Raw genomic sequence first — 52,130 nt, 5'->3', positions numbered from 1 at the left:
CTATTTTTTTTTTTAAATTATGTTCCATTTTCCAAACCTGGCAAAAAGATTTCTCAGAGTCACAGACATCATGCGTTCTAAAAATTCCTTAACCAGTCAAAATTTTCTGTCATGCAATTAACCAAAATGATTGAATCATGCGACGTGGCCCCATTTTGTGCCCTCTCTCCTAACTAACACGAGGTAAACCCGTAAACCCACTCCAATAATTTTTTGTTTCAATTCTAAACGTGAATCGCAAGGCAATAGAATTTTTAAACATAGATACACTTGAATACACCAAGACTTTCGTACGCGAATACGGTAAAAAAAAAAAACAAAAATGTGCCCTTATTTATTTAGAAAAAAACAAATATGTTAAAAGAAATAGGACAAGCACGAATCCATAAAGAATGCTCCATGATAGCAACCTTTTAGTATATTCGAGACCACAAACGAACGAAACTATAATCCCTTAATTCATGATTAATAAACTTGATCCATACGTATATATATATATACTATATACTATACCATACAAGCACTTTACGATACATCCTACCCTTAAAAAATCTTCTAATCAGTGACCCATTTTTCTAATCAATTTTATTATCCTCTAAAGAGGAGAAAGTTTAGCCGACCCATCTACACCTTTTTTCCGTCCGTCCCTTCCATTATGTGACACACTACCTCCCTAATCCCTATTAAGAATTAACCTAAACAATAATAATAATAATAATAATGATAATAAAACGACCCGTTCCTATCGAAATCTCTTGTCGTTTTATCCACAAGTTGAAGTTTTGTCCCCACTAAGCAGAATTAGCGATAATAAACGCGAGGGTAGTTTCGTAAACATACCTGGCGAAGATGTCAAATTTGTTTCTCTCAACAACGGAATCGCCCTGAACTGCACCACCACCTTTGCTTCTGCTGCACACTACCACAGCGAAACCACCGCTTCGAACACTCTCTTCTCTTTGATATTCTGTTATATAGTTGGTTAGGCACGGGAAGCGTGAGAGTGAGTGAGAGTGCGGTGATGCCGAATCCCGAGGGTGACCGCGGGCAGCAAAACCGGGCACGGGCACGGGCCTCCACGTCAGCGGGGGTTCGGGCGCGTGTGTCGCTGCGGCAGTTGCTGCGCGTGGCGTCGGTGGCCAGCGGGATTCAGTTCGGTTGGGCTTTGCAGTTATCTCTTCTGACGCCGTATGTTCAGCAGCTGGGGATTCCGCACCAATGGGCCAGCATCATCTGGCTCTGCGGGCCGGTCTCGGGCCTCTTCGTGCAGCCCTTGGTGGGCCACATGAGCGACCGCTGCACCAGCCGCTTCGGCCGCCGCAAACCCTTCATCCTCGCCGGCGCGGTTGCGATCGTTGTCGCGGTTGTCGTCATCGGCTACGCCGCTGACATCGGCTGGCTCCTCGGCGACACCGAGGACTACCGCCCCGCCGCCATCGCCGTCTTTATCATCGGCTTTTGGATCCTCGACGTCGCCAACAACGTCACGCAAGGTCCCTGTCGAGCCCTGCTCGGTGATCTCACTAGTAAGCTCCGATTTCAGATTCTTCAATTCGCGATTCCGTGTTTTGATTTAATTCTTTTATGAATGCGATTCAATTAGTTCATCGAAAATCGAGTTACCTGGTTGACTTGGATGTCTCTCGATGGATCATTGATCTTGCATTTGAGTTGATTCATGTTTGACCGTGGTAATCACCGTGCGTATTTACCATTGACCGGAGTTGACCGAACCTTCTTCTGGGAGATACTAAATTTGGCTTTCAATTTGAAAAGTTGTGTAGTCTGTTTTTTGAATGAATCGGCGACTTTATGATTTTTTTTACGGAGAATGCAGAGACTGTAAACTGTGAAACGCGATGATTTAATTGTGTCTTGTGTCAGGAATAAGTCTGGCAGTTGTACCTTGTTCGTAGTTTGTGTCAAGATGGTAACTAAGAAGCTCTATTGGAACAAAATTAAAGTTGAGGGACATTGTATACTATCTCTGCGTTCTCGTTGTATTGACAGCGTGTTACCATTTTCATTCTGTGCTTCTTGTTTTGCTAGATTTGTTTAGTTCATGCTTTGAAACCCGTGGTTGTGGATGCTGGCTGATTTTTTTTTTGTTACTTTAGTAACGGCCTCACTTATGTGTTTTTCTTTGATAGATGAAGAAACTTATGTCTGTTGAAAGCTAAACTTAGTCGCTGAATAATCTTATGTGTACAATTAAAAGTTGAAAGAAGAAAATAATGTATGCTGAGAATAACAAAATAAATTATGTATATTTAAGATTATATAGAGATTAGTGCTGACTGCTAAGCATTTGAAAATTGAAACCATGGTTCTTTTATTAATGTGGCTGCACCTTGTATCTGTCTCCAATAGTCTTTCTGATATTTATTCATTGGTTCATGTTTCGATTGAGCCTTATGTTATATATAGTTAATGATCATTTATTTGTTGGCATTTGTTTTATTGTCTATCTTGTTAGGTTATGAGCTGTTGGTTTGACTTAATTTTTTTATAAGTTTCAAATTTGCAATTTTTTTATTGCATATTCACTGTGGTGCCAAATTTGGAACTGCTTCCAATTTTGCAAATGTCAAGTTTTTACTCTTTTGCTGGCTGAATGTCAAGTTCTCCGGAGGCTGTTTACTTGTTGGGGGCTCCTTTTGGGTGGCAATCCTTGTGTTGCTTCCTTTCGAGATAGACAAATGGATAAATTGGGAGGTTTCCCTTTTTTTAGGAGGTCATTACTCTTATTAGGATTTTCTCAAATGAAAGATTTTCATTCTTTCTTTTTTAAAAGATGATTCTATTGGGAGAAATAACAAATATGAGGAAGAAATAATTTATTTGTTTCTTCTTCATCCGTCATGCCTAGTTATCCTTGGTTTTTCTTGAATTTGGGATGAGCCTCACTCAACCACAAAAGCAAGTTCATGATGTGAAGATTGGCCATGCCTTTATAAGCTCTACCCTGGCCATATCTATAGGCGATGTAGAATCTTAACACCCTTCCATCACACATAGGATTGGACAGTGTAAGACTAGTTTTATTTATTTAATATCGCATTGGGAAAATTTTGGAGGCAGTTAGATTTCTTGATTAGTTGAGACTTGAGAGTAATCCAATTAGATTTATGATAGGTTATGATACCATCTTGAATCTGGGATTAGATAAGAGCCTGAGCTACTGAAACTTCTATTCCACTACACTGAATAAATATAAACACTGAATAAATATGATCCTATTTAAAAGATGTCTAAGAAAATTGAACGAGGAGAAAATGTTTTCCACACATCTTGTAACAAGTGTGTATACATAGAATGTAAACTATTGCAACAGGAAAGAATAAACTGCTACCAACTAGTCAAACTAGCAAATACATAATTTATACCTAACTATTCATAACTGATAACAAAGTAACTGAACAATAGTTGCATTCTCCCATGGCACATCACATGGGGTGACTGATAAGGTGGTATACAACAAGCTTATTTGAAAACAAAGTAGTCCAGCATTGATTGAAACCATAGGTCCACTGCCCATACGAACTTCTGCTTGATATTTACTATTGAATACAGTTCTCAACTAAATTATAAGGATATAGTAATTATCTTTTAATTTGATCACATATGACCTAAATTGCTTTGCAAAAGTGACCTAAATGTCTGAATAAATGCTGATATTATGCATCTTTCTATGCCTCAATAATTATATCTGTTACTTAGGACATATAAATGTTTTTACCATGTCTGTCATCATTTTTATGAAAATAAGTGATCAATTTGGAAAACAAACAAGACATTGAAGTTCCTCTTCTTTTGAATGTTAGGCAAGGATCCTCGGAGGACACGTGTTGCAAATGCATATTACTCACTATTTATGGCCATCGGTAACATTCTTGGCTATGCAACTGGATCATACAGTGGTTGGTACAAGATTTTTACTTTTGCGCTTTCCCCAGCTTGCACAATTAGTTGTGCGAATCTCAAGTCTGCTTTCTTTCTTGACATTGCTTTCATTGCGGTCACAACATATATCAGCATCATGGCAGCTCATGAAGTGCCTCTAAATTCAAGTGAGGCAGCCCATGCTGAAGCAGGGGCAGGGGAGTCAGGTAGTGCAGAAGAAGCTTTCATGTGGGAATTATTTGGGACATTCAAATATTTTTCAACCCCTGTATGGGTAATTCTGTCTGTTACTGCTCTGACATGGATTGGATGGTTCCCATTTACTCTCTTTGATACCGATTGGATGGGTCGAGAGATTTATGGTGGTGATCCAAATCAAGGCCTTGTTTATGATACTGGAGTTAGAATGGGAGCACTTGGTTTGTTACTTAATTCAGTTGTTCTTGCATTAACATCATTGTTCATGGAGAGGCTATGCAGGAAGAGAGGGGCTGGTTTTGTGTGGGGAATCTCCAATATTATGATGGCTGTTTGCTTTCTTGCAATGCTAGTAGTAACCTATGTGGCAAATAGCATGGGTTATGTAGGCAAAGATCTACCACCAGCTAGCATTGTGATTGCTGCGTTGGTTATCTTTACCATTCTTGGGTTTCCACTGGCTGTAAGTACCCCTATTTTACTGCTGAAAGCATACTGTTCCTTTCCTATCAACATTGAATATGTGGCTAATGCATATCAAATTATCAATTGTGTTAATTGATTTGCTTTGGCTATGCAATATCCTTTAGAACAAACTTTCCTATCTTGTATAATCTCATTTTTTGGGTGCAGTCCTAGTTAATGATTCATTTTATTTTATTTTATTTTTTTTAGGATAATGTGGTGTCAGAAATGCAAATTTGGAAATGATCCCAAATGTAGTGAACAAATTGAAATTATATATACTGTTTGATTAATTTAATCTGGTTATACTATTTACAGATAACTTACAGTGTTCCATATGCCTTAATTTCCACGCATATTGAGTCACTAGGACTTGGCCAAGGTGGGCTTCTATTCATTGCCTTGTTTATTCTTCTTGAAGATGTGTCTGTGGATTTATTTATATGGATTGTTGGTTCTTACAGGGTTATCAATGGGTGTCCTAAATCTGGCAATAGTGATCCCACAGGTATTTCTTCTTTTGAATATATATGATTCAAGTCAAAACTACCTTTAATTTGATGTATGTACCAACCTAGTGTAAAGCATAATCTTAGTAGTCAGTAGATTTTTGTTAAACTTAGTCTAATTCTATAATTTAATATTACCTTTGGTCCTTATTATAATACACAATTCGGAAGAAAATAACGGTCCTTCTTTTTATAAGGCATTTTACAATTTTTATAAATTATTAATTCTATTTTTCATCTTTTGCCTCTATTAAAGATTGTAAGTATATTTGTTTCATGCAGTTGAATAATGAAAAGAGAATTTGATAAATAAATATTTTCTCTCATGTCTTGAACTCTCCAATTATCAATTATGGTGCATAAACTTCTATATAGAGTAATATCTTCACCTTTCTCATGACAATTTAATGATAAGTAAGAAGGATAAAATTGGTATATCATGATTTTGTTTTATATAATCAATAAAATTAACTAACATAACTATTTATATTGGTTTATATAATTTTGTTATAAGTGTTTTATAATAAGGACTGAAGGGAGTATATGTTATCTTCGAGTCATGTGGCATGTTGCAGCTGTATGCCACTTGATAAAGCAATGGTCCCACATCCTGAGAATAGCTATTATTGGGATCAAAGTAAATTTAACCAGCATGACATTTTTGCACAGTCACATGGATATAATAAAAATGTAAAGTGCATTTCTGTTTTCTCCCCGATATCATATTTCAAGAAACTGGCAGATTTTTGGTATACATAGATTATGAAGTCACTTGCATACAAATACTTTTGGTCAGAAACTGTTAAATTTTTGGTCCATTGTTTTGCATTTGAAAGAAGCCCAATTTGAAAGAATTCCACTAGCATACAAGTGCACTTATTGCCATTGTGTTTGAGTAAAAAAAAAATATGAATTTGATTTGATTGGATTTTGACAGGATGTCCTTTTTGTTGAAGTGAATAGATTTAGCAATTAATTACAGTACCTCATTTGGAACTTGTTAGAAAAAAAATCAGTGTTGCTAATCACGGATGGTGGAAAATCTGGGAAAAGCTAAAATTCTGCTATATCATATTGCGGATAGCCAGATACTGTGTGGGAAAATAGAAGAAAATAACAAATTGTATATAAAAAAAAATTAAGCTGGATAAACATTAATATAATATTAACTCAAAAGTTAAATTGTTCAATACATAATAAAAAAAGTTCAAAACATCAAGAAAACATTGATGCATTTTCTTCCGCCCTTCCCCCAATGTAATCATCATTCTCGTTGTCTAATGGTGAGGCATATCTTTCTACTTCTCCTTATGAGTCCTCAAAATCAATCCCTTCCAACTCCTTTTCAGATTCTTTCAAGATTGCATTATCTTTAATTTCAGTTGTTTATTCTTTTCTTTTAAGGGATGAAAATGCTCTTATTTGACCTTTTTTTGTCTTAGGTGTCGCATCTGCAACGCTAGTGAACACTAATGGGTTCCTTTGTTTTCTTAGTCATCTACCTAGCATATGTTGTTGGCTGTCCAATTCCTAAAGTGTCAAAAACATCCCGATTAACATCATCTTTTTCATCCTCAAACACCCTCTCATTCCTATCGTCATAATCCATCTGCCCACAAGTTACTTGTTGCATTCATCAATGTCATTGAGTGAAATTGGATCAATTTCATCTCTATAATTATATCTTCGAAGCAGTGCTTGATTATATTTGTCACATACATGATTATATTTGTCATACACCAATTGCAAATTGCAATAATAAATATAACATTTTAAAAGTTAGAAGAATCGAGAAAACTTTTCTCACTTGGAGAGTCTTCCTTTGTTGAGTTGCAAAATCACCTCCAAACATGGCACCACTGGTTTTATAAATGGGTAGCTCTTCAAGAATCTTTTGTTTCACCTTTGCATTAGGCACCAACCTCTCAATGCATGTGTATAATCAATTTAACTACTCAAAATCAAATTCCATGAAAGAATTAGCGAACAATAACTGTTGGTAAGAAAGTGACCGGCTGCATATAATGGATGATGAAGTTAGATCCACCTTTTATCAATAATTTCAAACGCTTCTGCATACTTGCTTTCATTGTTTTCAAATGAATTCATTTTAGCTTCTTTAGCCTTTTCCACATAAATAGAACTCATGGCTGGTTTTCTTATCATTGTCAACAAGGCGAAGCACTTTTAAAAGTGCAGCCATTATACACTAGATTATTCCAAAAAGTTGGCATGAGTATCGTTTGTTGTTGCTTCTTTCCCTTTGGCACCCTTGGATTAAAATATAGATAGGGGATTTTCATTTTTACCCCTAAAACTACAAAAGACTGTTAACTTAGTCTCGAAAATTATTAAAATTCCAAAAGACCATCTGGTTACTTAGTCTGCCACCACTCTTAGTTAACTAACAGTATCAGACATGGCAATTGTTGGCTATGCCCTACAATTCCGTGGACTAAGTTGGCAATGCCTTACAATTTCAGGCACTTAACATGCTGCACTAGCGTGTTTGTCGCCAGTAGTTGATTGGGGTGATATAGGAACTAACTTGACTGACAGTCTTCAATTTTAGGGACTATTTTAGAATCATATTAATTTTAGGTACTAAATTGACGTTGTTTTTCAACTTCAAGGACTAAATGATGATTCAATCAAGAAATAGATTTTGCATTGATTTGCAAATCAATTCTCATGTTTGAAACACCTCATACTTAGAATAGGTAAAATAAAATCACCAATCTGATGAGCGCAAATTGGGGTGAACTTTTACAGACACAATTTAAGCAAAAGGTTTCAAAATGAAATCAATTCCTATTTTATAACTACGCAAACAAAATTTTATTTAGATATCAATTCTGTTCACATTATTTTATTGTTCCAAACATACTGTATATGTAGATCTAATCAAATGGTGTTGTGTTCTATAAGTGAAAAATTATTAGTCAAAATTATGTATTTGGTTTGCGTCTTTGGAGCTACTGAAATACATATTTATCATGTTTTAAACAGATAATAGTGTCCCTGGGAAGTGGACCGTGGGATCAACTATTTGGTGGAGGAAACTCCCCAGCCTTTGTTGTGGCAGCTGTTTCAGCCCTTATCAGTGGACTCATAGCTGTCTTGGCAATTCCTCGATCTCAAAAGGCTCGAAGCCGTGTATGAGGTATCATGTTCTATCTGCTTTTGGCACTTATTTCTTTCGAAGGAGGATGGTGAAAATGAACAGGTAGCCAGAATTTGTCTCTAGTTATTTTTTATTGAATCCTTTTTCCTGAGCAAAGATTCCACACTCCCAATCGTTTTCTGGTAAATAAATGAATGCCTGGCTGTACTTTAAAATTATTGGTCATCATTTAAAGCCAAGGACCTGATTTTTTAGTGTTATTATTTTCTGAAGCAAAGAAAGCCTTGGGAACAATTTTTGTGTGTGATCCTGATGAGCGAGTTGTCTGTTTAAAACAGTGAGGTTGGTTGGCTATGTATATCATGAGAGACATCCACAAGCTGTAGGAAAAGGGTGAATACACTTGTCAAAGGAACGATGTAAAACACAAAATTCATATATCATTTCTTTTCCAAACATCTTGGAATCTCGTGTAAATATGTAATCATAAAAGCTGTCACCAAATACTGGCTGACATTTTGTGCAATCAGTTGAGACCTTCCTCATTGTAAATCAGTTATTCCTATGTAAGATGTTTCTTTTGAGGCTAATTGCAAAGTAGTTGGGGCATCTTTCATGGGTTCTAAAGTTAATATTGGGCAACATTCTTTCCCACCAAGACGAGTTGCTGCTGATCGGGAATTATTCCACATGAAAAATTCTTTTATTATTAGGCAATTCATGTTGTGCATTAGTGCTGCTGTAATCAAGTGTGTGAATCTTATACATTTGTGTGACTTGTTTGTATTAGTGGGATGAATGTGTTTAGTGGCCAACAGTGAATATGTGATTTTCGCGATGGAAACCTGATGGAGACCTGGCTTTATTGCTCCTTATTTTGGTATAAGTATTTTTCTTTGAAAAAGAAGAGAATTCTTGAACGACTGGTTTGATTTATTGGGGTCATTTAATGTTTATATTTATCTTGCAGGTCTTGCTATGTAGTGGTGCCTTAAAGACATTGTTTTCGAAATACTTGCTCTTCATTAAATTATCTTATTTACTAAATAACATTTAATGTTATTAATATGTGCATAAGGTGATTTTTAATAAATAAAAAAAAACATTTGAGTTTTTAATTATTTCTTTAACAAAATTGTTTTTTAATATTTTATTTTGATTTTTAATTTCTTAATCAATGCTTAGGGACAAATTCCTCAATTCCTTTTTGCTGCTTTTGTACCATGGAATAAATTCGTGTTTGATAAACTTCGCCCGGATTTGCTTTCAATTATCTTCTCATAATATCTTTTACCAGTCACTTTTATTCACACACGCTACATACATTATTACAAGTGAATAGTCAATTATCTTCTCATAATATGCTTTCATTATGAGTAGTCAAGTAGTTGATTACTATAAATGAATAACTAGACAAATTGGTTTGATAGTTGACTAATAAGCGTGTTTGGGATAACTAAAAAAAGTAGATCGTTTCAAAAGTTAATTATATGTATTATTGAATATAATTAATTATAGGAAATAATTATCAGTTTCAAATTTTTGCATTTGTGAAAATAAATTTCTTTTAAAAAATAAAAAGCTTTTACATAATCCAGCTATTTAACAAACATTTTTTTTACTCTAAACAGTTAAAATTTCCAAAATTAACGTGTCCTAAACATTGCTCCAAAATGACGTGTATGAACTTGCGGGAGATGCGTATTACTCGATAGATTTCCATCAGTTTAGTCCATCAAGACTAGGGTTTCTTTTACCCTGATATTTGATTTGGTCTATGAAAGATGCTAGGTTCTGGTCCAGAAAATCGATAGCATACGTCGCCCTAAATGATTACTCAAGTCAAGGTGCCATGTGGTGGAATTTAATATTGTTATCACCGCAGTAACTCCATCAAACCAAAACAATGGATGCTATGTAATTTGATTCGTAGAAACTAGAAAGAAAGGAGGATGATTTTGGTAGAAATGGAATAGTTTTCATAACAATTCACCTCTCTATTACATGGGAAAAGCTTTGGTTAGATGGATACAATACAAATATGGAATCTGTTCCATCTTCTAGAGAAGCATAATCATGTCAAAATTAATCTCATTTGTCTTCTCACTTTTTTTTCTTTCTAAGCTTGCGTTGTAGTATTCATTGTCATATCTATAAAAATATATATTTATATTCCTCAATTCATCTTTTTTTAGCTTTAGTTATATTATTCTGATGTGTTCTTTTTATATTACTTTTTTTTAATAATTTATTGATTTCTATCTCTGTCAATTAGATTATTAATTAATTAATTTAATATTTTTCTTTTTTTTTCCCTCTCAATTATAAAAGTAATCGTAGAAATAGAATTTCTGAAAGAAAAGAAAAAGTCTGATCTTCACTCAGCCAACTTGTTTTAAGATGTCTTTTTAATTGATGACAGTACATTTGTATGCCATAATCACGTGATCCCGAAATTAGGTCTCTTTCAATTTATTAAACCCCTTAGGTGGGAGGGAATTAGGCACTGTCCTTGCCCAATAAGGATGCGAAATTCGAAATTGGATTCCAATTCATGTTCAGTTTTTATTTTCCCATCTTTAGTTCTGATTCTGTGGATGTGTGACATGGTCCAAACTAGTTCAACTTGGATATATTGGTTAGGTAATTGCTTATTGAAATATCTATGGACACTCTATATAATGAAAACCCCATCTAATGGAGTTTCCTTTAATCAATAAGACTCATAATTGTTAACACATAATGAAAAAGTAATACTATAATTATTTGCAAGTTAATAACCCCATAAAAAAGATGAAGTTGTTGAAGTTTTCGCGAACTGATTAAGCATGCTAGAATGAAAGTCCTCATAGCTTATGAATCTAAATCAGATTTCATTTAAGTTATGCTAGAAGTACAACACCCACTTGCGTGCATGTGCATAGCACTTGACCTGTGACTGTGATAGATGAAGGATTCTTGAAGTAAGGTTGTGCCTATAGAGGTCATAGAAGCTGAAAAATTAAGAATGTCATGTTGGTTGCTGCCACTAAGGAATTCGTTTAATTATTTAAAAGTGGGGGTGTGAGGGGCTATAACTTTTGTTTAATTTATTAATTTGGTTGAACGAAGCAATTAATATGAAACTCATCTAGTGGATTGGATTGGATCTGCTTCATCAATGAGAAACCTTTTTACTAAGTAAATATTGTTCCCCAGTATCGAAATGGGGACACTCGGATCTATAGGGAAAACGGAGGTCCACACTATTTTCTAAATAGTGGCTACCATGTACTAATTAACAATTTTACTATTTACAGGGACCAAGCACCAAAAGTGGAGACTATCCTAGCTACTATAACTAGTACTTTCACTAGTTGCCATCATGGAATAAAACTCACCTTCTGTGTGTTGTTGAAACTCACCATCACACAAAATTAAATTGATTGTGTTTCAACATAGGTGTTTGTATTCTTTCTAGGGCAAAACTTTTTTTTCCCTTTTTCTCTCTTGTATTTTCTTTTAAAAGCAATTATATTAACATATGATTGATATTAAATACTTTTTTCTCTTCATAGAAAATTCTATCATCAAAATACTCAACAAGTGATTCTACTTATATATGTGCAACTATGGAAATGGATTCTCTAATGTAAAATTTTTACTTAGATTATCTTTTTTTTTAAGTAAGGGATGAGATTTTACTAAACAAAACTGATATATAAGAAGATCAAAATTCGTACAATATATCCAACTTATATTAATGTTACCTTTCTTATTATTTCACACTTTATTTATTATTCAAGAAACAATTTTATCTCGATGTATATACTAACTTATTTTTATACAATTTCTACAATTTAAATAGCATAATTATTATAATCAATAATTGAAATTATAGTTAAATAGAAACAAGCTACCATCTTAATTATGACACTTTTTAAATTATAACAAAAGCTAAAATTATTAGTATTAACCAATATAAATTAAGATCTATTTTTCAATATCATGAAATTTTCTCTCAAAATTGAAATAAAAAGTTCTTATTTATTTTAAATCAAAACAAATTTTTTTTCTAATTATATAACATCATTCAACTCAATAATCGACTGATCACATCTATCAAAAATCAGTTAATCATGATCGATTAACAATATATGAAAATATAAATATGAACACTTGACTTGATAAAGATTTGAACCTTAATTCATCACTTCATAGACACTAACCCTTTTTTGTTTTGAACCACTTAATTGGTTGGTCATGAAGGACAACCCTAATGCTATCCTACACACACATAGACTCATGACATTTGTGATAGAGATGAATGGTGGTTGTGATTGGAGAGCACGTAATTCTCTCTCTAATGTCTCCAATCTTCCCATCTGTCTCTTCTCCATACGGCCGTCCACCATCGTTCCCCGGTAACGCCACTCGTGGTCCCATGCATCACAACAACAACTACCTCCATTCCACATTTTTATATATTTTTAGATATAATCATAAACACCAAGATAACCTTAACAAAACGGAAAGCAGCAAAAAAATAAAGGTGCATTATTATAATATCCTCTCTAGCTACAACTGAAACCTAAATACAAGAGAAACAAACTTGTCATTGGTGCTAGTGCATGGCAAAATACCCTCTATGGCACTACAAAAAATGTTACATATAGTGACATACAAAAAATGTCATTATAGTTATAATATATGTAGGTATATACCTATTTGACATTTAGCTACATACAATTTTAGTGTTGATTTTGAATAAGATTTAATAACATATTTTGTGTGTTACTATAGTCTATACATACACTTTTTTAACAATATACCAACATATATTATATTTATTGTGCGTGTAAAAGTAGTTTTTAGTGACACATATTATGTCACTATAGAGTATGTGTCACTACGTGGCAATTTTCTTATAGTGTGGCTAACTAGTAATACTATATTATTAGTAACTGATTAGACATCTTAAAGATTTCATTTCTCCTATATTGGTTAACACCACTAAATCATACTATCACATTATTACTACAATTCTTGCATAACTTGACATATAGTGCACCCATTCACTGTCCAAATCAGTTTGCCTGCTCTTGATTCAACATTCAACCAGCAATAATATATGAAGAGCAATAGAGCAAGAAACATAGAACTGTATTACCGACGAACACATAAATCACTTTAGTACGAAATTGTTTCAATTTAATCAATAATCTTGAATTAAACTCTAGGATATGTAATTTTATGAAATACTTAAAAAAAAAGAATTTTGTTATTTATAATAATCTTATCTAACTTGATCAGAAATACTTCTTATAAAAAATACTTGCTGTCTATTCCAAAAAGAATGAGAAGCAATTGACATAGAAGTGTGGGCCTAATAAACTCAGATATGTTAATGAAAAGTTGCCTTCTCTAGAATTTGGCAAAGTAAAAGGGAATGTTTTCTAGCCTTTGGGTGTTTCTGATGTGGTTCTATCCACACTAGACAGCAGGAGTTGTGTTCGGAATGGGGTTTTATGACATTGGTTGGTAAAGAGTGGAACATGCAAAGCCTTTGGCTGCCTTAAAGAACATGCAAAGCAAAACATTTTGCCTTCCAAATCAGAAGCTACTGTCGAAAACAAAACAAACCATGTTGCATTTGCAGTATACAAAGTTTTTAAATATAATACATGAGCAATGTGCTGATTATATGCTCTTTGACACATTATTTCTTTGAGGCACTATTCTTTTTTTATAAATTTCATGTGGGTCCTAAACTTAGGTCCACTTTCATGGATCCACATATCTCAGCCAAAATTAATTTGGTTTCATGCTAAAGAGATAAACCATGGAGGCAATGTGTAGTCGTTATGATGATTAATGGTAGTGCTATTATTCAAGGTTGCGGATGTTGTAAGACAACTAAAATTAACTGTCTCGTGCTCCACTTTCATCCATCTGTAGGCTATTAGTAAATTTCCAACTATTATGGAAGCCTAACGTAATAAGTAAATAAATGTATATAGAGGTCAACAATTGTGAGAGGAAGAAATTAAGATTTAATGAATATTTTGGTATTGAGATGATTTTTTTTTATTTATTTAGATAATATAGTTTTAAACCCTAAAATTCACAACTTTTGTATACAATTACAAAGAAGGAAATTTGTAAAATGTAAATTTAGAAAACACTTCAATGCTTATTTGAAATCATATCAATGCATAGTAGAAAGAAAAGGAATCCAACTTAGAGGACATATCTGATTCAAACAAAATTATTCTCAATAAAAGATACATGTAATTTATAAAGAAGTAAAATTTGGAATGTGAGACTTCCACAAGTAATGCAGTTTAATATGTTAGTCAATTATATACAAAGCAAGGAAGAAAAAAGGAGAATGATATTAATCACGATATTTGAGTACCGGGTGGAAGAAATAAAAGTGCATTGAGTTATATATGACAAAAAGTAAGAGACAAATTTAATAAGGAAATTTATCACACAATTATATAACTTGAATTAATGTTATAGAACTATAGAAGTAAGTTTTGAGTAGTGAAAAGACAACAACTAAATAAACTTAAAGTATATAAAAAAAAAAAATAAAGCTTTAAATCTAGTTAAGAGAAGTAAGAGATGTTCACACTTTAATGTCTAATGTAAAAGTCAATGTAAAAGTGATGAGAATGTTGCATTAGATGAATAAGTGTACTAGGCAAGAGACATGATTGAGAATAAATGAATTAAAAAGTTTGGTATTGCACCTATATATTGTAAAAGAAAAAAAAACAAAAAAACAGAGTAGTGGAATCTTATTTTAAGTAGTTTAGACATCTTTGTAGGAAAATTATATGCCTTGACGAGACTACTATATATTGTAAAAAAAAATTAGATTAGTGGAATCTTATTTTAAGTAGTTTAGACATCATTGTAGGAAAATTATATGCCTCACTGAGGAAATTAGATAAGATGATAGGTAGACTCCTCACTTATGTTATCTTTAGTAAAGAGAAAAGAAAACAAGAAAAATAAAGTATGAGAAAGTGTAAAAAAATAAGAAATAAAATAAAAATAATGATTATTTGGTAAAAGGGAAATAGAAAAGAAATAGAGTGAAAGTTAACTTTTATAACTAATTTTATTTAAAAATGATAAATAATAATTTTTTTTATTATTATTATAAAATTCTTTTTTAATCCAAAAAGACTCATAACACACTGCATCCCGCCCCCTCTCCCTATGCTGCTATATTTCTCAACACTTCTCATATTAGAGGAAAAGTTTTTTCATGTGAAAGTGAAACTCATTCTTTTTTATCACAATTTTTTACAATTTTTCTCTACTAAACAATACCAAAATTTTAACTTTCTTTCACTCTTCTCATTTTTCTTACCCAAAAAGAAGGAAGATGAATACAAAGAAAAACTGCAGGTGAAATCTTTAAAAAGAAAAAGAATTAGAAGTCAATAACAACAAATAATAATAATAATAATAATAATAATAATAATATATTATTATTATTATTATTATTATTATTATTATGTTTTGGTTTTCATTTCTTTACCCCCTTATTTATTATTGTAATCGAATACTTTCTAAAAAATCTCTTATGTTCCATTTTTTTGTTGCCCAATTTGAACTAAGGGGACCCACTACAAATACTTCTTTTTTACGTTTAGAATCTATTATAATTATTTGATAAATTTAGAGAAAAAAAATTGTTAAAAGTATCGTACTGAAACTTTAATTATAAAAAGAATCAAATATTACGTATTAAGAAAAATAAATTTAAATTTAAATCAACACACATCAATTTCTAATAATAAAAAAATCAAAATTTACGTTTTACATACAAAAACAAAATATGCGGATTCACTTGCACGTAATACCTATTTTTCCACTGGTAATAATGACAATAATATATAATAGATTGTGAAATAAAATAGTATATTTAATTAATTAAGTTATCATCTTGTTTGAAAAGCTTAACTATGGTAACAATCAAGTTAACAACTACTGAAAAAATAATCCTTATTTTAATTAAGCGATATACATGATATGATAAACAATATTTAAAAAAGAAAGAAAAAAAAATACTACTACTATTCTACTACTAATAACCTTGGTTTAATTTCATATACAAGGGAAATTGACTTGTCCAATGTCCACTTCCATTACCATTCGAAAATTGAAGATAAAATTCTTTATTTTCCATTCACGACAACCCAAAACATGGGGTTTGAAAAAAAGGTTATCCATTTCCATTAACAAGCAAGATACTTAAAACCACTATTTAGTGTCATTATCGAACCAAACTTGTCGTCGTTATGACGGCTAAAAAAATCATTAAAGCGAATAAAGGCTTTCTTCAGTTTCACCGTCGTCCACTTATTTTCCCTCCACACTCAATGCTAAGCCAACCCTTTCTTATTAGCTCATAATTCTCCCAAGTGTTTTTCACTTTTTTAATTAACAAATTTAGGATATCACGTACATTACTTACATAGGAATCATAGATTAAAAAAATAAAAATAAAAAGTGAACAACCGTGGCACCCCCACAAGCATTTTCTTTCGTGAGAGTTTCATCTTTCTTTGACATTCTTCTACATTTTAAAAAATATATGTTGACCTTTCTTTTTGATATTTTTTTTATCAAATTATAATAATGGGCAAAACCTAATTTTTCATATATCTACTTCAACTTTTAACTACTAAGCCAATTTTAATGATTTATATTCAATTCTTTTAAAAAATACATTACAATTTACATATAATTTTGTTTGAGTCAAATAAGAATATTATGAATGACAACAATTTATTTTTTAAATAGTTAACATGAATATCTAAGACTTAAACTTGAGATGAATAATTACATTTAAATAATTTGTACTATTTGATTAACATACTTTTTTGACGTTAGCTCCAAATTTAGACACGTTTGAAAGGGCCCATAGTCTTTCTTTCATGCATAAAACCCCTACCCTTCATCTCATTCTCCCCACATAGAAACCTTGTTACTCTTCCTCAAACAAACCACACGTTCACTCGCCTAAGCCAGAAGCAAGAGTAGCAGGGGATCATATCATATATTTTCCTACCTTCTTTACATAAACACACATAATCTCTTTAACTCTTCTTTTATATCCACATAACAGTTTGTAGAAGTTATCATGTGTAACCCCAAGCCATCTTCAGCATCCCCATTTCTAAGTCCCACAAAATCCCTCCCCAAAGTTGTGTATCCTTCTCTTGATGATCAAGTTCATGATGAATTGCGCAGATGGCCTACTCTTAATGAGGTAATGAAACAGAATCTAATCAATACAAGAAAAAGCAAGTAGTAGTAGCAGTACCATATTTACACTTATTTATTTATTTTACTTTTATGTAAAAGTAAATTAAATGAAGTAACAAGTTGCTATCCCCTCTATAGTGACATGAAAAACAAATAACAACGTCAGTTTTATGATTAGACACACCATTAATAATACTAAGTACCCTTTGTCTTTTGTGTTCTTTCTTCATTCATTTCAGGCTATAGCAGAAATCAAAGCAATAGGGAGGATATCATGCCCAACAGCCATCACTGGTTTACTCTTATACTCAAGAGCCATGATCTCTATGATTTTCCTTGGCTACCTTGGTGAGATGGAGCTAGCAGGAGGGTCTCTCTCCATTGGTTTTGCCAACATCACTGGCTACTCTGTGATCTCTGGTTTAGCCATGGGGATGGAAGCTATCTGTGGCCAAGCATATGGAGCAAAGCAATGGAAGCTTCTTGGCTTGACACTGCAGAGAACTGTTCTCCTTCTCCTCTCAACCTCCATCCCCATCTCGTTCATGTGGCTCAACATGAAGAGAATCCTCTTGTGGTCAGGCCAAGACCAAGATATAGCATCAGTGGCACAAACTTTCATCACTTTCTCAATACCTGATCTTTTCCTTCTCTCACTTCTCCACCCTCTAAGAATCTACCTCAGGACACAAAGCATCACATTGCCACTCACATATTGCTCAGCCATCTCAGTGCTTCTCCATGTGCCTTTGAATTTCCTCCTAGTGGTTCACCTCAAGATGGGAATTGCTGGTGTGGCCACAGCAATGGTCTTGACCAACCTCAACCTCATTCTCTTTCTCTCATCTTTTGTCTACTTTTCTGGTGTACACAAGGCCTCATGGGTTCCCCCTAGTGTGGATTGCATCAAGGGGTGGTCCTCATTGCTATCTTTGGCAGTTCCTACTTGTGTCTCAGTTTGCCTTGAGTGGTGGTGGTATGAGTTCATGATAATGCTGTGTGGCCTTTTGGTGAATCCAAAAGCAACCATTGCCTCAATGGGAATACTCATCCAAACAACATCTTTGGTCTATGTGTTCCCATCATCACTCAGCCTTGGTGTCTCCACGAGAGTGGGGAATGAGTTGGGTGCAAACAACCCTGGGAAGGCAAGAGTTTGCATGATAGTCTCACTCTTTTGTGCTGTGGGGTTAGGCCTTGGAGCCATGATGTTCACCACCCTCATGAGGCACCAATGGGGAAGATTCTTCACCAATGACCATGAGATTTTGGAACTCACATCACTAGTTTTGCCAATTGTTGGCCTTTGTGAGCTTGGAAACTGTCCTCAAACCACAGGCTGTGGAGTCCTGAGAGGCAGTGCAAGGCCTACAATTGGTGCCAACATCAATTTAGGCTCATTTTATTTGGTTGGTATGCCAGTGGCTATACTTTTGGGCTTTGTGGCCAAAATGGGGTTTGCAGGGCTTTGGCTTGGGTTGCTTGCAGCCCAAGCCTCATGTGCTGGCCTCATGATCTTTGTTCTATGCAGAACAGATTGGAATGTACAAGTAGAAAGAGCCAAGGAACTCACAAAAACTTCAACTACTACTACTACTTGTTCTGCTGCTTCTGATTCTAACTCCAAATTACCTACATTCACCAACTCAGATGCTAACATGAACAAGAATGTTCATGCTTGTCTTGAAGAGATAGTTATTACTGCTGGTGGCGATGAGGTTCACAAGATATCTTCACTTGAAACAGATCCACTGATTATTTCCACCACAAAACACACCGATGAAGTTTAGTCAGCCAGACTTTTTTTTGTGGCACCTATTTTTTTACCTTCATTTATTGGATTGTACTGTAGGATAAAATTGTCCCTCCCTTTTTGTCTTGTTTCCTCAGGTTGTATTATTAATATCCCCATCTGTTTTTTCTTTTGTTTCTTCAGGTTGTATTAGTAATAATTACAATTGAGAAAAAAGAATGTTTTTGTTTTTTTTAATTACTTCCTTATAAAGACATTCATAGAAAGAGAAGAGGTTGGAGAGAGAGCTAAAGGGAAATCTACCTTTGGTACTGATCCATTCCATAAAAAGCCAAACGAACTAAAAACGGAAAAACAACCTCTGATACCATTAACACGATGCCTAACAACTCACTCTAATTAAATTCTCTCAGCATCCTATTCTTATTCTCTATCTTCTTTTGCAATAATAAAGCAAATCAAATGATGTAATATTTGAGCTGTGCAGATTTTTTTTTTTTTTTTTTATCTTAATCTCTCAGTTCTGTAATGTGTATGGAAAATGTTATATTTATTAAAATATCTTCTATGGTTCTAACTAAAATATCTGTCTCATTAAAGGGATTAATTTTATCAGATTAATCTCTTTAATGAGATAGATAGCAACATAAACTATAACTTTTCTGGACAAAGTCTTTTATTATGTTTTTTTCCCTCAAAAATTGATTTAGTTTTCATAAAAATTTAATACATTTCTTATCTATATGTACTAAAACTTTAAAAGCAACATGATTTTAGCACGGTATTAGAGAAGAAAAACGTGTTTTTGTTAAAAGATAAAGACCAAGAAGTATTAATTTTTTTTACAGAAACTAAAACTAAATTAGAAACTTTTATTATCTACTAATTGTATGTGCTTAATTGATAAGAATAACAGGCATTTAGCAAACACATTTCATTTTTTTAACACAATGTCCATGGATGAAATCCAAGAATGACTCCACTAATGAAGAGTGAGCTTTAATAGAGAACCAACATAAGTTGTTACCAAATAATAAGTTGAAAAGAGAGCATTATTCCTCCTCTAGTTAATGTTCTTCATGGCACAATGCACATTAGTGGACTAGGTTATGACATTGGCAATCAATGAAAATGGGTAGAAAGATATGTTTCTCTTTTTCCATGGACACAGTAGTGTGTGTACTATATAGATAAGTAAAGAAAGAAAAGAAACAATGAGGGATAAATGATAGATGCATGCACAAAGCATCTGCAGTAGTAAAAGAATGATAACAATAATTGGCAACGGAGAATATGTACAGAAGAAGGGTATTGGGGGGCCCTGTTTCAAACTGTACATACAAATCCATCTATTATTGTCTCTGTCTATTACTCAGAAGACAACAAAATTGGAACAGTGCCCTTGCATCACCACTTGCCCTCCACCTTAGGCTACCCTTCATTTCTTTTTCCCCTTAACTATCACCAAACACCACTTTAGATGCCATAGTGAATAACAAGAGTGTCTTTTAATTTCTCCAATTCTTCATGTGCACATTTTCTCCAACAAGATGTGGTACAGGTCCCATCTTATTTGCAGTTTGGAGGGGAGGGAACACCTAAGGTCAAGTTTTGTCCTCTTCTCCTTCTTTTCCGCTTTATGTGGTGCTTGAATTCAAACCACTTCTCATCTCACCTTATCTTCTATTTTTCAACTTGTATAAACAATATCTGCATTTCCTCTTATACATTAACCCTTGTTACTATGCTCATAATGTGAATAAGTCAAAATAATTCACACTTTAAATATATAGATGGAATCTATTCTATAAAATTAAAATTTATATTTAATTTATTATTTATAAATTTTTTTATAAAACTGGTTTGACCTTTTTAAAAGTATAATTTGACTTATTAACTTATTTTGCATTAATAATATTAAATAATTAAATAATTTAATTTTAAATAAGTCAACAATTATATTTTAAAATACATGCGTGTCTTTTTTTTAAAAAAAATTATACTGAAAAATAATTTACTCTATTATTATTATTATTATTATTATTAAAATTTATAGTTTAAAATAAAAATAAGACACTAACTTAAGAGGGACAACTCATGCATACCATATATGCTAACGTAAACTCACACACAGATTATAATGAAAGAAGATAGTCTTATTGAAAAGAAAAGAGTTTCTAAATATTCTCCATATTACATATGAAGTATTCTAAATAATCAACCGTGAAGATGAAAGAAAAGAGTAAGAGAAGAGGCAACTACTAGAGTTTCTATTTTTGATTTCTTAATTCCATATGAACAATGAATGTAAAATGTTTAAATGTAATAGAAATGTCAAAAATATTGATAATTTAATTTTTGTATTATAAATTTATTTATTTAATTATATTGTTAATAATGTAGTATGTGTATTATTTTTTTTGTTAAATTATATAGATAAATAGGTTTCCTTATCATGTCAAACAAACCTTTTTATAAGCATAATCTAACCTTTTTAAATAAATAAACTTTTTTAAAAGCTAAATCTGATATTTTTATTAATTAGGTCAAATTGGACCAAACTTTAAACTAGTCAAGGCATGAATTCCTATTTTAAACTTAACCTATTCTTATCCTTAATCACTACACAAGTTGTTGGTTTAAGTGGAATTAGTTTAAATTTTGTTAGATCAAAAGAAGATCTTTGATCCCTCAAAACATTAGTTTTAATGTTTACAAATTCAGACATTTTTATTAAGGAAATGATTTTTTAGATTACATAGTAAGACGAATTCATCAAATAAATGATTATTTATGATGACGTGTAGTTTCTCAAATGAATCACTTCTTTTGTGCAAGACAAATGGGTTAAATATATATCATTTATGATATCTTATATCAAAATCATCTTTGTCTATGTTGTTCCTAACATATCAAAAGAATAAAAACTTTTTAGTACTTACTTGTACTTCAAAAGAAATGGAGACATGTTTTTTGTCAAAGAAAGGACAAGTAAGTTCCTTGAAATGTGCAAAGTCTCAGATAAAATCATTTTCGACTAACACACATAATAGTTCATCCCATTTTGTACGTTATAAGTAACCTTCTTGATCATGAAAGAAGTAACAATTTGATGAAATACATTTAATGTTTTCAATTAATACACCAATGAACATTTCTCTTTATAAGGAAGGAAGACAAAGATAAATGAAACAACCTTGTGAGAAAAAATCAAGGTTTTACAATAGTCATCTTCTTGAAGCACTATATAAAGAAGCTTGGAAATTCATAAAGACACATAGAACAACGCTTGTAAAAAAATCCATTCATTCTTTCTATAAAATCTATGTACTTAGTTTGGTTGAAGCTTGAAGAGACTTTGTTATAAAGAATACTTAGTTGTTGAAGTACGAAGATGCTTCGTCATTTAAAGAATATTTGGCTATTTACTTAAAGAGGCAAGTCAAAGAATATTTAAGTTGAGTTAAAAGTGACTTGTAAAAGAGTATTTGTATCTTTTTGAAAGATAATAAAATTTGACCAAGTTGATCAAGAGTTAGATGTAATATTGATGGTTGAGATGAAAAAATATAAAAATACTTTATGTTCTTTGTTCTTCACTCTTTGTCTACACTTTTTTAGTCACATTACTATTTCATTATTTCAAAAAGTGTTGAATTTTTTTATTGATATTATTCAACTTCTCTTTTAGTATTTTTTTTTCTTTGTAAATTATTTAAATAAAGTTTCAAATTCGAGTCTTATGAATAAAATAAAGTGAGAAAAAGATTTTACTTAAAGTAGTTCATTAGTTTATTTGATGAAAATTAATAATTTTAAGAAAATATTGATACTTTATAAATGACCAAATAAAATAATAATAATAGTTGTCTTTATAACGAGATATATTACATATTAATATTATTTCTCTCCTATATTAACATATTATTATCAATATTCAAATTTTGATAAAATTCATTACTCATGCATTTGACCCTTAATTTCTTTTTTTGACATAAATAAATTTGATTTAAAGTGTAAATACTACATAAGATATATAACTTGCAAGTCTCATCTAAAATCTATTCTATCTAATGAAAAATAATATATATTTTTTCTTTTCCTAGAATCAATTCCACTCGATAGAGAATGGATTTTGTCCAGTGTGTTTAGATATACATTGATATAATTGATTTTAAATCAACATGAATTTGTAGAATTGGTTTTGAATAAATATGAGTCAAAAGTAACGTAATTTTCATTTGAATGACAAAAATATAAACTTGATTTTTATATTGAATATTGTTTGAAAAATTGTTATCAACATTGATTTAGAGTATGTAATTATAAATTTAGGTTGATAAAACCTTAAAATTGATTTAGAGTATGTAATTATAAATCTAGGTTGATAAAACCTTAAAATTGATTTATTTGATAGATAAACTACTAATAGGTTGATAAAATCTTGGGGCCAGCTATCCCACCCTTTGAGGTGCCTCCAACGTAGCGAGGAGATTAGTCACTGTTGTCGGCGGTGGATACTCCATGGACGAAAAAAAAAAAAAAGATGTGAATTTGAATATCTTAAAATCGATTTTGTTAATAATCAAACATGCAATAAATGTAATTCTGGTCATCTTAAATAAAACGAAATTGATTTTAGATATATTAACCGTGAAACCAAACAAACTCTTACATATATATGCGACCGTACAAAATCAATTTACTATGATAAAAATGTGATTTAAAATTGTTACTGAAATAGTAAAAAAAGAAAATCGGGACAATAAATGGATTTGTCCATCCCTTGTAGACTTAACTTCTGTCAAATTTTGGATTAACTAAATTTGATTGGACCAAATTAAAGTTGAACTTGAATTTTTGGATCTAAATCCATACAATATATTTCAGAAATTCAAATTAGGCTATTTTGTCACCTTAATATTGTGTTGTGATAATTAAGTTGAAGTCTTCATCTTCAAGATTGATTTCATTATATTAAAAGGTTACATTAAAATAATATTATACTCCCTTTGAGACAGTTTAGTTGGTTATGAGACATGAATTATGAGTATGCAATTTTGATATCCAATAATGTGTTTTGTCCCTTTCTCATCTCTTACTCTTATTCAGTTATTCTCTCTCCCTTCTCCCTTATAAGGCCTTCTATGATCTTCCCTTTCGATAAAAAACAAAGTTTATAAACAACTCATATGCTATCAAAACATATAAATTAATCTTTTAATTTCAACATATTACGGTTTTACAAATCTTATTGTTAGACTTTGTAACCAATGTAGTAACGAAGTTTGCATTGCTACTCGTGCCCATAAGGCTATGTTTGAGAAACCTACAAGATTGTCACCAAATATGGACCACAATCATGGCATTAATTCTTTGGTAGAGGGCACAAACCCAACGAAATGAGACCTTATAGGTACCTTCATTATCATCAAAGACTACTCCACGCCTATAAGACTATGTTTGAGAAACTTATAAGGTTTGTCACCTAATAGGGACAAAATCCTGTCATTCTTTGGTAAAGGGTACAAACCCAATGAAGGGAAGACCTTTATGTACCTTCATTATCAAAGAGAGTGAATTGAGAAAATGGTATAATCACTTGTTTTGATAGTCAAGAGAGAAAAAAAAAACTTAAATATGTTTTTTTCTCTCAAATTTAGGATAAATTTATTTTTATCCCTTAAATTTAAATTTATTATTTTTTGTCCTTATAATTTTTAAAAATCTTATTTTAATACATCAAGTCATCAATAACATACCTGAAAGTGATATATTGAAACAATTATGTAATATTAGTTGAGTTTAATGTAATGCTTTTAAATACTAGTAGATAGATTTTACGAATAATATATAATCTCTAACAAAATTTGAGTATAAGGACTAAATTAATATTGTTTTTGAAATTATAAGAATTAAAAAGAGTGATTTTAAATTTGAGAGGTCAAAAATAAATTTACCTTAAATTTAAAATACTAAAAATGTATTTAAACAAAAAAAAATTATAGTAACTAACATTTCTATTTTATTTATATAACATTCATTTTATTTTTTTCTAAGATAAAAAGAAATATATGAGAAATAAAGTAGATAAAACAAAGGAGAGTGAAATATGATGGATAGAAATAAGTGAAAAATAAAATAGAAATAGATGTGTTTGATTTTTTTTGTTTAATAAATAGATATAACTCGTTTTCACCAGATTGTCTACTACAGAAATAAAGTGTTACCTCCAATCGCAAATTCATACTTAAGTCAACAATTGAGTCCTTTTTCTTGGTTAAGGTACACAATACAATTAATTATTGATTACTTTTTTTTAATTAAAATAATCAATTTCTTTTTAATTATTTAATTAATAAAAAACAATCAATTGTTTATTATGAAGTAACTTTTAGTGATTAAATCAATTAAAATAATATTTTTGTGTATAGAAAAAAATAATTGATTAAAAAAATAATATTGAATTACAAAATGGAATACTCAACATTTTTTTTTATGTTTTTCATCGTTTATACACACAAATTAAATTAGATGAGACTCATTACCTTTTTAAATATTTTCAATATATTGATAATTGTTCTAACATTCTATATTAATATTATAATTAGTGATTGCATCTAGCAATATATATTATTGCAACTCAAGTATTTTTTTTTATTTCATACCAATTTTAAGACTTCGTCTTAATAAATTAATCTAACTCGATCAGTAAATAAAATCTAACTAAAATGGTTTTCAAACTTTACTTATCCAAGACTACGTTATGTATAAGCCATAAAGCATTGCAATGTAACTAAGGTTTTTGTATTTTTATGGTTCAAATGAACGACACAACTCAAATCCTTATAATAAATACAATAAAATACACCTTTTATCACACAAGGAGACACAATAGACATATTTTCATATGTGTGCACATAAACAAACTTCGCATCTCCATACTCACACTAGAGTTCCTTTTATGTTTGTTAAACTGTGATTTGTTTGTGTTCCTGCGTAAGAACACTCTTCTCCTTGATCCTTCAAGTCCTTCTGAATCTTCCGTGTTGACCGAACACTAGCTCCACACGGTGGGGGAGGGTACCTGCACAGGCACTCCGACGATCAAGTCAGTGTTCGGTTCAGAGCAATAAATGCATTAGCGGGAATATTAACGTACCTCATTTATGTCACACCACCTGTATATTTATAGTGACATATGTGGGCCTGATGGGCCTTCATCCTTGGGAAATGGGTAATACATGACTTAACCTTAATCCTGTCTTAATCTGATATGGTAATTAATGCAAAGTAGGCAGTTGGCTTGCCACGTGTTTATCATAGGCTCTTTCTTCAGGTTCTCGGCCAAGCTTGGGGCCGAAGGGGTGTTCGGCCAAGCTTGTGGCCGAAGGGGTGTTCGGCCAAGCTTGGGGCCGAAGGGGTGTTCGGCCAAGCTTGGGGCCGAAGGGGTGTTTTGAATAGCTTCAGATCCCTTCTCTTTGGGTTTTTGGCTACTCACGAGACCGAGGGAGTGTTCGGCCAAGCTTGGGGCCGAAGGGGTGTTGTGTTCCATCGGCTAGGGCATTCCTTTCGGTCTATTTCCTGACCTGAGGGGGCAATTGGTGTGGCTCCTTGGTTCGGGCCCCCCTTTCGGCCTATTGTCCGACCGAAGGGGTGCCAACTGGTGCATTTCATTAGTTTGGGCGCCCCTTTCGGCCTATTGCATGACCGAAAGGGTGCTTACTAGTACACTACCCCCCCCAAGCCCAAGGGTGAAAGACGAAGGGGTTTTACATTAAAGAGGCTCGGGGAGATTTAGGGTTGAGAACGTAGGGGGGTGTGCATTTTTGGGAGTTGTGTCGTCTAGATAGTGACCGTTGCATGCTACCACCGCCTTCGGGTTTCGTGCCTAGGGTTGTGTCCTTTGGCGCTCAGGTGCATTTATTGTGAGCCTCTTGGGTGGCCTCGAGTAGTCTATATAAGGTGTTGAGGTGGGGCTTCATTTTTCAAGCTTTCTCTACACGGCCTCTGTACATTTTCTTCACTGAGTCGAATACTCCCAAAAGGTTGGTTTTTGTTTTTTATCTATTGTGTGATAATGGCCACCGAAGGTGTCACCTTGTCGTCAGGGTCCTCGGCCAGCGATGGGGGTTCGGCCCAAAATGTGGACGCCGAGATGCTAGCATTTAACGCCAAAGTAGAGATAGTTGAGGGTCCCATTGGGTCGGGGCTAGAGCGTAGTGGGGAATCGGGGAGTTCTACTGGGTCGGAATTACCCGATGCCGAGATGAGCCCTGGGGATTACAGACAGAAATGCCCTCCTTGCGAGATCCCCGGGTACGATTGGGTCGATGGTGAGGTGGCGACCTATTTCTCTCGTTTTCATGAGAGGGCCGCCGTGATACGCCTTCTTAGTTTGTGCACGATGGGCCGATGGGAAGGTTGGGACCCCTATCCTATCATGCTGCGTCGATGCCGGGCCGAAGGCCCTGGGGAGCTCGATCTGGTTTTCCTTGCGAAGCGGGAAGGTCAGGGGGATTTCTTTTATATATACGAGTGTTTCTTTCGGGAACTGGGGATGTCGCTTCCTTTTGATGATTTCCAGATGGGGGTCCTTCGCGTGTTGAACGTGGCTCCGACCCAGTTGCACCCGAACGTGTGGGCTTATATGCAAGCGTTTCGGGTGTTGTGTAGATACCATTATGTAGAGCCGACTGTAAGTTTATTTTTGCATTTTTTCTATACGCGCCCATCTAATAAAACTGTGAAGTGGTTGTCGTTGATTCGGAATCCTGACCGACCGCTGTTGACGCCCTTCACATCGTCCTTTAAGGGCTTTAAAGCAGGGTTTGTGAAGGTGATCATAGACCCTGTAGTCGGTAGAAATTATTTTTACGATGCCGACGGGAAGCCTCTTTTTCCCTTCTATTGGACTCGTCAGCCTCGGAAGTACGATGACTTTCCCGAGGATATGATGACCGACGCCGAAGTGTCGGCCTTAAGCGTTCTTAAGGGATTGCCGAAGTGCATCCCATCTCGGTTCCTGGTGCTGCTTCCCAAGTCGCCTCGGCCTCGTTTTAAGCTAGAGGGTATGTGTTGTTTTTATCTGCTGTTGCTCGTGCTTGTTAGGTTGATTTGTGACTTGTTTTACTTTTGCAGGTTGGATGGCGCAGCAAGGGTTGGGCTTGTCTTATCGGCAACTGATGAGGAACAAGGCTCCGGCTGGGTCCTTAGTCAAAGATCATCGCAGTGTCTCGATTGATCCTCAGCCACAAGTCATGGAGGCCCCCCGACCGACGCCCCCTGTCATCGCTCTTCCCGATCCAAAGAGCAGGAAGAGAAAAGACAAGGGGAAGAAGAAACCTGATGCGGCTGGTCCGGAAGTCTCGTGGCCCAAGCAACGCAGGGTTGAAGGGTCTTCGTCGGATTTGGCGATCCCTTCGGCCATTGTGGCTAAGGACTTTTTGTCCGAGGAGATCCGGCCGGCAAGGATGATGTCTTCAAATTTGCTGTCGGCCCAAGGCCACATGATGCTTGATGCGGCCACTCCCTCGGCGCAATGGGCTATGGCTTGTGAGTTACATGTCCGAGCCACGACTATTTTTAGGAAGATGGCTTTGGAGCTGATGGGCAAGCTGCATAGTCTCCAGAAGAGTTTGGAGGACTCTAAGGCGGCCCTTCAAGAATCCCTCTCGGCACAAGAGGCGCTCTCAAATGACAAGGTTGCATCCGATGCCGAAATTTCCCGGTTGAAGGGGGCTTTATCGGAGATGGAGGCTCGGGCCTTGGCGGCTGAAGAGGCGAGAGTCCGAGAGGCGGAAGAGGCCGCTGCGCGGGAGCAACAATCCAAGGCCGAGGCAGAAGCTGCTATGGCCGCCTTCCGGACCGAGTACGAAGGCAAGATTGTGAAGGAACACGAGGAGGGGTTTTGGCATGCCGTTCGGCAGGCAACCCACTTCGGCGCTTTTCCCCCTGACTTTTCTTTTGAATTGAGCAAGGACTTCTTTCAGGGGGAATTCATGGATTTTGCCGAGGCGCCGGATAACCTTGAGCCAGATGATGCGGCCCCGCCCCGGCCGAGGATCCCGGGACCACTCTGAATGATGATGACGAGACCGAGCAGACCACCAATGCCGATTAGGCAGCCTTTGTTCTTGTCTTTTTGATTCATACATCTGTTTTGTTGATGATGTATATGGATAGAGTATACTTTTTGTTTCTTTTTTGATTCCTTGGGCCGGATGAGCCACACCTGATTGTACCCCCCCGGCCGTTAGTGCCGCTTTTGAATTGAATGAAGTTTTAGTTCCTATTCGGACTTTTTTATACTTGCGCATTTAAGTAGACGTTGTGCTTTCAAATGAATCGGTTATTTTATGGAGACTTGCTTCCATTTGAACGATAAAATTGAGATTTCCTTCAGCCGGGTGAGGTTTGCTTGGGAGGGAATTATTGAATCATCCTTAACCGATCAACATGGTTCGTGAGGGAATACGTGTTCATCCTTGGCCGAGCGAGGTAGTTCGAGAGGAAATGTTGCTTCGTCCTTGACCGAGTTAAGGTACTCGGGGGGGGATAAGTGTTCATCCTTGGCCGAACGAGGTAGTTCGGGAGGGAATGTTACTTCATCCTTGACCGAGTTAAGGTACTCGGGAGGGAATATTACTTCGTCCTTGACCGAGTTAAGGTGCTCGGGAGGGAATAAGTGTTCGCCCTTGACCGAGTTAAGGTATTCGGGAGGGGATAAGTGTTCATCCTTGGCTGAACGAGGTAGTTCGGGAGGGAATGTTACTTCGTCCTTGACCGAGTTAAGGTACTCGGGAGGGAATAAGTGTTCATCCTTGGCTGAACGAGGTAGTTCGGGAGGGAATGTTACTTCGTTCTTGACCGAGTTAAGGTATTCAAGAGGGAATAAGTGTTCATCCTTGGCCAAACGAGGTAGTTCGGGAGGGAATGTTACTTCGTCCTTGACCGAGTTAAGGTACTCGGGAGGGAATAAGTGTTCATCCTTGGCCGAACGAGGTAGTTCGGGAGGGAATGTTACTTCGTCCTTGACCGAGTTAAGGTACTCCGGAGGGAATAAGTGTTCATCCTTGGCCGAACAAGGTAGTTCGGGAGGGAACGTTCGTTCATCCTTGGCCGAGTGAGGTTACTCGGGAGGGCATTATTCATTCTTCCTTGGCCGAGCGATGTTGCTCGGGAGGGCATGCATGATTTAACTTGTAATTAAATTGGGCAAATGAATGATTCAAAAGAGCTTGTTTCATTGATATGGTGCCTCGTTAAAAACCTTTCCCAGAAAAACCTCTTTCACATTTTTATAAGAGGGCAAAACCTGAGGAAGGAAAAGAGTACACCGAAACAATTACGTACTGTTAACTGAAATAATGTTTCAAATGCGTTGCGTTCCATGTTCGGGGAATAGCCTTTCCCGAGAGCTCTTCCAACTTGTAGGCTTCATTCTTCAAGTTATGCATTATGCGAAACGGGTCGTCCCAATTAGGTGCAAGTTTGCCCTGAGCTTTGTCTTTTCTTGCTTCTCCGGTAATTCGCCACACGAGATCCCCAGCTTGAAACTCCCTTGCTTTCACTTTGGTTCGAATTTTCTTTGCTAACCTGGTTCGACATGCCTCCATGTTGATAAGAGCTTGGTCTCGGATCTCTTCTACCAAATCCATCTCAATGTTGAGTGCTTCCCGGTTGGTGTCTTCATCGAACTGTGTTCTCCTGAGCGAAGGTTCCCCCACCTCAACCGGGATCATTGCATCTGTGTCGTAGGTCAGCCGGAAAGGGGTCTCTCTGGTTGAACTCTGTGGGGTGCACCGGTATGCCCATAGGATGTCCGGTAAGTGATCTGGCCAGGATCCCTTAGCTTGTCCAAGTCATCGTTTTAACTCCTTTAAGATGACTTTGTTTGCCGCTTCAGCCTGCCCATTGGATTGGGGATGTTCGACCGAGGTCATCTTATGTTTGACACCTAACTCGGTCAAAAATCCGTTGAAGCGTCGATCGGTGAATTGTAGACCATTATCTGTTATCAAGGCGTATGGGATTCCGAAACGTGTGACGACATTCTTCCAGAAGAACTTTTGGACATTGTTAGCCGTAATGGTAGCCAACGTTTCTGCTTCGATCCACTTAGTGAAGTGATCTACTGCTACCACCAGGAATTTCACTTGCCCCCTACCCGGCGGGAATGGTCCGAGAATGTCCATGCCCCAAACAGAGAATGGCCATGGAGTAGTTATAGGATGGAGCTCCTCTGGAGGTTGATGCGTCAGAGGTCCATGTTGTTGACACTGCCTGCAATGTTGTACAAACTTGGCACAATCGGTTTTCAAGGTGGGCCAGTAGTAACCAGCCCGAATCACTTTTGTTGCGAGAGTCCGGCTTGCAGAATGAGTTCCGCACACTCCTTCATGAATTTCTCGGAGAACATAGCTTGCCTGCTCGGGAGTGAGGCATTTCAACAGGGGGGAGGAAATGCCTCGCTTATACAATTCTCCGGCAATCAACGTATACCGTGCGGCTGTGGTCCTCATCTTCTTCGCTTCTAGGGAATCTTCGGGCAATTCCCCGGTCCGAAGGTGGTTTATTATGGCATCCATCCAACACGGGCTTCCCTGATCAATCTTCAGGAATTCAGTTTCATTGATGCTCGGGCTAAGTAACTCTTGTTGTATCATGCTACGCAAATGGCTAGTTTTCTTGCTACTAGCGAGTTTAGCTAGTTGGTCGGCCCTAACGTTGTGTTCCCGGGGAGTGTGTGTGACTCGGACCTCTTCGAAGTTGCTTTTTAACTTATGGAAAGCATGAAAGTACAATAGCAAAGTCGGATCTTTGATCTGGAAAGTGTCGTTAACTTGCCCTGTTACCACTTGTGAATCGCTAAAGCACTGGAGCTTAGTGATGCCGAGTTCGGCGGCCAACCTTAGTCCCGCGAGAAGGGCCTCGTATTCTGCTTGGTTATTAGAGGCTTTGAATCCAAACTGCAATGATTGTTCTATTATTATTGTCCCCGGTCCTTCCAAAATGATACCGGCGCCGCTGCCGTGTTGGTTGGACGATCCGTCTACATGTAGTGTCCATGAGTGTGGCTCAGGAGTTACTGGCGAAGTGAATTCGTTGATGAAGTCGGCCATACATTGCGCCTTGATGGGTCCCCTTGGCTCAAAATGAATATCAAATTGCGACAATTCTATGGACCAAGCGACCATCCTTCCGGCCAATTCGGGCTTTCGTAGGACTTTTGCAATGAGGCTATCTGTTCAGACCAGTATCCTGTGGCTTTGGAAGTAGTGTCGAAGACGCCTGGCTGTATGCACAAGAGCGAGAACGGTCCTTTCGAGATGTTGATATCTCGTTTCGGCCTCTTGTAAGACCCTGCTGATGAAGTATACCGGCCTCTGCTCTGTTTTTTCTTGCACTAATACAGTGCTGATGGCTTTGTCTGAGACCGAAAGGTATACTATCATGTCCAGCTGAGGGTCTGGTTTGGCTAGCAACGGTGGAGCAGTTAGTATCGTCTTGAAGTTTTGGAAAGCAGATTCACATTCATCGGTCCACTTAAACTTGGTGGCTTTCTTTAGTAGGGACATAATGGGTCTGGATCGGTCCGCCATGCAGGGCAGGAATCGGGCTAGGAAAGCGATTCGTCCGGCTAAGCGTTGCACTTCCTTTACGTTAAGAGGGCTTCTCATATTGATAACGGCCTGACACTTATCCGGGTTGGCTTCTATGCCTCTCTTTGACAACATGAAGCCGAGAAATTTTCCCCCTGCTACTCCGAAGGTGCATTTAGCTGGGTTCAATCGCATGTTGTGCCGCCTTACCTCGTCAAAAATCACTTTCAGATCTCTTAAATGATCAGTGGCGGAGTTGGATTTGATCACCATATCATCCACGTAGACTTCCAAACATGCCCCAATTTGTTGAGAAAAAATCTTGTCCATGAGGCGCTGGTATGTGGCCCCTGCATTCTTCAAGCCGAATGGCATTACCTTGTAACAAAAATTGGCTGAGTCCGTGATGAATGCGGTCTTGGTTTCGTCTGGGGGGTACATCGGTATCTGATTATACCCCGAATAAGCATCTAGGAAACTTAATCTCTGATGGCCGGCCGCTCCATCGACCAATGCGTCGATGTGGGGCAGAGGGTAAGCATCTTTTGGGCATGCTTTGTTCAGATCCGTGTAGTCTGTGCACATTCGCCACTTCCCATTGGATTTTTTAACCATCACCACGTTGGCCAACCATGTGGAGTACTTGACCTCCCTTATGAATCCGGCTTGAAGTAATTTGGCAGTCTCTTCTTTTATTGCTTGAGATCTATCCCCCCCCATTTTCCTCTTTTTCTAGGCGATAGGCTTGGCATCTCGACAGACCGAGAGTCGATGACAATGGAAGCCAGGGTCGATGCCGGGCATGTCGGCCGCTGTCCAAGCGAATAGGTCTGAGTATCTCAACATGATTCGCTTGATGTCCTCTGCTTCCTTTTCTGTTAAGCGGGAACATAGGTATGTGACTTGTTCCTCCCTTTTTCCAAGCTGGAATGGAATGGTTATTTCCGTCGGCTCGACCCTATACTCGTCCTCAATTCTGGGGTCAAGCTCCAAAGCTTCCAACTTGGAGGGACCAATGTCTCCAATGACGTTGACTTCTTGGTGTCGAGTCAGTTTCGGAGTCGGTTGTACCTTTAGGCTGGCCAGGTAGCATTCACGGGCTGTCTTTTGATCGGCATGTAATGTGACGATCTTGCCGTCTTCAGATGGAAATTTCATTACCAAGTGGGGGGTAGAGACGATGGCCCTCAGCTTATTCAAGGAGGGTCGACCCAGAAGGATATTGTACGATGTGTTGGCATTCACCACGACGTATCGTACTTTGATCCTTCGTCTCTGCCGATCGTCTCCAAAATAAGTATACAGGTCTATTGTTCCTCGAGTGTCGACACGCTCACCTGAGAACCCCACCAAAGGCTCATCGTAAGGTGTCAATTCCTGCTCTGGGATCCCGAGTTGTTCAAAAGTTTTCCAGTAAAGGATATCAGCCGAGCTTCCCTGATCAACGAGAGTTTTCCTTACAATGCAGTTGTTGATTTCCACACTGATGACCATGGGATCATCTTGCACTGGGTCCACACCCTGGAAATCTTGGTCGGTGAATGTGATAGGGGGCATATGGATGACTGCTGCCCGGTCTATAGTGTTAACTGACTTGATCGCCCTCAGGTGCCTCTTTCGTGCCGAAGACGAGCTTCTGCCCCCGCAAAGCCTCCTGCAATGGTGTTTATGACTCGTCTGGGTTGATTTCGGTCGCCTTGGTTCCTGTCTTGAGACCTACTCCGCTCCCTGGATCGGTTTCGCCGAGGTGCTCGGTCCCGATTCTCCCTTCGGTATTCTCTTCTTCCTTCACGATTGTCGCTCCCCTCGGTGATCCGTCGATCGAACATAGTTCTGAAGATGTCCCGCCTTGACAAGATCTTCAATCCGATCCCGAAGGGCGGAGCATTCTTCAGTTGTGTGCCCCCTGTTTCGATGGAACTGGCATGTTTTTGTTTTGTCGGCATGCGGGGGGGTCATGGCTCTTCTTGGGACGGCCAAAACTTCGGTGGCCAGGGCATGTTCCAACACTTTAGCCCTGCTAGTGTTGAGTGGCGTGTACTGCAAATATCTCGGCCCCCTAGCATTCTTGTCCCGATCTGGCATATCTCTTCGGCGCTGTCTAGGAGGCTCTTTGTCGTTTTCCTTTTTTGCGAGCGATAGATCGGGTCGATTTTGACTTCGGAATTCCGCCAGTTCCTCCATCTGCATGTATTTGGTAGCCCTTTGTCGCAGGTCATCCAGGTCCTGGGGTGGCTTCTTGCACAGGCTGTTGACAAAAGGTCCGGGTCTTAGCGTTGTGGTTAGGTGATGCATCGCTACGGCCGGATCCAGATCTCGGATAGATAACGTCATTTTTCCGAACCTTTCCATGAAAGTTCTCAAAGGTTCCTTCTTCTCTTGATGTATGTTGACCAGCGCGATGGACGTGAGCTGATGAGGCCGGCTCGTGGCGAACTGTATTACAAAGCAGGAAGACAAGGACGTGAAAGAGTCCACGGTCCCGGGTGGAAGCCTGGTAAACCAGTTGAGCATCGGTCCTATTAAGGAGGTGGGGAAGACTTTGCAAAGAATAGCGTCCTCGTCCGTGTACAGGCCGACCTGGGTGACGAAAACATCCAAATGCTCTTCAGGGTCGGTGGTTCCGTCATATTTTTCTAAGGTTAGGTTTTTCCAGTTGTGGGCAAACGAGCCCCGACAATTTCTGGCGTGAATGGAGTCCTTCCCTGTCTTCGTTGTTGGTCTTGCGTTGTCGCTGGTCCACCTGATGGGCGAGGAACATTGACTTCCTTATACCATCCAGATGATTCACCTTGGTCCCGGGTCGACTGGTTGCGTGTATCGTGCGACGGGTGCCATGTCCGATTATCGCTCCTGAGCTCGGCATTTTCTCTTCTCAGGGCCGATAATTCGTGAGCGTCTTTTTCTCGAAGCCTCCTGAGTTCCATCATTTCGGCCTTCAGTTGCTCGATGGCCGACGACAGATTAGGCTGTTGAGATCGGTCCACGTATGACTCTTCCATTCCATCCGCGTTCTGACTAGTCTGTTGCCTAGGATTGTCCCGGGGCATCCCGTAGGGGTACTCGGTGGCTGGGTTCTCCTGTTGACTTCTTGTAAGTACCATCTCGCTTCAGGGTCGAAAACCGTTCTGGTTTCGGCCCCACGGTGGGCGCCAAAATGTTCCTGCGTAAGAACACTCTTCTCCTTGATCCTTCAAGTCCTTCTGAATCTTCCGTGTTGACCGAACACTAGCTCCACGCGGTGGGGGAGGGTACCTGCACAGGCACTCCGACGATCAAGTCAGTGTTCGGTTCAGAGCAATAAATGCATTAGCGGGAATAGTAACGTACCTCATTTATGTCACACCACCTGTATATTTATAGTGACATATGTGGGCCTGATGGGCCTTCATCCTTGGGAAATGGGTAATACATGACTTAACCTTAATCCTGTCTTAATCTCGTATGGTAATTAATGCAAAGTAGGCAGTTGGCTTGCCACGTGTTTATCATAGGCTCTTTCTTCAGGTTCTCGGCCAAGCTTGGGGCCGAAGGGGTGTTCAGCCAAGCTTATGGCCGAAGGGGTGTTCGGCCAAGCTTGGGGCCGAAGGGGTGTTTTGAATAGCTTCAGATCCCTTCTCTTTGGGTTTTTGGCTACTCACGAGACCGAGGGAGTGTTCGGCCAAGCTTGGGGCCGAAGGGGTGTTCGGCCAAGCTTGGGGCCGAAGGGGTGTTGTGTTCCATCGGCTAGGGCATTCCTTTCGGTCTATTTCCTGACCTGAGGGGGCAGTTGGTGTGGCTCCTTGGTTCGGGCCCCCCTTTCGGCCTATTGTCCGACCGAAGGGGTGCCAACTGGTGCGTTTCATTAGTTTGGGCGCCCCTTTCGGCCTATTGCATGACCGAAAGGGTGCTTACTAGTACAGTTTGTATCAACTTTTTCATAAGCACGTATGATAGAGAAAATAAGAATTAAGATGAAATAAGTTTATTCAAAAAATTCAAATTATAGAATTTTTTAATATTATTTTAATTTATATGAATTAATTTTATTTTATAAAAATTAAATCTCGATTATAAACATTTCTTTACAAGATTATTACTATTATCTCTTTCACTACAATCAACATCGCTAGTACCCATCATTGCAACTATCACTACCACCACCACCACTATCATCATTGTTAATTGTCACTTCCACTATAGCCACTAATGGTAGTGGTGGAGGTAGCGATGATGGTGGTTGTTAGAAAACATTACTTGAAAATGAAAAAAAAAATAGTATTGTGTCATGGTACTAGTCACTGTCTTGAAAGTAAATTCTGGTGAACCTTTGGTGCAACTCAAAATCCAATTTTTCTGTCCAACGTTTTCACAGCATTATGTTTGAATTCATACACTCGAGGTCAAAATATGTTAGAGTCTCATGAACAATGTCCGAACAATAAAGAGTATGAAAGAAAATTTAGAAAAATAGATAATACTCTTTATATTAAGACTCACTTTATCATCTCTTTATATAATGTAAAGGGAATTTGTCTATTCACAAAAATTAAGGGAGGAAAAACATACTTATATGCTCAATTAATAATCACCGCATCTAAAAGCAATTAACCATACTTGAAATTAAGATTCTAGCTAGCCAGATTGTGAACTAAAACAGTTGGTTATAGTTGTTCCTCAACTTTTAGTTGGAGTCATTTTTGAAAGATACAATAAAACAACTTGGTTGTCAAACCCAAGACCTCCACCAAGAATTGCCACTAAGAATGAAATTAAATTGCAATTCAATTTAAGTACCATAAATTATTTTTATAGATATTAAAACACATAACATTGAGTCTTTTGCGGAAACATCTCGCAAAACTTTCAATTCAAAAAATAAGATAGGCAAGGCACCTAAATTCTCAAAAATAGTCACAAAGTCCAAAAAATTAATAAAATTAATTGATTTATTAGGTTATCATAAATTGGCAATAAATATCATGTAAGAAAGGTTCTTAACTTGCTAACTGAAAAAAGAAATCAAGTGAATTCATGAAATTTTGTAACTTTTTTTTTTATAAGTTTTTTGAACTTCAAACATATATGACATATATTTTCACATTATAGCATGTTCCATTTGGCTAATTTAAAAGGCTTTAAAGAGTTGTGATGCAAATAATACAAATATGCACTATCTCAATATTAATAACAAGAGAATTCTAAAAGAATTAATCAATATTTGATTTTTATCCATAATGAAATGAATAATTCACATTTTTAGCAATACATGCTTAATAAATTAAAATAAACACAAATAAATTATTAAGTGAATCTCTTTGTAGATTATAATAATATTTTTCATAAAAAATCATATTTATCGACATTATCTTAACAAAACCATCTTATAATTTTAGATAATACAAGAAAAATCTTATTTAAAGTTCTTCCTTTTATTCCTTTCACCCTCCCTTCCCTTGTTGCTAGACTCAATCCATGCATGATACGAGCATTTTTAATAGAATGATGTAGAATACACAATTACGTAGAACAACAAATCTATTAGAAACACAATAGAAAAAGAAACAATTTGCTTTCAAATTGTTAGAAAACATCAATAGAAAATAAAAGAAAAATAGTATTGTGTCATGCAATAGCCATTACCCTAGAAGCAAATTCTAGTGGACCTCTAGTGCAATCCAAAATTTGATTTTTCTCTCCAAGGTTTTTACAACATCGTGTCTAAACCCATGTACTCAAGATCAAAACATGTTGGAGTACTACGAACAATGTCTAGAACAATAAAGAGTATGAAGGAAAAACAAATTCTCATGGGATACACTTATATATATATATATATATATATATATATATATATATATATATATATATATATATATATATATATATATATATATTAGTCTTTATACGTGTCATGGATTCACAATTTGATCCATGTATATAAAAACTTATTAAATTGATCTTTATATATGCAAACATTACTGGTTCGATCCTTGCTCTCATGCATTGATTCTTAAATCTCATTACAAAAATATTGTTATGCAGTGGCACTTACTATATAATGATATAATGTACTAAAAATTATTTTTACCTACGGTTTAAATACACTATATCTTGATATATTGTTAAAATGTGTAGGTATAAATTATAGTAACACATAATATATATTGTTAAATCTCATTTAAAATCAATACTAAAATTGTGTATAATCATATGTCAAATAAATTTATATATACATATATTATATCTATAATGACATTTTTTATGTGTCATTGTATATATATAACATTTCTTATAATCTCTTATGCATTCTTAGTTTAGTCCTCATATATGTAACAAGTTCTTAATTTGGTCTCTACACATATAACATATTTTTAATTTAATCCTTATATATAAGGACCAAGTAATATAGTATATGTATAGAGACCAAATTAAGAATACACAAAAATTAATGAAGGTAGAGACTAAATTGGTAACATATCCATAATAAAAACTAATTTAATAAGTTTTTATGTATAAGGACTAAATTAAAAATATATAACACGTAAAGGAGCTAAATTATATATTTAACCTATAATGAGTTGGTATGTATTAATACATAGTAAAAATTTGCTTATACTTAATCTCATATTTGTATAGATAATAACTCTAATTTCATTCTGGTACTTATTAGGTATCTATATGAATGACTATATACATACTATTATGTCTACACCCGATATCCATAGCTTTCTTATGGCATATTGTAGAAAAATTTATAAGATTTTAGACAAAAACATATAATTTACGCATAGTTTAATATAATCTATCAAATCTCATTTTATTTTCTATCAACTACAATTTTAACAATTTTAGTGAGTTGGCATAACATCTCTAAGATAATTATTGTGTATATAAGCAGTCATTTTATCCAAAAATCTAATTAGACTCAAGGCATGAAATATGTTCATTTCATGATCCTAGTAGACTTTGCTTTGATACATATCTCATATTTGTCCTTCTGTGCATGTTCATGCCATTTAGCAGTCTTGCTCTATCGTTACCAGCAGTAAGGTCAACAGATGATTGACTTGTAGAATATACACCAATAATCATCTGTTGACGCAAGTGACGCAAAGTCGGTGGCATCTAACGAAAGTGACGCAGATTTGAGTTTCAACTCATCGGCATCGGAGGATAATGAAGACAATATGAGTGTGGAGGAGGAGAACGCTACTCCTGCGACTCAACGTTGTGTGGATAAAGAAGGAAGCATTTTGAATCTTGATCCTATTATAGAACACGCTCCAAGCCAAACCATTGTGGAAGAGTCTCCAGTTGGGATCCAAACAAATGCTATTGAAGAAGTAGACGTGAGTCCGGGAGTGGTGGCTTATATCAACCCCCAACCTGCTATTGTTCCTTCCAATTCCCCATTGACTCATTCTCTCTCCCCTCTAGATGAAGTGGCGAACCGGAATCACACCATTATTTCCAACCCGCGATCCATCAAAGGTAAACGGGTTGCATCTGTTAAGCAGCATCGAAGAAAGGTTAGGCAACAAGCCCTTTCGTTTTGCAATTCAATTTCTGATGGAAATATTAGAAATTGCAATAGGATGTTCTGGTTAAAAGATGAGGTCATAGAGGCTAAGCGAGTCTGGGAAATTGGCAAGGCATTAGGCGTGACTTTTGATGGTGAGGAGGAACATATCATAGAAACATTGGTTAATCTAGAGTCAAGAGATCAACAGGAGAGGCATAAGATAATTGACGAGTCAAGGGTGGATAATATAGTCGGTAGATCATGAAGTTGATGACTTTTAATGTAAGAGGGATGGGAGGGAAAATCAAGCAGAGGTATATTAAAAGGCTCATAATTGAGGAAGACATTCATATCTTGTGCTTGCAGGAAACTAAAAAACAGGATGTAACAAATGAGGTTTGCTGTTCATTGTGGGGGGACAATGATTGTGACTGGAGGATGGTTCCCGCCATTAACAAGGCGGGTGGTCTATTAACTACTTGGAGGAAAGACAAGTTTGATTTGGTTAATCAGTTTGAAGGTGTGGGATTTCTAGGTATTGTGGGTACCTGGAAAGATAATGGTGTACAAATTGTGGTTGTTAATGTTTACGCCCCATGTCAATCAATGTTAAAACGGGAACTGTGGGCTGAGCTAATTGATAAGAGGAGTGCTATTTCTGTATCTCTCTGGTGCCTAGCTGGAGACTTCAATAGTATTAGAGTGGTGTCTGAAAGGGTCAATTTGGTGCACGAAAGTCATAACCAGACTGATATTCAACTTTTCAATGATTTTATCTCTAATATGGAAGTTGAGGATATTTCTATTGTTGGTAAACGATTCACATGGTTTTAGCCAAATGGTATGGTCAAGAGTAGGTTGGACAGAATCTTGGTTTCTAGGGAATGGTTTCTTATTTGGCCTGGCTGTCTACAGACTGTATTAAATAGATGTATTTCTGACCACTGTCCAGTCAAGATGCAGGTGTGTAACTCAGATTGGGGACCAAAACCATTCCACACCCTAGATCATTGGTTTCAAGACCCATCGTTTAAGAAGTTTGTTGTGGACTCTTGGGAAGGAATCTCAATTCAGGGGTGGGGTGCATATGTTCTAAAGGAAAAGTTGAGAGTGTTGAAGTCAAAGCTAAAACACTGGAATCTAGAGTCTTTTGAGAATCCACAGGCCTTACAACAACGGATCGTCAAAGATATAAACTACCTGGATAAGAAGGAGGAAAACCTTGGGTTGTCTGAAGAAGAGATCCATAAGAGAGTGGAATTACAAAATGAGTTTTGGAAAGTGGCAATTAGAAACGAGGCGGTTCTATCACAACAGTCAAGAGTGAAATGGTTGAAAGAAGGGGACTTGAATACAAAATTCTTTCATCTCATGGTAAGCTGGAGGAGAAAGAAAAATGCCTTGAAAGGACTATTCATTGATGGTTCTTGGTCAGAGGATCCTACAGTAGTTAAGGGACATGTTAGAGATTTCTTTTATCAGAGGCTTCAAGAGCAGTGCCAAAATAGACCAAGACTGGATGGTACACATTTTAGATCACTTTCCCAAGATCAGAATGAATTACTCATTGCTCCATTTTCTGAAGAGGAAATTCGATCTGCAGTGTGGGAGTGTGGTAGTAATAAATGTCCGGGTCCTGATGGTGTGAATTTTAAATTCTTAAAGGAATTTTGGGAAACTTTAAGAGGGGATATATGTCGCTTTCTTATGGAATTTCATCACAATGGGAGACTGCCTAGGGGCACGAATTCTGCCTTCATCACTCTAATACCAAAGAAACAGGATCCACAAAGCCTTGAGGACTACAGACCCATCTCCTTGGTTGGGTGTATGTACAAGATTTTAGCCAAAGTTCTTGCCAATAGAGTCAAGCGAGTTCTGCCAAGTGTTATTGATGAGCGACAAAGCGCCTTCCTTGAAGGTAGGAATATGTTACATAGTGTGCTGGTTGTTAATGAGGTTATTGATGAAGCTAAGAGGATGAAAAAACCTATCATATTCTTTAAGGTTGATTTTGAGAAGGCATATGACTCTGTGTCATGGGAGTACCTACTATATATGCTTGAGCGCTTGGGTTTTAATCATAAATGGATTGGATGGATCAGGGAGTGTCTCAATACAGCTCGTCTATCAGTGCTAGTTAATGGTAGTCCCACTGACGAATTCCCAATGAGAAGGGGGCTAAGACAAGGTGATCCCTTAGCCCCCTTTCTCTTCACGATTGTAGCAGAGGGGTTGTCAGGATTGATGAGGGAAGCAGTGAAACATAAGAGATTTAATAGTGTGAAGGTCGGGCACAATCAAGTTGAAGTTAGTTTGGTTCAATATGCAGATGATACAATGTTCTTTGGAGAAGCTTCTTTGCAAAATGTATTTCTGATAAAAAGTCTAATCAGATGCTTTGAGGTGGTCTCAGGGTTAAAGGTCAACTTTTTCAAGAGTAAATTTGGTTCCATTTGTGTGGATCAGGCCCTAGTGGAGGATTTCGCACATTTGTTAAATTGTGCACTTCTATCTCTACCGTTTCCATATTTAGGCCTCCCCATCGGGGCAAATCCTAGGAATGTGGTCACCTGGAGGCCAATTATCTCAAAAGTTCAGAAGAAACTTGCGATGTGGAAGCATAAAGTTCTCTCTATGGCTGGTAGAGTGTGTCTGGTGAATTCTGTGCTAACTTCCCTCCCTCTTTATTATTTATCTTTCTTCAAAATCCCAAATCGGGTGTCTAAGGAGATAGTTTCCCTACAAAGGCGCTTTTTGTGGGGTGGAGTCGGGGATCAGAAGAAGGTTTGTTGGATTAGTTGGGATAAGGTGACCCTACCAAAGGAAAAAGGGGGATTGGGAGTAAAAAATATCATACTCTTCAATAGATCGCTACTGGCTAAGTGGAGATGGAATCTCTTCCACCAATCCAGCTCTATGTGGGCTCAGGTTCTACAATCAAGGTACAGAGGTGGGCACAATCTGTGTGCTCAAGCCTCCTCTCAGAAGGATTCTATATGGTGGAGGGATCTTTTAATGGTGTGTGGTGGAGTTGAGGAGGATAATTGGTTTGATAAGTTGATTGAGTGGAGAGTTGGAGTGGGGTCTAAAGTTAGATTTTGGCTAGATAAGTGGGTGGGGCCTACTAATCTTGCAGTTGCATTCCCTAGATTGTTCATTAGCTCTGATCAGCAACTTGCTTCTATTGCAGAGATTGGGGCATTTGTGAACGGAGAATGGGTGTGGCACCTCAGGTGGAGGAGAAATAGATTTGAGTGGGAAATTCCTTTAGAACAACAACTTTTGCGCCTAATTAATAGTCGCATCTTCAATTCCTCCCAATGCGACTCTTGGAGTTGGGTGGCAGAGTCCTCAGGGATGTTTTCTGTTAAGTCGGCTTATCAGATCATATTAGCTGAGTCAGTCACTATTGAAGATCACGATATCTTCAAGTTAATATGGTCTATCCCTGCCCCTCCTAAAGTTCTCTTCTTTGCTTGGAGGCTTCTGAATCGAGGACTCCCAACTGTGGATAATTTGGCACGCAGGAATATATTACTTGGCGAGCATGAATCTATATGTATCTTTTGCAAGGTAGATATTGAAACCACTACACACATCTTTTGTACATGTCCGATGGTTGATAGAGTTTGGAAACAGTGCCTCTCCTGGTTAAATTGTCCTGCACCTCTTCCTAGGCAGATCTTCGACCACTTTTCTTTCCTCCCAGCACCAATTCAAAACGAGTCAGAGGCAGAAACTTGGCATACTGTGTGGCTAGCTACAATGTGGACCTTATGGAGGTACAGGAATAAGTGTATCTTTGACGGCGGAACATTTGAGCAAGGTAGTATAGTTAGAGACATTCTTATTTTTTGTTGGAGGTGGCTATCCACCCTCAAACCATCCTTTGCCTATTCTTTCTCTCAATGGAGTAGCAATCCTGGGCCATGTATTTGTTTCAACGGGTGTGGATAGGGTAGCAGGTTCTGATTATGAGGAGATAGAAATGTACTAAGTATTTCTCTATAATCCTGGAAAACTCTATACTTTGTTTATGGGTTCAGGTACCCCTTGTACCTGTTATATATTAATTTTGCTGTTACAAAAAAAAAAAAACTATACAACCTTTCTAGTATTCATCAAACTAGAGCTAAAAAATGTTGCAATGAAATGAAACTTCGAACAAAATTGTTCAGGAGCTCAGGGCCATAATAATTATTAAACCAAACTTGTGAAAGTCGTGTGGTGTTTAAAGAGGATGTAGAGAACGAAAATGATTTTTTTTTATATAAGTAAAATCAAATTAATTAGAGTAATAGGGTAACCCATATACATATATAGTCTTATTAAACAATAAAAGATTAATAAGTTACGTCAAGAAGGAAAACACATCACCGGATTAATACACCAATTTAAAAATAAGATGTGAATGTTTCTTACATTTGCTAAGAATCAAAATCATGAAGGGAGATTAACAAAATCCATCAAGCTAATTAAATCAAATTAAAAGACTCATTTTAAAATACAATATTATTTTTCATCAATCGTCACACTCTAACATGCCAAATAATCATTCTTATATTTTTCTTATCTTTCCTTTCATCAATTAATGCCAATGACGACTTTGAGCACAGATCAATGCGGGGATCGCCTAGGATCTTATTATCGGAGAGGCACTAACAAATTATTATTTAGTTTATATAATATAAAAAAATCACACAATTAAATTATTATAAATATATTAGAGAAAATAAAATAATTACAAACAATTAATCAATAATCATTTTTTTCACTACTTAATAAAAATCTACTTGTAATTTTAGAAAATTAAATCAGTAATATTAGATGTAAAGAAGAAAGTGTGATATGCTATGACTTTTTTTTTTCTTGGTGTTAACTTTTATAAATGTTAACATAAAACCCTAAATAAGAGTTGTTTTCATTTTTTTTCATTTTTTCTTTATCTATAACTTATTTGATTCTCTTTCTATTTTTAAAATCATAACCTATTCTACTTTGATAAAATTTTGAAATCAAATTATGAACCTCCATTTCTTGATTGCTAACTTCTTTGTAATATGTTACAATTATTGATCCATTTTTTCGTTGCATAATAATTTCTAATGATAACTCACAGTCTCATATTTATATAAATATATTGTACATTTAGTCATTTTTTATGTAAATGTATGTTTAATTATTTGTATGTTTATACATTTAAATTTAGAAATTGTAATCATAAATAATATTTAGATATTTGTGAGGACTTTATTTTTTAACTTTGTTCAGACAAAAAAAAAAAAACTCAAGTTCGACCTGATTAATCTCCTATGTTGTAGAGTAAGAAGATGATTGATTTTGAAGCACATAAGAACTAAATCTATCTGGGATATAGAGTACTCACTTTGGTTATTTCGTAGTTTGCATGTAGCTTACTTTTTCTGTCCTTAGTCTTGTTATTTTTTTCTTCATTCTTGAACCAAGAAATGAATATATATAACAGCCAAAATTCAACGTCTGTGTTGTTGCTATAAGTTCTATGTGCCATGTTCAAAGGTTCTTGCTCTTGGTACGATCGACTTATTCTTGCTCTTGCACGAAATTTAGATTTTTACGGTACAAAAGATCTTGGATAGATTGCGAAGAAAAATACAGGACAATCTGACATAATTTTCACGACAGATGTGTTTGTTCCCTTCGTAAGCATTGCAATCAACCTCTTTCACTTATCTCATAACCCCACAAACAATTTTCTTTTCTTTTTCTACGGATCCAAATCCTCCTGAAAATAACTTTTTTTTTTTGGGGCATATCTGGACTAATATGTTGTACAAATGATTTATGTAACGAAAATTATATGAAAATTTATAGAATCAATATCAATCACAGTATTATAAACATATTAGTCTCTGATTTGATACACTAAAAGATGTCTGTATTAGGAAAAAAAATTGTATTCTAAACCTAATCACATGTAAATTCATGATTTCATTTGAATATCTTCCATTTTAATAATTGAAATTAAGCATATTGTATATTTAGATATAATATGAGTCACATTATTTTCCTATAAAAGAGCTTGTTTATATATCAAAATCAAAGCCATCAATTTTCATGTTTCTCCCATTGTAGTCGGAATCGAATCGAATATAATTCAAAGTCGTGTACATGAGAAGCTCACTTATTTAACAACAAACCGTTGAGAAAATGCCACGTGTCCTTCATTTACTTTTCTCTAATTAAGCATAACAATCCACCAATGGCATCATTTATATAAGAGACATTTTTTTCAGATTTAGAAAAGCCACGAAGAAAGGTGTAAGAAAATTTAAAAGAAGGCATAAAAAGAGGTACAGAAGTTGAGGGCACCCCATATGGCATGGTACAGAATAAACCAAAAAGAGATGAACCAAAGAAGAAATCATCGAAGATTAAAGAATCGGTGAACATGTTTGATGTGAGTTTTCTAATGAATTCCAAAAAAGAATTGGCTTAATTAATTATGTGTGTTCCATTCTCTCTAAATGTCTTGTCACACATAAAAACAAATCACTTCAGAGATAGTGAGTGGCCGAAAGCCTTTTATCCTCTTCACACTCAGAAGTGAGTCAATGGAGGAGCATGTGTGTAGTGTGGTCACTTCCAATGCATGACTTTTATCATCAAATGAATGTATATAGACACTTCCATATATATATATATATATATATATATATATATATATATATATATATATATATATATATATATATAGGCTTAAGAACCAGAATAAATAAATAAAAAATTCTAAAATAAATTAATAAAAAAACTATTTACCAAAATAAATAATTTTGGACACGTCGGATTTGAAGGAAAGAAGAAAATGTCAGTGATGATTTGTGAAAAACGTCACTCTAAATGACATTTTGACATGGTTTAATATGAAAAATGTAAAGAAAACGTCAATAAGGTTGACGTTTTCTGTATAAATTAAAAAATTTAAAATTAAATGAAAAACGAACGTTTTTGGCTTCGAAACACAACCAGAACGGCCCGTTCTGGTTTCAGAACAGGACGTTCCGATTCACTCTTTATGTGTTGCATATGATCTTGGAACGGCCCGTTTCAACTGTAAATTTAACACACAAAAAGTGAATCGGAACGGCCCGTTCTGAAACCAGAACGGGCCGTTCCAGGTTATTCTGAATTAAAAAATTACAATTTTTTAACATAAATTGTGCTTTTGATTTTCTTATGATATTTAATTTATGATTTTTGTTTCTCAATTTTTAGTCTCTCAATTTTATTTTTTTTATTCGTCCCTAGAGTATCACCGCGCTAGGAGGCACCTCAAAGGGTAGGATAACTAACCCTAAGATTTAACGCGGCTGCATACATAAGGAAGAATTCGAACTCCTGACCTTGCTTAAAGGTGGATCAACCCCTACCACTAAACCACACGCTTGGAATTTAATTTTAATTTTATTAATAAATATTATCTATTAACTATTAAAATTATAACATTGATTATGAATTTATATATTAAGTAGATGATTAGATAATTAATATCTAATGATATTTAGATTAAATTATACATTAAATTTTCATTTTTATCCTAATTTTATTTTTTATTTTTATCTTGATAAAAATAAAAATTGAAAGTATATTTTAGTTTAATTATTATATGATTTATATATTTTTAATGTTATAACTTCAAGAGATAATGAACAACCATTTAATAGTGAGATAAAAATTGTAAAGTTTATACAATTAGAGCAAATTTATAAAATTATAAGTCAGGGAAACAAAATCGCATATTAAATATTATAGGGATAAAAAGTTAAAAATGAAACGATAGTATAATATTTTTGATAATGTGACAATTAATGAGATGAATTTTTTTAATAACGTGGCATTTTTATGACAAAACACTAGACATGTCAATAGGCAGAACAAAGGTGAGTTTTGCTTTTAATTCTCATCTCTGTCCTCGTAAAAGATCAACGAGTTCTGATTTGGATAAACTCATAGAGAAATTTTAGTACTTTTTTATAATTTTAATTTAGTTCAAAATTTTTAAATAAATTATATTTTATGTTATTATTTATATGTAATTCAAAAATATATAAAATTAATAAATAATAAATAATTTTAAATAAAAAATTTAAGAATGAAATTATATAATTTCTTTTTCATGAACCTGGAACGGTCCGTTCTGAAACCAGAACGGGCCGTTCTGATATCACTATTTGTGTGTTAATTTTACAATTGAAACGGGCCGTTCCAGGATCAAATGCAACACACAAAGAGTGAATTTCGGTACGCCTAAAAGTCCCACATCGCTTAAGAGTCGAGGCTAAGGGTAGCTTATAAACACCCTTCCTCCTTAACCTACGCTGAGGCTCCTTTTAGAGGACAAAATCGTGACGGCCCAATGAGCCAAAGCGGACAATACCTCGGATGCGGTGACCCTAACGATGATAGCAGACTTACGGTAGGAACATTGGCACTAGAAAGAGGGCCCAGACCACTTTTCAGAACGGGCCGTTCTGGTTTCAGAACGGGCCGTTCTGGTTGTGTTACGAAGCCAAAAACGTTCGTTTTTCATTTAATTTTAAAATTTTTAATTTATACAGAAAACATCAACCTTATTGAATCAACCTTATTGACGTTTTCTTTACATTTTTCATATTAAACAGTGTCAAAACGTCGTTCAGAGTGACATTTTTCACAAATCATCACTGTGTATGACGTTTTCTTCTTTCCTTCAAATCCGAAGTGTCCAAAATTATTTATTTTGGTAAATAGTTTTTTTATTAATTTATTTTAGAATTTTTTTTATAGTGGTCAAAATGCCTATATATATATGTTACATATATTTTATCAATATTTTTTTTAATGTAAATGTGAGTGACAAGTCTATCATATTATATACAAATTGATGTGTAAATTGTGCAACACATATATAAAAGAAAAAAAAAAACTCTTAAACGTGTATCAAAATTTCAATTAAAATATATTGTGTGATTGACTCGTAATCTTTTATAAATCTTTCAATGCTAACTCTTGTATTTTCAACAATCTTTTATTATTTTATATCACTTTTTAGATTATTTTTTTCTTCTTCTTTCCCCCCTCTAGGTATTAATTAGATTTAGGTGTGCATAATTATTTAATTTTTATTTTACCAAAACCGGCGTTGACCTTTGCCCTCGTTCACAAAAGCGAACACGTTTGATTGTGTCAAAAGTCAAAACCTTGAGTGTATATTTGTAGGTGGACAAAACTTAGTGACCAATTCAATTGAAAGTCAAACCAAGTTTGGCCACTGCTAAAAGTTGTCTTTGAGAATAATCAAGTTACAAATAATGGTTTTATCTGGTAAAGCATGATGATTTCCTTGGACAAAAACAATTAACAGATCTTTGATATGTTGATTAAAATCAAATTTTTACTTCGGTATAGTCTATGTTGATTTTTTTCTTTTTGAAGAGATCTATGTTAATTGTTATTGTTGACTGTTACTGTCAAAATTATTAAGGTAAACATTAATTAAAAATAACATAATATTTTTTTTTATAGATATAACTCATACAATGTCTTAAAATTAATAATTAGAGATATTTTTTAAGTTTAATTAATTATTCACACATTTGTAAAAAAAATGATTATTTATACATTACTCTAATGTCCGAAAAACTTCATTCTCTTCTCTTTTCTACGTGTTTATTGTCCACTAATAATATTATTAGGATAAATCCTTTTCAATTAAATCCTATTATTTTAAAAGGTTTAATTTGATTATTTAATTTTAAAATATATTTAATATTGTTCTTTTGTCTAAATTAACACTAATGATGCTAATAAAATTAGATGAAATGACAATATTGAATATTTTTTAAAAAAATTAGAGGTTTGAATTGAACATTTAAAAAGTAATAGGATTAAATTGAACATTTTTAAATAGTAAGACTAAATTGAATAAAAATTTATGTAATATTTTTTTGTCTAGATAAATTTGATTTTGTTTACTTATCTTAACAATATCATGAATGACAACAAATCGGGTACTTGAAATTAAAAAAAATAATCACAAAATAAATTAATTATCTAATAAAATAAATTATTTAATATATAAAATAAAATTCAAATTTATCAAGACAAAAAATATTAGATAAATTTTTGTTCAATTCAATGTCTGTATTTTTGGAATGTTCAATCTAGTCCCATTGTTTTTAAATGATGTTTAATGTTTGTCCTTCTGTCTGATTTTATTAATGTTATTAATGTCAATTTGAATAGAAAGATAATATTGCATTTTTTTTTCAAATTAGAAAATCAAATTGAATCATTTAAAAATAATGGGAGTAAATTAAATTTTAAAATAAATAAAGGGACAAAAAGTACAATTTAATATTATTATTATTATTATTATTGTTGTTGTTGTTGTTGTTCTAACACCGTTAATTTTATGATGTTTTAATTTAATTGCATGAGTGTTGTTGTCTAGTTGGGAATTATTGTTAGTAGTACTATTTAAGAACTCTGGAGTGAAGGAGCTTTGAGGATTAAGTTACTCTTTGGGGGTAGTTGAACTAGAAACAAGTTGGGTTAGCTCAAGAAGGGTATATAAAGATTTTATAAAGACGTGACCCTCATAAACTTATGTTTTGAGAAAACTCCAAAGAGAAATAGAGAGAATTTTCTCTGGTGAGTGAACCTTCTCTCCCCATTTTTGTATTAAACCCTTTCTTCCCTCATCCTTGTAGTTAATCTAGACTTGTAATAATAGCGAGATTCAAAGTCTAGGAGCTTAGAATCTCATGTGTCAAAAGTCATATGGAGCTCACTTCCTCATTCTTCTTTTCTCCTCTTGTTGATTCGGTTCTCTAAGAGGTAAATGAAGCTTTGTGATTGAATTTCTATTAGTGCATGATGATTATTGTTGCTTATAATTTCTAGATTCATTGTTGTTACTACAAGAAAATTGTTATATATATAATAACACACGCCTTATAGTGACATAATAAATGTCAATTAAAGGTACTTTTACCCATACACTAAATACAGTATATGTTGATATATTGTTAAAAAATGTTGATATAGGTTATAGTGACATACAAAATATATTGTTAAATTATATTCAAAGTTAATACTTAAATTATGTGTAGCTATATGTCAAATAGATATATATCTACATAAATTATACCTCTAGTGATATTTTTTGTATGTTACTATATGTAACATTTTTGGTAGAGAGTTATGATTTGAATCCATGGGTTGATGATTATGAAGTTGTGGTGTTCTTGAAGTTTTGTATGAGAGGAATATTATGCTTCTTGCAAATTGATGGATGCATGTTCTTTTTACTGATAGATTTGTGTTGTATATGTTGTCTAAATGTTTTATGTTGCAATGCATGTTCTTGGGTTTAAGGATTTCAAGAGGATCGACTCAGAATTGGCTTTTGCATAGGTGTAGAATTAATATCGTGTCGGGCAAGCATTCAAGATGTCATGCATGGCTTCAACTAGTGGTTTTATCTTACCCACACAAGCGGGTGATTGGTGGTGCCGAGCGTAAGGAGAAAAAATCTTCTTAGATTAAAATCATGTCAAGCGCAAACTGAATGATGCTGAATGTGAGAAAAGTGAATCATCTTGGGTTAAAATCACGTCGGGCGTGAGTTGTGTGGAATAAATCCCTGCTCATTGGGCTAGGCATGGGCTTTGGTCACACTAGTCGACGCAAGAGAGTGGAAGGCATGGATAGTTTGGCATTAGATATAGGTGAGATAGGGAGTCCTCTACTTTAATGACACTGGTGTCCTATGAAT

The 52,130-nt window shown here is 35.4% G+C and overlaps 5 protein-coding genes across 9 annotated transcripts; 2 read left to right on the top strand and 3 right to left on the bottom strand.

The window, feature by feature from the left end:
* The first annotated feature begins 720 nt into the window (after positions 1-720).
* Positions 721-9,119, top strand: LOC109794866 (sucrose transport protein SUC4). 5 transcript variants are annotated; one of them, XM_083064485.1, is made up of 6 exons: positions 721-1,526; positions 3,825-4,564; positions 4,885-4,948; positions 5,031-5,074; positions 8,085-8,238; positions 8,990-9,119. In XM_083064485.1, exons 1-5 carry the CDS (start codon positions 1,022-1,024, stop codon positions 8,235-8,237), a joined length of 1,506 nt encoding a protein of 501 aa, XP_082920611.1. In that variant the 5' UTR covers positions 721-1,021; the 3' UTR covers position 8,238; positions 8,990-9,119. The 5 variants fall into 5 exon arrangements, 3 of the variants coding, with proteins under 3 accessions (XP_082920611.1, XP_020209895.1, XP_082920610.1); XR_014429888.1 differs by having other exon boundaries at positions 726-1,526; positions 8,085-8,301; XM_020354306.3 differs by having other exon boundaries at positions 728-1,526; positions 8,538-9,119.
* Positions 9,120-17,159: 8,040 nt separating this feature from the next.
* Positions 17,160-19,459, top strand: LOC109795299 (protein DETOXIFICATION 48). The gene is made up of 2 exons (XM_020354754.3): positions 17,160-17,473; positions 17,709-19,459. The coding sequence occupies exons 1-2, from the start codon at positions 17,345-17,347 to the stop codon at positions 19,257-19,259; spliced, it is 1,680 nt and encodes a 559-aa protein (XP_020210343.1). The 5' UTR covers positions 17,160-17,344; the 3' UTR covers positions 19,260-19,459.
* Positions 19,460-30,579: 11,120 nt separating this feature from the next.
* On the bottom strand, positions 30,580-30,966 carry LOC145952193 (uncharacterized). The gene has a single exon (XM_083064417.1). The coding sequence runs from the start codon at positions 30,964-30,966 to the stop codon at positions 30,580-30,582; it is 387 nt and encodes a 128-aa protein (XP_082920543.1).
* A 120-nt stretch (positions 30,967-31,086) lies between these two features.
* LOC145952192 (uncharacterized) lies at positions 31,087-32,421 on the bottom strand. Its single transcript, XM_083064416.1, has one exon. The coding sequence runs from the start codon at positions 32,419-32,421 to the stop codon at positions 31,087-31,089; it is 1,335 nt and encodes a 444-aa protein (XP_082920542.1).
* Positions 32,422-34,614: 2,193 nt separating this feature from the next.
* Positions 34,615-35,340, bottom strand: LOC145952191 (uncharacterized). The gene has a single exon (XM_083064415.1). The coding sequence runs from the start codon at positions 35,338-35,340 to the stop codon at positions 34,615-34,617; it is 726 nt and encodes a 241-aa protein (XP_082920541.1).
* Between the last annotated feature and the right edge of the window lie 16,790 nt (positions 35,341-52,130).

Source organism: Cajanus cajan, chromosome 9 (genome assembly GCF_000230855.2).
Source record: "Cajanus cajan strain Asha chromosome 9, NIPB_CcT2T_4, whole genome shotgun sequence".
NCBI lineage: Eukaryota > Viridiplantae > Streptophyta > Magnoliopsida > Fabales > Fabaceae > Cajanus > Cajanus cajan.
The sequence above is the reverse complement of the archived record's forward strand: the minus strand, read 5'-3'. Positions and strand labels throughout refer to the sequence as shown.

What these genes read in the sequence shown, in the direction of transcription:
- LOC109795299 (XM_020354754.3), top strand. Translation starts at nt 17,345, where the DNA reads ATGTGTAACCCCAAGCCATCTTCAGCATCCCCATTTCTAAGTCCCACA. An exon ending in GATGGCCTACTCTTAATGAG is followed by an intron (nt 17,474 to 17,708) that starts GTAATGAAACAG and finishes CATTCATTTCAG; the next exon opens with GCTATAGCAGAAATCAAAGC.
- LOC109794866 (XM_083064485.1), top strand. Translation starts at nt 1,022, where the DNA reads ATGCCGAATCCCGAGGGTGACCGCGGGCAGCAAAACCGGGCACGGGCA. An exon ending in GTCACTAGGACTTGGCCAAG is followed by an intron (nt 4,949 to 5,030) that starts GTGGGCTTCTAT and finishes TGGTTCTTACAG; the next exon opens with GGTTATCAATGGGTGTCCTA. An exon ending in TGGCAATAGTGATCCCACAG is followed by an intron (nt 5,075 to 8,084) that starts GTATTTCTTCTT and finishes TGTTTTAAACAG; the next exon opens with ATAATAGTGTCCCTGGGAAG.
- LOC145952192 (XM_083064416.1), bottom strand. Translation starts at nt 32,421, where the DNA reads ATGGTCGCTTGGTCCATAGAATTGTCGCAATTTGATATTCATTTTGAG.
- LOC145952193 (XM_083064417.1), bottom strand. Translation starts at nt 30,966, where the DNA reads ATGATCCCGGTTGAGGTGGGGGAACCTTCGCTCAGGAGAACACAGTTC.
- LOC145952191 (XM_083064415.1), bottom strand. Translation starts at nt 35,340, where the DNA reads ATGCTCAACTGGTTTACCAGGCTTCCACCCGGGACCGTGGACTCTTTC.